Source organism: Camelus dromedarius, unplaced genomic scaffold (assembly GCF_036321535.1).
Source record: "Camelus dromedarius isolate mCamDro1 unplaced genomic scaffold, mCamDro1.pat HAP1_SCAFFOLD_117, whole genome shotgun sequence".
In the NCBI taxonomy this organism is placed as follows: domain Eukaryota; kingdom Metazoa; phylum Chordata; class Mammalia; order Artiodactyla; family Camelidae; genus Camelus; species Camelus dromedarius.
In genome coordinates this window covers 5,681,548-5,753,636 of record NW_026989731.1, presented here as the reverse complement: position 1 = coordinate 5,753,636, position 72,089 = coordinate 5,681,548, and positions in this window count along the sequence as shown.

Genomic DNA, 72,089 nt, shown 5'->3' with positions numbered 1-72,089 from the left:
TATGAAGGAAGGACCACACTTCTCTTCTGTGTCCACCATTCCAGGCAGTGCTCCTTCACCTTGGCTGCACATTAGAATAACCAGAGGAGCTTTAAAAACTTCCCTATGCCAGAATGCACCCCAGGCCACTAAGTACCATCGGAGTTTGCAGTGATGGAATCCAAGCACCAACATTTTTTAAGGTCCCCTGGTGATTCCAACATGCAGCCAAGGCGGACAACTCCAAAAGTAAACAGACTAAAGTGCATCTAATCAGCGCCTGCTTTTCCTGGGTAATCTCATCTATCTCCACGTGGGGACACCACACCTCCTATTCTGACCAGACTTGTTCTTCCTGCTCAACCCTGTCCCATTTGTACTCAAGTTCTGCCTGGCGCCGCTTCCAGAACTCCAGAATTATGGTGACTAACACAGAGAGAGAACAGCAGAATGTGGATCTTCAGTGAAGACTGATGCTTCAGAAATCTGTACTTAATATTTATTACACTTAACACTTTGGTAAATGATTAATAAAATCACATTTTATTTATAGGTGATACTAAAGAGAAACATGAGTTAATGCCTTTCTTTTAAGAAAAAGGAAAATGTAGAGAATTTATTGAACTTGTGAAAACAGAATATCTAGCTCTCTAGCTCAGGGGAAAGGTATTAATGTGATGGTCAGAGGCAGGTGACTGTGTCTGATGCTAAAGTACCTGCTACAAGCAGATTATGCCCACTAAAAACACAAATATCGGGGGGAAGGGTGGGTATAGCTCAGTGGTAGAGCACGTGCTTAGCATGTACAAGGTCCTGGGTTCAAACCGCAGTACCTCCATTACAAAAGAAAGTTAAAAAAAAGCGCAAGTAACTGTCATAATTTAAAAGCAGTGCATGGTCCACCCTCCAAGTCTTCTCCTCACATCACTCTGTCTCTTCTGTCCGAAGGACCTGAGGGTAGGGAAGGGGATGAGAATGCTTTAGTATCCCCTGCATTTCTATTCCATAACCCCAGTCACACAAAATTTAAATAATATTCTTAAATATGGAAAACTGCCATTTTCCTCAATCTTCGGTAAAGTAATTTTTAGAAATCGTCATTCTGTTTTAAGACTCAACACTTCAAATAGTAGACAAAAACAACATGAAATGTTAATTGAAAATGTGGCTTCAGGGTAGATCACCTAAGCCCTTCTTCCAACCAGACTGTTACCCCTAGGCCCCAACTACAGAGAAATTTCAGAATAACCACTGTTCCCTCCACCATTATACCTGAGTCTCTACCATGCCCTGAGAATAAAGAGAAAAGAGACACAGTCCCTGCTTCTGGGAGCTCCTAGGTGCACAGAAGTCATCATGAAATGAAGGCTGAGGAGGCGTGTTAAGAGGTCTTGGATAACAGTCAGCAGAGGGTGCTCGGGGCAGAGAGCCAGAACTGTAGCCAAGGCTTTCCCAGAGGAGGGAACCACTGTGGTGAGTTCTGAGATGCCCTAGAAGTGATCAGGTGAAGGTATAATGTTAAGGCAATTTCTCCCTGGGGAGCTGCACATGCAAAGGTGGGAGGCCAAAGAGAGCCAGGTCCCTTCCAGGAACTCCAAATAGTCTAGAAGTGAGCACAGGGTGTGGGAAGCAGGTGAGGCAACCAGGTGGAGAGATCACAGGTGCACATCACAAAGGACTCTGTGTGCCTCCAAAGTAGAGGAGACATGCAAAGTGATCAAGAAAGAGACAAGATAGAGGCAGGGAGACCTATTGGCAGGTTCATGTGAAGGCCTGCTGAGGCCCCGCCAGGAGGAGAGAGAAGAAAACATTTAAGCAGGTGGACGGATTGGCCACAGGTGTGATGGAAGGGAAGGAAGAGGTCAAAGATGCCGGGCAGCTTTCTGGCTTTGGCAGTGTCTTAAATTATAGTGCCATTCCCTGAAATAAGAAGGGCAGGAAGAGGGGCAAGCCATGAGAGGAGACAACTGATTCAGTTCTGGGTGGGTGCCTGTGGGCTCCAGGAGAGATGTCCAGTAGGCAAATCAAAGTCTAGAAATCAGGAGAAAGTCCTAGGCTGAGCCAAGTAGTTTTCCTGTTTCAAGAGGCTAATGGGTGTGAGTGGACAAGCTCAAGAGAAGAGGTGTGGAGGGGTAGCTCTCACCCTCCTGCACAGGGGAAGCATCTGGGAGCCTTTAAAAAATAGTGTGCCCCAGCCTGGAGTGGGGACTTTGTACTGTTTATTGTTTTTTAAATACGTCTTTCCTTTTTTGGGAGGTAGTTAGTTTTATTTATTTTAATGGAGGTACTGGGAATTGAACCCAGGACCTCTTGCATGCTAAGCACGGGCTCTACCACTGAGCTGTACCCTCCCCACCTTTTTTTGTTTTTAGACATTAGCTCTACTGAGCAGTCAGGGTTGAGACTCAACCTGTAGAGAGCAGAGAACCTTGGGGTAGAGATCAAGGAGAAGCTGCCCAGATCCCTGCAGACCCCACCAGGGGCAGCCAGAGACACAGGGAGCCTCAGACAGGCTGTGAGGAACATGAACTCAACACTTCCCAATGGCGAAGACGACAAACATGTTTCAAGCACCCACTTCCCAGCAGTGTTTGTTCCGACTTTACTAGATTTCCAGTAATACTGAGTGAGAATAGAAATAATCTGGACACAGGGATCAAATTCAAATGCCGGCTCTGACCATTCTTAACTGCGTGATTACTGATTAAAAAGCTACCCATCTGCCACGTGTAAAATGGGGGACCTAGAACCGTGCTTGTGGGCTGCTGTGAGAGTAATGAAATGACATCTATAAATGCCCTCCTGACTCTCAGAGGTAATTGCTACTATTGTCCCCATTTGGGACACCAAGAAACAGAGGCACAGAAAGCTTCAAACACTTGCCCAAGATGAGGGTTGGGGTCAGGAATCAAGCCAATGACTTCTTGGATCCAGAGCCCAGGATCTTCTTATGAACAACACATCACTGCCCAGGCTCCCTGCTCCAAAACCCGCCTCCCTTTGGCTCAGTTCCATGGCACCTGCGCTGCACAGATGTCATCACTGCCTGTCTGCCTGCCTGGTGTCTGATCCTGGCACTCCTCCCTCCATCCCACACAGCACTTCCTTGGGCACACCAATCCTCACAAGGCCATTGCTGTGGCTACTCGGATGTTTACATGGAAACGCAGGTGGCAGCCCAGCTTTTTGCTATAGATGCTGCTGTCAGTGGAGGCAAAGAGCTCACAGTTTGTGGGGGAGGCCAATTCTGGTCTCCTCTTTGGCTGGAGAGCTGGATGGAATCTAGTTTCCCTCTGCAACTTAGACATCCAGCATGAGAGATATGTAAGGCCATCTGGGCTCTCAACATAGAAATGATGCCCCCACAGTTGTACTTAACATTGTAATCTCCTGGCTCCACCAGAGAGCAGAGGCCATGGCCTGTTGTCCACCAAGTTTTGTTTCCTTGCATGACAGCTACAATGGGGTGAGTTAACACTGGACCAGAAAATCTACAAAGCCCTCGTGTACTATTTCTTGACACCTGCAGGTCACCCAAATATCCCAGATCCTCCAAGTAAACAACTAGTAAGAGGAACTGAGCTGGCTCATCTCTCAGACCCCTGATGGCAGGACTGATTTGGCCTATCCTGCTCTTGGGATGATCTGTTCTCCTTCTATGTGTTCTATCCCGATTGAAAGAGACTGTTCTTTGTTTATGGGCGAGGGAGTATTTGTGGCTTTCTGACCAGAACCTTCAAAAGTAGAGCTCTTAGTTTGAATGGAAGCATGGCACCCACATCTCATGAGATCAGCTACCCAACAGCCTCATCTAGCCAAGACTGTGGGCAAAACCAGGGGTCCATGCTGTTGAGTGTTGGGTCTGGAGAGCAATGCCTCCACCACTGAGAAGCTGCCCCGCCACTTGTGCCCTTGTCCCCATCCAGGGGGAGGTGACACATCCATGGGATGAAAGACTTGAGGGCACTAGGTGACTGTGGACCAAGCTGTGACTGGCTGGTCCTTCTCCCAGTGTGACCCATGTTAGCCTCACATGCAGAAAATCCCCAAAGAGACCCCTGCTTGAGTGAATGGGTCACGTATCAGCCAACTGTCCTCGGGCCACCTAAGAAGCAACACAGTATACACAGTGAGCCACCAACTCACTGAATTCCCCAAGGCTCACAGCTCCCTAATTTGACACCAGGTACCCCCAGCAAAAAGAAGACCCTTACTTTATAATTGAGTTGAGAATTCTACTGCCAATGCTGCCTTCACCTTCCACTTATGAAATTCTTTCCACTCTGTCCCCTGCTCTGCAATTATGCAATCAGTCCAGAGCTCCTTCATGAGACAGGAGGGAAGGGGGCTGGGCAGAGCCATTAAAAGAATGGCACAGCCATTAGCACCAAGATGGTGGAAAAGTCAACTCCCAGTAGATTTTGAGCTTCAACACACACTCACCGAAATACAGCAGGATGCTAAATGGCACTCCCACAGGTGCCAGGACAGGTTCAAGGCTGACCATAAGAGGTCAAAGGGTCAGTGGTGGCCCAATTTCTGGGAATCCCAACACCTTCCCCAAAACGGTTGGAATATTCCTCCCACTTATTAGCATATGAAGATACTGAGTGCATAATTACTAACCCCACACCTCGTGGCTGCTCTCTCTGCTGAGGGAGACAGCCCACACTCTGTCTGTGGAGTGTGTATCTACTTTTACTTTAAACTGGAGCACCCAACTCCCACGCCTCATGGACTTTCTCTTGCCTTCTGAAACAGCCCAGTCTGTCTATGGAGTATATATCTCTCTGAATAAATCTACTTTTACTGAACTGTGTCTCTCTCTTGAATTCATTCCTGTGCAAACCAAGGACCCACACTTGGCAAGGTGCATCCCAGGGATCCAAATAAGACCTGGGATACGGCCATCCTCTCCCCCCCCATTTTCCTGTATCATACATTCCTTCCCAAAGGATCTCACATTGTGCACTCCAAAATAGACAGCACTCATGTGTCCTGACCTGGATCTGCTTCTGCATGTATCATTCTCATGTCCACTAGAATGTCACCTTCATGAGGACAGGGATTTGGTTCTGTTCACAATGGAAGCACAAGCACATCACAGGTGCTGGAGAAGTATTAACTGATTGAATGAGCTGTGGGAAGTCCTGGGAATTCCACCTGCAACTCCTAGCCTCTTGGGTCCCAGCTGACTCCAGTTGCTCCCGGCTACTCATGGCTGACCTCTTGCCACCACTCTCAACTCTGCCACCACCTGAGCCGGGATGAGCTTAGATGAGCACACACCCCAGAGAGCATGGCGGCTGGTTCATGAGGTTGCAACACACTCACCCCTTGACTGCTAGGGGTTACTTAGGATGGACAAACTGAAGGAAGCACCATGTGCACCGCCCTACCCCACAAATCACTTGAAGCACCAGGACTGCACACAGGGGAAACGCTGGCCCTTTCCAACCTAAGGAGAGGGGCTATGGGTGAGAAGAGGGTCTCTGTCAACTAACAGTCTCTTTACAAGCCCAGTCTTAGAAAAGTTCTTTAAAGACACTTTTGGTATCTTCCTTGTGTTTCTGTAATCCCTCTAGATTTTGTCATTTTCATCTACACATCAGAAATACAGATGCTCTTGAAATCTCTATTGATTTTCAATGAAGAAAATCCTCAATTTCCTTCTCTGCTAAGAAAATTACTGCACTTTATATTAAAAAAAAAGCAGCTTCCTTTCATGAGTTTCTATCTTCAAACACCTAATTTCACAAGAATCAGTGAAGCAGGACATGAAAATCATGCTGTGCTTTACCACCTACTGTTGGGCAGGAATGAAATGAATGAGTACTGATCTCATGAGATGGGAAGGCTGGGGCTGTCTTATTCCTGCTACAGATGGAAGGGTCCATAACTGTAAGGGTGAGGAAGGACCAAGGATGAGAAACCAAAATTTTCTAACCCATTTCCCTTTTTCAGAGTCCCAGACAAAACAGGGTGATTGTATCAACAAAAACAAGAACATCTGCACCCTTCTAAAAGCATGCTACGAATTTACTACTACACACGGCACTCTGTCACTGACCTAAAGGCTGATGACAGCCAAGAAATTTGCAGGGATCTTATTCTGTGCTCATCCCTTTTTTGTCTTTGGAACCTCAGGAAATTTGCCTCCTCTCCATGAATGTCATTTTCCTCATCCTTCAAATGGGAGTGTAACAGTCATTCATTTGCTCAGTGTCTATTCGACAACAGGAGACGGCTTATGAAAACAACAAAAAAAAGCAAAACAGCTATTCTGATCTGTGCTGTCTTCCTCCTCCTCCCTGAACATGAACTTACAGGGTAAAATGGTATCTTTCACTAAATCCCGAACTTAAGGAGCACTTCTGATAAGGAAGTCACAGGACTGCCGTGTAACCGAGAAATGACCTGGTGCAAAAGAATGAGTTGCCAGCAAATCCTCAAAACCCGTAAGGGTGCAAACCCTGGGAGTTACAGGCATGGGTGGGAGTTCCTTAGTTCCCCATTTCACAAAGCTGAGAACTTTGCAGGGTCCATGAAAGACAAAGATAGCCCAGTAAAACCACACCATGTTTTGGAGTACACCAGGGCCACATCACTGCTGGCCTGCACTTCTTTGTGTCCCAGAGCAAGAGCCCTGGGCGGGGGTGACTGTGTTTGAGGATGGACAAGAAATTCCTCTTCTGTCTCTTTTGCTCTCTCTCTTCCTGCAATAAAACAACTGGTAGGACTCTGGTGGGGAGCACTGCACCCACATTCTCTGGCAAATCACACACCAGGCAGCTCTAGCTGATCTGAGAGAGGACTCTTCAATGAACATATATACACCAAAGTCAGGCAGAAGGCTGCCTGTGACCTTGGGAATCCAAACCAGCTTGCCCTGTTAATCAGGATGTTAGACATCTAAAGAAAGTGTGCACCAGATGAAGACGATGCCTTAGACAGCGTTGGTGGTTATGGCCGGCAGTATCTAAGGACAAGTCATGCTCTGGCAGATGGGAGCATTTTGGTTTCTTTAAGAGTTTGATACTGAAGGGCTGTGATATTTAATTGGGCCTTGAAACTCCAGACCTCTTTACTCACAAAGGCAGACAAGTTAGGTAAGCCAGCTCAGTCTTTATTCCAACTTCCTAACCAAAAGGCTATGAGGTTGAAAATATATTTCTCAGGCTCTTCTGCAGCAAGGGTTCCAGATGTGGCTTTAAAAATGCCCATCAGAGATTGAGATTTGAAAATATCAACTACTATATAAAAAAATAGGTAAAAAAACTAAATTTCTTCTGTATAGCACAAGGAACTATATTTAATATCTTGTAATAACTTTAATGAAAAAGAATATGAAAAGGAATTCATACATATATATGTGTATATGAATGACTGGAACATTGTGCTGTATATTAGAAATTGACACATTGTAACTGACCATACTTCAATTAAAAATATATATATATATAATGCCCATCAGCAGCATCTGAGTGTCACTAAAAGCAGAAACCCAGATGAATAGAGGCAGAGGTGGTTGGAGGAGCTACGTTATTTTGCTGGGGTGGATGCAGCCGGCATGGCAGAGATATAGAAGTAATGGTCACAACAGCCACTCACTGATCTGCAAGTGAGTTATGGTAACAGCTTCCTGAAATCCTCCCCACCCCTCCTGATGAGCCAGGTGTTTGGCGTTTCTCTGGAAGTCACTAGGCGCAGCCTGGAACTCAAAGGTAAAAATTAAAAACTGCAGTCAGGCTGCAAATGGCCTGGCAGGACACATTGGACAAAAGTAGTTCAGAAAGAACAAGGAATGGGGAGGGGATAGAACGTGTGCTGAGGACCCTGACTTCAGTGGTGGATTGTCTGTGTTGAGGAATCTGAGTCAGTATGAGTAGATGGATTGGTGTGGACTAAAATGGTGGCCATTCTTCAGATAAGTGTGTGATTTGGATGATACTTATTAGAGGAGGGTTTTTTTTCCCCCTTCAACATTGATCATTTCTAGGGAGCAGGAAAATACTCTGCCACACAACATCTAATTGCAAAAGAGATGCTATGGGATGATAGTGATATGAAAAATTTCAGTTCTGCAGTTCCAAGGTTTCTTTAATGAGGTTCACAGCAGTAGGTACTTAAAATAAAGACATCATCATATGTACAGATCCTTAAAGATACACATATGGTGCTATAAGTGGGCCTAAAATGTGTTCTGCAGTCTAAAATCCAATGAAATAAAATCAGTAGCTCAATATGCCTGTCGGCTCTATAAACATGATGTAGCTAATGATCACAGAAAGCAAGATCAGCTAGCAAATTTGAGATTTGTCTTTTCTAGGGTCAAAGATAATATTTTTTGCTTTACTTAAAAAGCATTTTTTTAATTAGGGCTCTCAGCATCCATTGGTGTACGGGGTTTAGTAGATGTGTTCAGATGTTCTAGACAGTGAATCAGAGCAAAGACTGAGGTTTAGACAGTAGTTAAATGTCTCACCCGTGTGATCAGCATCCACATATTGCTATACTGAAAATCCTTAAAAGTGAGAACTTCATTAAAGCAACGAAAAGAGACGGAAAAAAATAGCCACAGACTACTGGAAGTTTTTTGTCGTGTAAAAATGACAAAGGGCTATTCATGAGCATATTTTTAAAAACTCTACACTTTAATAAGAAAAACAATAAACTGACAACAGATTGCACACTGCTCCCTGTAGGAGAATCCATGCAGAAGGACTCTTATGTGAATGGGGCTGGAGCTGTAGAATTAGTTAGTCTTGCATGTAATTCAGTTAAAAACAAATGCACTTGGGATACACTTCTAGAATATCTGAGTAAAAATCTTGGAAAACTTACTCCTCTATGAAGCAATGACAATGGCAAAATTTGTCAAAATTAACCTCTGCAGAACTCTGGAAATTAAACAGAGGCTTCCAGCAGTCCAGGGAGTGTTTATTTGAGGGAAAAAAACCAGCTAAATCTCCATAAAGATAGTGAGTTTTGTGGCATTGTAATTTGATCTACCCCATCCCCGTATCCTCACCTAAATGGTGGCCTTTAAAAGCAACAGTCTCACAATCAAGGTAGGGGCAGAAGTGATTTGAAGTTACCCAAAAAATCCGTACCCAGAGAGCTGTCACTATTTGACCTATCTCAAACTCATGCTGTGCAAACAGCCTGTCCCCAGAGTGTGTGTGGAAAACAATCAGCAGTGAGTATTTAACATTACAACTGCCTGAGGCAGTGGTACCAGTAGAGGCTAACTAGATGCTGACTAGGAAACTTAGAAGGCAAAATTGAGTAATGAGACATTCTGGGGGTGGAGGTACTGTTAAAAATCTCCAAAAAAATTCTGAGAATTGTAGAAGGCCGTACACATGTGTGGCACATGGCAAGGAAAGATCTGAGAAAATCTTAAACCTTCAACTCTGGCTGAAATTGAGGCTCTGCATAAGCAAGAACTAAAGGCTTTGGAAGAGCTGCAGACTGCCTGCTGGTGCTGAGGGCATCCCTCAGCATGCAGCATCCCTCACACAGCCACCTGGCAACAGCTCAAACTATTGGCTCGAGGCATTGAAAGAAGTCACTGTCCAATCATTATTACAGTGATGACAACTAGGCTTTCTGCACACACACTGATCTCATGGCCATGCATGATAAAGAATACAGATTTTACAGAATTTGTTCAGAAAAGTAACTAAATAAATAGCTGCAGCAGCAATGACAATGGAAGCAACGATAAACCCTGGAGATGAGGAAAATCTGGCTTTCAGATCTGCCACATTGTAATATTTTAAATGTCCAGTTTTCAACAGAAAATTACAAGATGTACAAAGAAACAGAAAAATTTGGCCATAACACAGGGGAAAAAGTAGTCAATAGAAACTCCCTGAGGAAACCCAGACACTGGACTTACTAGACAAAGACATAAATAAGCAATTACACATATATTCAAAGAGCTAACAGAAACCATGCCTAAAGAATTAAATTATGTGAACATCTCATTGTACAGAGAATATCAATAGGTAAAATTTATATTAAAAACCAACTAGAAATTCTAGAGATACAAATATAGTGACTAAAATGAAAAATTCAATAAGAGATTTCTTTGTAGATATGAACTTGTTGAAGAAAAAGTCAGTTAACTTAAAACTACTGAGATTATCCAGTCTGTGGAGCAGAAAGAAAAAGGAATGAAAAATAAAAAAGAACACTGTGTCAGAGATAGGTGGGACACCATCAACAATACCAATAAACACATAATGGGAGCGCCAGAAGGAAGGAGAGAAAAAAAGGGTTAGAAAGATTATATAAAGTATAATGGCTGTAAACTTCCCAAATTTGATGAAAACATTAATTTGTACATCCCAGCAGCTCAACAACCTCCACGTGGTATAAACATAGAGACATCAAAAATAGGCACATCAGACTTAGTGTGTCAAAAGACAAGAACAAAGAACCTTGACAGCAGAAAGAGAAAAGTGGCTCAACATATACAAAGGCTCCTCAGTAAGACAGTTGATTTCTCATCAAAAACCATGGAGACCAGAAGGCAGTGGGATGGTATTGTCAAAGTGATAAAAGGAAAAGACTGTCACCAAGTATTTTATAGCCAGCAAGGTGATTCTTCAAAAAAATTAAAGGAGAAATTAAGACCCTCCTACAAAAACAAAATCTGAAAGAATTCATTGCTAGCAGACCTGCCCTACAAGAAATACTAAGGATAGTCCAGCAGGTGTAAATGAAAGGACACTCACCTGAAAAATAAAGAGCACTAGTAGAGGTAACTACATGAGTAAAAAAAGAAAAAAACACAGTATAAATATAGTATTACATGTAAGTGTTTTCTTCTATTTGATTTAAAAGACAACTGCATAAAACAATACTTATGAAACTGTGTAGATGGGCTTATAAATGCATAAAGGTGTAATTTGTATGACAGTGACAGCATGAGGAGGGGGAGGGAAAAGATTGATACCAAAGCCAAGTTTTTGTGTACTATTGAAATTAAGTTGGCATTCATGTGAACTAGATTGCTTTAAAACAAGATGTTAATTATAATCTCCAGGGCAATGGAGGAGAAGGAGGAGGAGTAGGAGGAGGAGAAGGAGAAGAAAAAGATAAAACAACAAATTAAAATGGCACACTGGAAAATGCCTCCTTTTACCAAAAAGTGTAGTAATAGAGGAATGGGGAATTAAAAGACATATAGAAAGCAGATAGCAGAGTTAACTTCAACCTGATAAGAAATTACATTAATGTAAATGAATTAAACATTCTAATCAAAATACTAATGGCAGAAATAAATGGAATAGAGAATTGATGAACAACAGAGAATAACCAACAAGAAGAAAAGTTGGTTCTTTGAAAAGATCAACAAAGTTGACAAAGTTTAACTACTACTGAAGAAAAAAAGAGAGAAGATTCAAATTACTAAAAAGAAATGAAAGAAGGATGTCACTACTGCCCTTACAAAAATAACAAGGAATATAAGGGAATACCATGAATAATTATACAGCCAATAAATTAGATAATCTAGATGAAATGGATAAATTCCTAGAAGGACGTAAATGACTGAAGCTAATTCAAGGAGAAATAGAAAACTCAAATAATCCTACAATAAGTAGTGACTGAAATAGTAATCCAAAACATTCCCACGAGGAAATGCTAGGCCCCTATGGCTTTGCTGGTGAATTCCATCAACTACTTAAAGAAAAAACAAACAAACAAACAAAAAAAAAGAAAAATAAACAATGCTTCACAAACTCGTCTAAAAAAAAGAGGTGGGCACACTTCCCAATTCATTCAATGAGACTAGTATGACACTGATACCAAAACCAGACAAAGGCATCACAAGAAACTAAAGACTGTCTCTTATGAATATAAAGGCAAAAATCCTCAACAGAATACAAGCAAATCCAATCCAGTAACATATAAAATAGGCCACAATTAAGTGGGATATATCCAGGTATGCAAAGGCAGTTCAACGTACAAAAGTCAATTCATGTAATATGCCATATTAATAGAATAATGGATAAAAACTAGGAATAGAAGACAACTTCCTCAAATTGACAGACAACATCTATGAAAAACCTGGAGCAAAGATCATACATAATGGTGAAAGACTGAATTATTTCCTCCCAAAATCAACATTGTACTAGAGGTTCTAGTCAAAGCAACCAGACAAAGAAAATAAAGCCTCTAGATTAGAAAGAAAGAAATAAAACTATTTCAATTCCACATGACATGATATTATATATTGAAATCCCAAGGAATCCACAAAGAAAAAGAGAGAGAGAGAAAAGAAAAAAAAACTTATTAGAATTAAAAACCCAGTCTGACCAAAATTGTAAGACACAAATCAATATATAAAAAAGTAATCATACTTCTATACAACAGCAGTGAATGATCTAAAAATAAAATGAAGGAAACATTTTCATTTACAATAGCATCCAAAAGAATAAAATACTTAGGAATATTAAGAAAAATATGTGGAATACTGAGAAAAATGTCTGAAACTTGTATATTGAAAAGTAAAGTAATACTGATAGAAGTTAAAAATGACCTAAAATAAATGGAAAGCTCTTCTGTGTTCATGGATCAGAAGCCTTATTTTTAGGATGGCAATTGTCCCCAAATGACCTATAGATTCAATGCAACTCTGGCTTTTTGGCAGAAATGAACAAGCTGATCCTAAAACTAATATGGAAATGCAAGATACCCAGAATGGTCAAAAAAATCTTGAAAAAGAACAAAGTTTTGAATTTTCCACATTCAAAACTCACTAACAAAACTGTAATCCATACAGTGTGATACTTGCATAAAGGACAGACAAATAGATTGAGAGAAAAGAACTGAGAGTCCATAAACAAATTCTTACACATAGCCAGTTAATTTTTGACAAAGGTGCCATGACAATCCAATAGGGAAAAATAATCTTTACAAAAATGATGCTGGGACACCTGAACATACACCTGGAAAGAAAGAAAACTGAACTTTTATCTTAACACCATTTATGAAAATTAACTCAAAATAAATCACAGACCTGAAATTATAAACTTTTACAAAATGAACAATGAGAAAATCTTCAGGACATTGGATTACAAATACTTCTAAGATATGACACCAAAAGCACAAACAACAAAAGAAAAAAAATCAAGTAAACTGGACTTCCGTAAAATTAAAAACTTCTGTGCTTCAAAGGACTTCATCAAGAAAGTAAGAAGACAATCCACAGAATGGGTGAAAATATTTCCAATATTTTCCCTGATAAGGGAATTTTTTCCAGAATAGACAAAGAAGACTTAAAACGTGACAATACAAAGACAAATACAATTAAAATGGGCAAAGAATTTGAATAGATGTTTCTCCAGAGAAGACATACGAATGGGAAATAAGCACATAAAAAGATGTTCAACATCAGTAGGCATTAGGGAAACAGAAATCAAAAGCACAATGTCATGCAACTTCATACCAACTAGGGTGACAAATATATATGATATATGATATATGATATATAAATATGTATGTATAAACCCGGTAGTAAAAAGTGTTGATGAGGATGTGGAGAAACTGGACTCCTCATACATTACTACTGTAAATATAAGATGGTGCAGTCACTTTAAAAACTACTTTAGCAATTCCTCAAAATGTTAAAAGTAGAATACATCCCAGCAATTCCATTTTTTGATATATCCTCAAGAGAACTGAAAATATGTGTTCACACAAAAACTTGTCCATGAGCATTTACAGCAGAATTATTCATCATCAACAGATGGATGGATAAGCAATGTGGTGTATTTATAAAAATGGCAAATTATTTGAACACAAAAAGGAATTTGGGTACTGATATATGCTACACCATGGATGAGCCTTGACAACGTCACACTAAATGAAAGAAAACAATCAAAAAAGGCAGCATACTGTATGGTTCTACTTATATGAAATGCCCAGAACAGGCAAATCCATAGAGGCAGAAAGTAGAGTGGTGGCTGCTGGGGACTAAGAGAAAGGAAGGTTAGGAAGTGACTTACTAAAGGGTACTGCTTCCTTTTGGGGGTGATGGCTACACAACCCTGAAATGTACTTAAAACCCTAATGCACACTTTCAAAGGCTGCATTTTATGGTACGTGAATTATGTCTCCATAAAGTTGTTATTCTTGAGGCTGAGCCCACCTATGGAGCAACTGGCACAGCACTGACTGTGGCATCTGGAGAGGGAGTGACCCACCCGCCCACCGCGAAGGAGAGCAGCATCTGATCCAGTGCTGGAGGGGCGCGATCTTCTTGCCGACAGACACTGTGAGCAGCACAGACGAGGGTATCAACACAGCAAGCTGAGTTCGTGAAACAGGGCAAAGACACAAAGACCTCTCAATAAAACCATTAAGAGCGCAGTCTTTAGGAGAACACATCTTTGTTCTTTAAATCTTTTTATATCTGTTTTATTTTCTATTACCTTTTTAACCTTTACTTTTTAAACATTTCTATATGTTTACAGTTCTCATTTCATTTTTAATTCTCTTGGTTTTGATCTGTTATTGATTATTCACAGGTTTTAAATATTGTGTTTTGATTTTTTCTTCTTTTTATTAACATTTTTAAAAGACATCTCAACTCGATTCCTATTCTGCTTCAACTTGCTCTTCTATTATTTATGATACACTGTTTTCAAACCTTCTTTTCCTCCATTCTTTTAAAATTCTCTCTCTCTCTCGTTTTTAAGTTTTATTCCTGCATATGCTTTAGATATATAAATAAATAAACTCCTTTAAGTACCACAATAGATAACTGATACTCCTTAAGCCACAGTGCCAGAGATATGAGCAGCATGAAGAAGCAGAGGAAGCACTCCCAATTAAAAGAGCAAGAGAAATCCCCTGAAAGAATGGTCAATAAAATAGGCATTGATTTCCTACTAGATCAAGATTTCAAAAAAGAAGTGATCAAATTACTGAAGGAACTAAAAGAGATAGTGTTTAGAGACATAAAATATGCCAAAAACAAAATAGAAGCTATAAAGAAGAGCCAAGTAGAATTGGTAAATTCGTTGGCTGAAATGAGATCTCACCTAAAGCGTATACAAAGCAGGCTAGATAATTCAGAGGAACGAATAAGTGACCTTGAAGACAGGACCACAGAAAGCTCCCAATCAGAACAGATGAGAGATAAACAAATAAAAAACAATGAAAACAATATAAGGAACCTATTGGATAATATAAAGCATGCCAATCTATGCATAATATGGGTTCCAGAAGGGGAAGAATAAACAAAGTGGATGGGAAAGGTATTTAAAGAAATCACGACTGAAAACTTCCCAAACCTAAAGAAGGAATCAGACACCCAAGTACAGGAGGCTCAGAGGTTCCCAAACAGGAAGAGTCCAAAGAGAACCACACCAAGACATATCATAATCAAGATGGCCAGACTGAAGGATAAAGAAATGATCCTAAAGGCAGCAAGAGAAAAAAAAAGAGTCAGTTACAAGAGAAGACTCTCAGCTGATTTCTCTACAGAAACACCACAGGCCAGAAGGGAGTGGCAAGATATATTCAAAGTCCAGAATGAAAAAAAAAAAAAGCAGCCAAGGATACTTTCTCCAGCAAGGCTATCCTTTAGAATAGAAAGAGAGATAAAGAATTTCACAGAGAAGCAAAAACTAAAAGACTTTAGCAACACTAAAGCCATGCTAAAAGAAATATTGAAAGGTCTACTCTAAATAGAAAAGAAGCAGGATGCTACAGAAATGAGAACTCATAAATGGAAAGGTGATAACTACCATGAATTACAAATAGAATAACCATGAAATTGTAAAAGAAGACATCTAAAGCATTGAGTGGGAGAGGGAAACAAGAAAATATAGAGTATTTTTTTCTTTCTTCTTTTTTTTTTTAAATGTTTTATTCTCGGTAGGATGGGTTTGACATTACATTACTATCTGTTTAGTACACACAGTTACAGTAATTGGTTAACAGACTTAAAAAAAGTGAAACCACAAGCCAAAAACTTACAAGTGAGTCACAAAAACTAAATACAATCCAAGATAATACAAAGGAAAATTAACATACCACAAAAGGATGAAGAAAGGAACAAAGAAGAAATACCAAATCAACTGCAAAAATAAGTTCAAAATAGCAATAAACACTCATCTATCATTAATTACTGTAAATGTTAATGGACTAAATGCTCCAGTCAAAAGACAGAGTGGCAGACTGGATAATAAAGCAGGAAACTTCAGTACACTGCATACAAGAGACACACTTTAGGAAGAAGGACACATATAAATTGAGAGTGAATGGAGGGAAAACGATATTCCATGCAAATGGAAATGCCAGAAAAGCAGGTGTAACAGTACTGATTTCAGTCAAAATAGACTTTAAAACAAGGGTCACAAAGAAAGATAAATAAAGACATTTTATAATGATTAAAGGAGCAATACAAGATGAGGATATTACAATCATTAATATATATGCACCCAACATGAGCACCTAAGTACATAAAACAACTACTAACAGAGATAAAGGGGGAAATTGATGGGAATACAATCATTGTCAGAAATTTTAACAACACATTAAGATCACTAGGTAGATCTTCCAGACAGAAAATAAATAAGGCAACAGAGAAATTAAATGATACAATAGAAAAATTAGATTTAGTAGATATTTTCAGAACATTACAACCCCCCAAAATAGGATATACATTCTTTTCAAGTGTGCATGGAACATTTTCTGGGATTGATCATGCACTTGGTCACAAAAGAAGCCTCAATAATTTTAAGAAGATAGAAATTATCTCAAGCATCTTTACTGACCATAATGCCATTGAAACTAGAAATCAACTACAGAGAAACAAAGGAGAAAAAAAGGAAAGCATAGAGATTAAACAACATGCTATTAAAAAACCAATGGGTCAATGATGAAATCAAAGTTGAAATTAAAGAATACCTTGAGACAAATGAAAATGAAAACACAAACACACAAAACTTATGGGATGCAGCAAAAGCAGTGCTAAGAGGAAAGTTTAGGGTGATACAGGCCTTCCTCAAAAAAGAAGAACAATATCAAACAAACAATCTAACCCACCAGCTAAAAGAACTAGAAACAGAAGAGCAAAAACACCCAAAAGTCAGCAGAAGGAAGGAAATAATAAAGATCAGGGAGGAAATAAATAAAATAGAGATTAAAAAAAAATAAAGAAAATAATCAGTCAAACCAAAAGCTAGTTTTTTGAAAGAGTAAATAAAATCGACAAACCTCTGGCCAAACTCACAAAGAAGAAAAAGAGAGAGCACAAATAAGCAAAATAAGAAAGGAAAATGGAGAAATTACAACAAATAACAAAGAAATACAGAATATCATATGAGAATATCATGTAAAACTACATGGAAAATAATGGATAACCTAGAGGAGATGGACAAGTTTCTGGAAACATACAGTCCACCAAGACTGAATCAAGAAGAAACTGACCACTTGAACAAACCGATCACAAGGAATGAAATCGAATTAACAATAAAAAACCTCCCTACAAATAAAAGTCCAGGACTGGACAGCTTCACCAGGGAATTCTACCACACATACAAAGAAGAACTCATACAAGTCCTTCTCAAACTCTTCCAGAAGTTTGAAAAGAAGGAATATTCCCAAACTCATTCTATGAAGCCACCATCACTCTTATAACAAAAGCAGGCAAAGACACCAACCAAAAAGAGAATTACAGACCAATATCACTGATGAACACAGATGAAAATGTCCTTACCAAAATACTAGCAAACAGACTCCAACAGCACATAAAAAAGATTATACAACATGCCCAAGAGGGGTTCATCCCAGGGACACAAGGGTGGTTCAACATATGCAAATAAATCAATGTAATACTTCACATCAACAAGAGAAAGGACAAAAACCATATGATCACCTCAATAGATGGAGAAAAGGTTTTGATAAAATTCAACACCAATTTATGATAAAAATTCTCACCAAAGTGGGTATTAATGGAAAATATTTCAACATCATAAAACTATATATGACAAACCTACAGCCAGCATAGCACTCAACAGTGAAAAACTCAAAACCTTCCCACTAAAATCTGGGACAGGACAAGGATGCCCACTAACACCACTCCAATTCAACATAGTCTTGCAAACCCTGGCCAAAGCAATCAGGCAAGAAAGAGAAGTAAAAGGGGTCTAAATTGGAAAAGAAGAGGTAAAAGTTTCACTATATGCAGATGACATGATACTATATATAGAAAACCATAAAAGTTCCACACAAAACGACTAGAGCTGATTGAAGAATTTAGCAAGGTAGCAGGTTAAAAGATTAATGTTAAAAATCACTTGCATTTCTTTACACAAATGATGAATCAAAGGAAAAAGAAAGTAAAGAAACAAACAATAAAACAAAAAAACAAACACCAAAGAGTACGATTGGCTGACATATATCCAAAGGAACCATGATAATTCAAAAGAAAATACTCAAAGTGATGTCAAGGATCATTAAGCACGCATCAACACAGTATCACTGCTTGCATGTACTCAACACACTTGTAATCAGAAAACAGATGCGTGCCTTAATATTCATAAATATTGATTCATAAGAGCACAGAGTGACTTAACCCAAATGCTTACTTTAAATAAAATGGTTTCATAGTCCGTGATATAGGCTTACGGGTCTTCCAAAAGGATGAATGAATGTCTTATTCAAACCTACGTAGAGAATACATGGCATACGCGTATAACAAAGACAAATAGCTCTAGAAAACTGTACTAAGAGCAAAAGAGACAGGAAGTAAAGTGTACACTGGGATTAGCCTCATATCTAGGAAATTCAGCCACCATGAAACAAATGGATCCATGTTCTGAGAGTGTGGGTGTTTCAGCAGAAAAGCAAAAGACGGATATGTATTCTGGGTGAATGGATATTACACAAACATAAGATTACTATAGTGGGTCTCTGTGTACTGTTAACTGTTAGAAAGATTAAAGAAGTGAGAAACCATAAAACTAACATGGACTCATAACCCTCCGTTTGTAATTTGTATAGAGATCTGTACAAAAGGAAAGAGGGAAGGAAAAAAAGGACAATCAGACACTAATGGAGAGAATCACATTAACCTTAGGAACCTCTCGACTGATGCAGCCCCTTCCCCAACACTGACAAGATGCAGCCAACATTGGGGATGGCAGTTACCGGTTGGATTCCAGGTGGAATGTTGGTGTGTTCCACGAGGCTTGTTGTGGCTGGTGGAGCCAAGGTAACTGGGCAGAGCTCTGTGGGTGGATCAGTGTCATGGAGGGGCTGCCGACCTCTGTGGAGCTTGGCTTAGGTCTCCTGTACGGGAAGCTGTGTAAGTTAGAGATACTGCTTCTGACCATGGCCTGAGTTCATGGGTCAGTTTCCATACCTGAAAGGGCAGACAGTGGGAGATCTGCCAGTCATCAGCTTACTGTTGAGGCTCTGAGGTAATTTCAGGACTGTCCCGTCCTGTAGAAGTCGACTTTATGGAAGACATGAAGAGAAGCCAGCAGAAAAGCTGGCTGCACAGACTGAGGTGAGATGCGAATACACTGATAATAGTTGTTCTGCTACAATGGAGAATACTGACATGGAGACTTCTGTAGATAATACCAGGCTTGAAAGGCTTTCATGAGACATATTGAGAGTTGCTGATACTGTAAGAAACCTGTAGAGGGTCAACATGCACTTGAGGAAGGTACTCAATTCACTGCTGCAAGAACGGGTCCAAGATTCCTGATGTATAAAACACAAGAGATGGCAGAGATGTTCAAACCACTCATGTTCTTGGAAGAAGTCGTGAGAATCCACACGTCCCAAGGGGCATTTACAAACCATTCAGACCACAATGCACCAAGCCCAGGTAAGACATTTCCCAGGTTTGGGCCTATCTATCAAGCACTTGCTCTTCCCTCCCCTCCACTCAGGCATCCATTTCAAATGATCAGCACCTGAGCTGCAATGAAGGAAGTAGGACAAGGGCAAGCCCCTACTAGAATCAGAGTTCCTCCTCCTTCACAGTCTGTGCACAACAGTGAAATCCTCTAGGGTCAAATAGTCTTGACTAAAATACATAGGAATGGAATACTTAGCTCACACAAAGAAATGATGACCTTCCCCTAGATTTAGCAAATGCTGGGGTTATGTCTTCTTTGGTGTGAAGGGAGTGTGGTAAATGAGGGGAATATTTGACTGAACTTGAATATATATTAGGCCTCAGTTTTTTAAGACATTATAGGTAACTATTGTAAGGCAGTTTGTGAAGATATCAGTATAAGTCACCATAAACATGTAAAGACACATGTTATGTGGACCAACTTTTCCCTTGATTGAAGCCCCGGGTGCAGTATATCATGGGGTGTGCAGACTTGGTTGGGTTAAGTTGCTTTACCCAACATGATTGGAAGATTAAGTGTTCTCACTGTTGATAGAAGAGCACATGATTCTCAATAGCCTAGAAAATCTTCAGCAGTTTTCTCATAGATATGTCTCTAGTTGCTTTTGGCACCAAGCCTACATTTAAATATGCTGTTTTTATTTCCTTGAGATTTCCTTGAGAGAAATGTTACCCCTTGAAATGGCAACAATTGCCTTTATGTATCACTGGGGAGAAAGGGCACCACATTCTCAAGGGAAACCCAGGGTGGGTGTTAATTCATGGTTCCAATACATATTTCATGGTTCCTGTTGGTGTTGGGGGCATCAACAGTAAAAAGTTGACCTGTCCCCTTCATCATTTTAGACTGCTATATTACATTCTATCTGTCTATTTTTCCCTTAGGACTGACAAAATGGTACCTGAATTTGACAAGTCTGGCTTGTAAGTAGATTTAGTATGTTTCAAAACCTAACTTCATTTTCATATAAATCCCAAAATATGTAAATAAATTCTATTAAGCTTTTGAAAGATTGCAACTGAGGAATCAACACAATATCAAAGCTGGTGTCTTCGGGCAATCCCTCCCAACAGGACAGTATAGAACAAAGAGATAAACAAGAATCAAATTTTTGTGAGTTATATATGGAATGTGTCAATTTATCAAAGCCCAGTTGGCAGAGTACCAGTGCAACGTATGCTCACTCGCTCCCAATGAACACAGCAATATAAGTATCCACTCACCCAGCCCGTGGTCCAGGCCAAATGCTGAAGAGTGGTCTCTAACAACCAAAGACAGAATGAGGCCTCAGAAAACCTGGAAGGAGGAGAAGGGAAAGTAGAGAAGAAAAATCAGTGCAGGACCTGAACTCATGATAGAGCAGCAAAGGTGAAACTCTGTTTTACTTGGATGCACAATCTGAAGTTGACAGCACACATGGGGTTGAAAGGGATGCGCTGAGTGTTAGTAGAGTGCACAGCACATGTTTGGCTGACAGAACTGAAAGAAACAGCACAAATTATCCCAATTGATTCTGAGACCAAATCTGAGCTGCCAAATTTGAGCTAGCAGTGGCTGTGGAAAATGAGATATTGGTCTATGGATCATGGCACACACTGAGTGTCAGTGATCTGGAGTGTGTTTTGGATGGTGGTTGGCCCTATCAAGACAGGAAACTGACCTTAGACCCCAATAAGAATGCAACCACACTGGCGGGCAAAGTTGAGTTTTTTGAAATATCCCATGGCCACATCCACTGCATCTGCAGGCCCAGGGACCAATCTGGCAATTTGCCAATAGAGCACATGTGGGAATCAATCAGAGAAATCATGCATCTTGTCTGAGATATCCAGGGGGCCTTGGGGATGAAATCAGTTTCAAAAGCCTTAGGATCAGCTACATTCATAGCCTGGTCTGGGATTAGAGTTTGGTATGAGGCAGAGGATGCGGGACAGCTCTGTGGTTCCCTTCATGGTCCAAAGCCACAAGGATGAGTGAACAAAGAATAGTGGTCTATTCCACAGTGTGAGAAGATGAAGCATTTCCTTCACCATTATCTCCCAAAAGCAGAAACCACATTTTGAATGGCATGACATTATACGGCACCGAGGAAAACTAGGTGGGGCTGTGTGATAATGGCAGAAGGCCCTGATGCATGACACCCTTAGATATGTTTCCACAGGTTTATCTGCAGAGAGAGAAGCTCTGGGAAGAATTGTTAACATTGGGACATTCCTATGGAAATAGAAAGGACAAGTGCACTGACATGATGCTGTTTTGGAAACACTCAAAAATGACATACAACAGCCTGCAGAGCTGAAAACATTTAGATGCTACGTTTCCACTAGAGCAAGGATCCTGTAGACTTTCAGAACAGTGATATAAGCATAATAAAAATGAGGTTATACTGAATGATATGGTGTGTTCATCACAACGAAGGCATCACCAGCAATTACATATATACCAGATATTACACAAGGAAAACTACATGGCATCAAAGTCTAGGAAAAATTGTCCTCACAGAAATATCATGGAATTGTGTACAACCAAGAGACTGAAATTTTCACTTAACAAAGCCCTAGAAGTCTACTTAGATACCTGAGAGTACTTGACCAGTAGAGATAAAGAAGTATAGTAAAATAAACAGGAAGTACCATTTTCAGTTAAAAAGAAATTGAAGGCCCCCAAAAAAGCTTTCAAACATCTAGACTGTGAAACACTACCAGAGCAATTATTGAAAATGGAGGTGAGGGAAATACTGAAGAACAACAGTGTCTCAGAATCACAAAAGGTAGAATACAGAAAAGGGGAGGAGAACCTCTAAAGAGGAGCCAAATAAAATCAGAAAACTCAATGGATGAGATAATAGCAGGGCTAAAGTCAGTCCTAAGCAGACTAAATAATGCAGAGGGACTCGTGAATGACTGTGAACACAGGGGAACAGAAATACATCTATCAGAAGATGACATAGAAAAGCAAGTGAAAACCAATGCAAATATTGCTGTTGAACCCTGGGGTAAGACAAAGCATGAAAGACTAGGACTCATAAGAGTCCCAGAGGGTAAAGCAAGATATATAAAAAAAAAAATTCTGGAAATTAATTTGTAGAAAAACCAGTCAGAAAATTACTAAAAGCCAAGAAACAATCATCTATAAGAAACCAGAAGCAAATAGCATCTAAATTATCTGGAATACCAATAGACATACAAGAAGCTGTTGTATCATTCAAATAATTAAAGTTCATGATCAACCCAGATATTTTAAATGAACCTAGAGGAAAGCAACTTAGTCACAACAGAATCTACAGATGGGATTCAGCTGATATTTTGACAGGACTATTGCAGGAAAGGAAAGAGTGCCAGTAAATAGTCCAAAACCTGAATGAGAAAAAGCTGCAATTTTGAGCAGCATAAGCCACAAGACCGCCATCTCTAAAAACAGCAGAACTAGGCAATTTCCCAGATCAGCAAAATGTAAAAGAATTCAGCAGTTCAAAACTAATCTTAAAGAAATATTTAGAATTCTACCCTGAATAGTAAAGTAGCAAGATGAAATAGAAATAAAAAAACCGTCATTGGAAAGGCAAGAAGAGTCATGAGTTGCAGAGAATAAACAAGAAGAAGTCAAGGAGGACATCAAAACCCTAAATATGGGAGAGGGAAGAAGGAAAACATAGGTGATTTTCAGCACTATACTAACTGAATAATCTTATATGAATCTCTGTTTAAAGAAAATGGAGAGATGCATGGACGAATGTGTTTCAAAAACAAACAAAAGCAAACAATCAAAATATCAAACAAACAAACAAACACCAAACAGTACTGTTGGATGACATATATGCAAAGGAACCATGATAATTCAAAAGAAAATACTCAAAGGGGTGTCAAGTATCATTCAGCATGCACAGTATTGCTGCTTGCAAGTAATCAACACACTTGTATTCAGAAAACAGATGCGAGCAAAAAGATTGAAAAATGTTCATTCAAAAGAGCATATCGCGACCAAACCCAAATGACTATTTTGTATAAAATAGATTCATATTCCGTTATATACTTTGACTCTATTTCCAACAGAAAGAATGAATGTGATATCCATGCCTACATAGAGAATAAATGGCATACGCGCAGAACAAAGACAAGTAGTTCTACAAAACTGTACTAAGAGCAAGAAAGACAGACAGCAATGAATACATTGGGATGGGCTTCATTTCTAGGAATTTCAGCCCCCATGATACAAATGGATCCATGTCCTGAGAGTGCGGGTGTTTCAGCAGAAAAGCAACAGACGGATAAGAATTCTGGGTGAATGGCTATTACACAAGCATAAGATTCCTATAGTGGGGTATTTGTGAACTGTTAAATGTTAGAAAGGTTAAAGATGTATGGAAAAATAAACATAACATGCACACACTTCCCTTGGTATTGTGTATAGACATCTGAACTAAAGGAAAGAGGGTCGGAAAAAAAGGACCATGGGATGCTAATGGAGAGAATCACTTTTAACTTAGGAAACTCTCATCTGATGCAGTCCCTCCCCCAAAACTGAAAAGATGCTGCAATCTTTGTGGATGGCAGTTACCGTTTGGATAACAGGTGGAATGTTGGTGTGTTCCACGAGGCTTGATGTGGCTGCTGGATACAAGGTAACTCGGCAGAGCTCTGTGGGTGGATCAGAGTCATGTAGGGGCTGACACCCTCCATGGAACTTGGCTTAGGTCTATTGTATGGGGAGCTCTTTAAGTTCGAGATAATGTTGCTGCCCAATGAGATTAGATCACGGGTCAGTTTCTAGGAACTGAAAAGTCAGACATTGGAAGATCTGCCCATCATTAGCATACTGCTGAGGCTCCGAAGAACTTTCAGACTTCCTCAGTACTGTAGAAGTCGAGTTTATGGGAGACACGAAGAGAAGCCTGCAGAAAAGCTGGCTGCACAGATTGAGGGGAGATGCGAACACACTGATGAGACTTGTTCTGCTACAATGGAGAATACTGGCATGGATATTTCTTTACATAATTCCAGGCTCAGAAGTCATTCATGAGACATGTTGAGCCTGGGTGATACTAGCAGAAACCTGTGGAGGGTCAACGTGAACTTCAAGAAGGTACTAAATTCTCTGCTCCAAGAAGTGGCCCAAAATTCCTGACGTCTAAAAGAGAAGAGATGTCAGAGTTGATAAAACTGCCCATGGTCTTGAAAGAGGTCGTGAGAATCCACACGTCCCAAGGGGCATTTAAAAATCACACAGACCACAGGGAATGAAGTCCTGGTAAGCATTTACCCAGGGTTGGGAATACCTATCAAGCACATGCCCTTCCCTCCTATCCACTCAGGCATCCATTTCAGAGGATCAGAACTTGAGCTGCAATGAAGCCAATGGGAGAAGAGCAAGCCCCTCCTAGAACCAGTTTTCCTACAACTTCAAACTCTGTGCACAACACTGAAATCCTCAATGGTCAAATACTCTCGACTATAATAGATAGAAATTAAGTAAATAGCTCACACAAAGAAATGATGACGTTCCCCTAGATTCAGCAAATTCTGGGGTTACGTCTTCTTTGGTGTGAAGGGAGTGTGGTAAGTGAGGGGATTTTTGACTGAACTTGAATATGTATTAGGCATCTGGTTTTCTAGACAGTATAGGTAACTATTATAAGTCAGTTAGTGAAGTGAACAGTAAAAGTCGCCATAGATATGTAAGGACATTTTCTTTTTTTATGTGGACCGTCTTTTCCCTTCATTCATTCCTGGGTGCAGTATGTCATGTGGGTGCACACTTGGTTGTGTTAAACTGCTTTACCCAACATGATCGGACGTTTAAGAGTTCTCATGGTTGATAGAAGAAGACCTGGTTCTCAATAGACTAGCAAAGCTGCAGCAGGTTTCTCATTGCTTTAGTGCCCCTAGTTCCTTTGTGAACCAAGCCTACATATAAATATCTTGTTTCAGATACCTTGTGTTTTCCTGGAGAGAAATGTTACTGCTTGAAATGACAACATTGGTCAGTATGTGTCATTGGGTGGAAAGGGCACCACATGCACAAGGGAAACCAAGTGTGGGGGTAATTTCATGCTTACAATAATTATTTCATGGTACCTGTTGGTGTTGGAGGCATCAAAATTAAAGAGATTACCTCTCACCTTCATCATTTTCGAGAAGTATTTTACAATTTATCTGTCTATTTTTTCCTTAGAGCTGACAAAATGGTACCTGAATTTGACAAGTGTGGATTGTAAGTAGATTTAGTATGTTTCAAAAACTAACTTCATTTTCATATAAATCCCAAAATATGTAAATCAATTGTATTACACTATTGAAAGGCTGCAACTGAGGTATCAACTCAATGACAAGAATGTATTCTTCGGACAAACACATAAAATCATGACTGTATAGAAAAAAGAGATAAACAAGAATACCCTTTTGGCGAGTTATATATGGAAAATGTTGATTTATTGATGCCCAGGTGGCAGTGTACCATTGCATCATACGCTAACTCACTCCCAATTACACAGAATTATAAAAATCCACTCACCAAGCCCTTGGATAAGGAGACTTGCCAAAGAGTGGTCGCTTAATTCCAAAGACAGTATGATGCATTAGATAACGTGGACGGAGGAGAAGCAAAGTAGAGAATGGAAATCAGTGCAGTACCTGACCTCTGGTAATGGAGCAGCAAAGGTGAAAGTCTGTTTCAATTGGACACACACTCTTAAGGGGACCGGACACATGGGATTCAAAGCGATGCACTGAGTGTTAGAAGAGTGCACAGCAGATGCTAAGTTGACAGAACTGAAATAAATCAGCACAAATTGTCCCCAAAATTGATTCTGAGGCCAAGAAACGAGCAGCCAAATTTGAGCTAGCAGTGGCTGCATAAAACGAGGTATAGGACTATGGATTATGACACATGTTTGTCTCAGAGATCTTGAGTGTACTGTGGATTGAGGTTGGCCTTAAAAAGAGAGAAAACTGACCTTGAAACCCAAAGAGAATGCACCACTCTGGTGTGCAAAGTTGACTTTGTCGAAATATCCCATGGCCTCATGCACTGCATCTGCAGGCCCAGGGACCAATTTGGCATTTTGCCAATAGAGCACGTGGGGGCTCAATCAGAGAAATCATGCATTTGGTCTGAGGAATTCAGGGGGCCTTTTGGTTGAATTCAATTTCGAATGCCTTTGGATAATCTAAAGTCCTAGCCTGGACTGTGATTAGGGTTTGGTATGAGGCAGAGATGCATGACAGCAGGGTTTCCATTCATGGTGCCAAGCCACAAGGATGAGAGAACAAACAGCATTTGTCTACATCAGCAGTGTGAGAAGATGAAGCATTACCTTCACCATTATCTCCCAAATGCAGTAGGTACATTTTGGATGGCATTGATATTGCAATAACCCGAGGACATCTAGGTGGGTTGAGCAATAATGGCAGCAGGCCCTGATGCATGACATGCATAGATATGTTTCCACAGGTTTTTCCTTGGACAGAGAAGATCTGGGAAGAACTGGTAAGATTGGAAAATTCTTATGGAAGTAGAAAGGACAAGTGCACTGTCAATGTGCTCTTTAGAAAACACTTCAAAATGACGTACAACAGCCTGCAAAGCTGAAAATATTTAGATGATACGTTTCCACAAGGGGTAGGGTCCTCTGAACTTTCAGAAAATTGACATAAGCATAATAATATTGAGATTGTTCTAAACGATGAGGGTATGTTGCGTTCATCACATCAAAGTCAACACCAGCAGTTAGAGATAAACAAGACAACACACACAGGAAAACGACATGGAATCAATGTGCAGGAAAATGTGTCCTCACAGAAATATCATGGAATTGCCTACATTTAAGAGACTAAAATTATCACTATAACAAGCCATAAAATTCTACACTAGATACCTGAGAGTACTAGAACTGTATGCATAAAGAAGTATAGTACAAGAAACAGGAAGTAAAATTTTCTGTTTCAAAGAGATTGAAGGTCCAAAAAAATGCTTTCAAACAACTAGATTATGAAACATTATCAGAGCATGTATTGAAAACCGAGGTTAGAGAAACACTGAAGTAAACTAGTGTCTCAGAATCACAAAAGGCACAATACCAAAAATGGGGAAGAGAATCATTTTGACGAGAAAAATAAAATCAGAATACTCAATGTATGAGTTAATAGCAGGGCAAAATTCAGTCCTAAGTAGACTAGATAATGCAGAGGGACTCGTGAATATCCGTAAACACAAGGGATAAGAAATCCCTGTATCAGAAGAGGGCATAGAAAAGCAAGTGTAAAGCAATGCAATTATTGCTGTTGAAACCTGGGGTAAGACAAAGCATGAAAGAATAGGATTCATAAGAGCCCCATAGGGAAAAGCTAGATATAAATATCAAACTCTGAATAGGTATTTGGAGAAAAATCAGACTGAAAATTGCTGAAAGCCAACAAACAATCTCCTATACGAAACCAGGATCAAACAGCATCCACATAATGTGGAATCCCAGTAGACATACAAGCAGCTTTCTTTTCATTCAAATCATCAATTTTCATGATCAAGTCTGTGATTTTCGATGCACGTAGAGTACAGCAACTCAGTCACAACAGAACCCCCACAGGTGTTTCAGCTTATACCTAGACAGAAATATTGCAGTACAGGAAGGAGTGCCAAGACATAGACCAAAACATGAATGAGACAAACCTGCATTATATGGTAGACTATGCCACAAGACAGCCATTACCATTAACGACAGAGCTTGGCAAATTCACAGATCGGCAAAGTGTAAAATAATTCAGCATTTAAAAACTTATTCTAAAAAAATTTTGAGAAATCTACTCTGAATAGAAAAGTAGTCACAAAAGTAACTCTGGAAGTGTTTCAGCTGATAACTCGACACGAATATTGCAGGACAGGAAGGAGTGCCAAGACATACACCAAAAGCTGAATTAGAAAAAGCTGCATTCTAGAGAAGCCTATGCCACAAGAACGCCATATCTGATAACGGCACATCTAGACAATTTCACAGACTGGCATAACTGAATAGAATTCAACAGTTCAAACTTATCTTTAAACAAAGATTGAGAATTCTACCCTGAAGAGAAAAGTAGCAATATGAAATGGAAATAAGAAAAACATTAATGGAAATGCATAAATATCCATGAGTTGTAGAGAGTAATCAAGTAGAAGGCAAGGAGGACAACAAATCCCTAAATTTGGGAGAAGGAAGCAGGAAAAAAAAGGAGATTTTCAACACTATACTAACTGAATCAACTTATATGACTCTCTGTTTAATGCAAATGGAGAGATGCATGGACTAAAGTGTTTGCAAAACAAACAACAAGCAAATAATCAAAATATCAAAAAAAAAAACCAAAGAGTACTGTTGGCTGACATATATGCAAAGGAACCATGAAAATTCAAAAGAAAATACTCAAAGGGGTGTCAAGTATCATTCAGTACGCACTGACCCAGTATTGCTCCTTGCATGTACTCAACACACATGTATTCAGAAAACAGATGCGAGCAAAAAGATTGAAAAATGTTCATTCATAAGAGCATATCGTGATCAAACCCAAATGCTTATTTTGTATGAAATCGATTCATATTCTTTATATAGATTGAGTCTATTTCCAACAGAAAGAATGAATGTGATATCCATCCCTACATGGAGAATAAATGGCATACGCCCATAACAAAGACAAGTAGTTCTACAAAACTATACTAAGAGCAAAAAAGACAGACAGTAATGCATACATTGGGACGGGCTTCATTTCTAGGAATTTCAGCCCCCATGAAACAACTGGATCCATGTCTTGAGAGTGTGGGTGTTTCAGCAGAAAAGCAACAGACGGATATGTATTCTGTGTGAATGTCTATTACACAAACATAAGATTCCTATAGTGGGGTCTTTGTGAACTGTTAACTGTTAGAAAGGTTAAAGACGTGTGGAAAAATAAACATAACATGCCCACACTTCCCTCAATATTGTGTATAGAGATCTGAAATAAAGGAAAGAGGGTCGAAAAAAAGGACCATGGGATGCTAATGGAGAGAATCATTTTTAACTTAGGAAACTCTCGTCTGATGAAGTCCCCCCAAACACTGAAAAGATGCTGCAACCTTTGTGGATGGCAGTTACCGGTTGGATTCCAGGTGGAATGCTGGTATGTTCCACGAGGCTTGTTGTGGCTGCTGGATCCAAGGTAACTCGGCAGAGCTCTGTGGGTGGATCAGAGTCAGGTAGAGGCTGACAGATTCCGTGGAGCTTGGCTTATGTCTATTGGATGGGGAGCTCTTTATGTTCGAGATACTGTTGCTGCCCAATGACCTTAAATCACGGGTCAGTTTCGAGGAAATGAAAAGTAAGACAGTGGAAGATCTGTCCGTCATCAGCATACTGGTGAGGCTCCGAGGAACTTTCAGACTTGCTCAGTAATGTAGAAGTCGACTTTATAGGAGACACGAAGGGAAGCCTGCAAAAATCTGGCTGCAGAGATTGAGGGGAGATGCGAACACATTGATGAGACTTGTTCTGCTACAATGGAGAATACTGGCATGGAGACTTCTTTACAGAATACCAGGCTCAGAAGACATTCATGAGACATGTTGAGCATGGCTGATACTAGCAGAAACCTGTGGAGGGTCAACGTGAACTTGAAGAAGGTACTCTATTCTCTGCTCCAAGAAGTGGCCCAATATTCCTGATGTCTAAAAGAGAAGAGATGTCAGAGTTGATAAAACTTCCCATGATCTTGAAAGAGTTCGTGAGAATCCACACGTCCCAAGGGGCATTTAAAAATCACACAGACCACAGGACATGAAGTCCTGGTATGCATTTACCCAGGGTTGGGAATACCTATCAAGGACTTGACCTTCCCTCCCATCCAGTCAGGCATCTATTTCAGAGAATCAGAACTTGAGCTGCAATGAAGCCAATAGGAGAATAGCAAGCCGCTCCTAGAACCAATTTTCCTACAACTTCACATTCTATGCACAACACTGAAATCCTCAATGGTCAAATACTCTCTACTGTAATAGATAGGATTTAAGTAAATAGCTCACACAAAGAAATGATGATATTCCCCTAGATTCAGCAAATTCTGGGGTTACGTCTTCTTTGGGGTGAAGGGAGGGTGGTAAGTGAGGGGATTTTTGACTGAACTTGAATATGTATTAGGCCTGTGGATTTCTAGACATTATATTTTACTATTATAAGTCAGTTAGTGAAATGAAGAGTAAATGTCGCCATAGACACGTAAGGGCATTTTTTTTTTTATGTGGACCTTCTTTTCCCTTCATTCATGCCCGGGTGTTGTATGTCATGTGGGTGCAGACTTGGTTGTGTTAAATTGCTTTACCCAACATTATCGGAAGTTTAAGAGTTATCATGGTTGATAGAAGAGAAACTGGTTCTCAATAGACTAGCAAAGCTGCAGCAGGATTCTCATTGCTCTAATGCCCCTAGTTCCATTGTGAACCAAGCCTACATATAAATATCTTGTTTCAGATTCCAAGAGTTTTCTTGGAGAGAAATGTTACTGCTTGAAATGACTGCTTTGTTCAGTACGTGTCATTGGGTGGAAAGGGCACCACATGCACAAGGGAACCCAAGTGTGGGGGTAATTTCATGCTTACAATAATTATTTCATGGTTCCTGTTGGTGTTGGAGGCATCAAAATTAAAGAGTTTACCTGTCCCCTTCATCATTTTCGAGTGGTATTTTACAATTTATCTGTCTATTTTTTCCTTAGAGCTGACAAAATGGTACCTGAATTTGACAAGTGTGGATTGTAAATAGATTTAGTATGTTTCAAAAACTAACTTCATTTTCATATAAATCCCAAAATATGTAAATCAATTGTATTACACTATAGAAAGGCTGCAACTGTGGTATCCACACAATGACAAAAATGTATTCTTCAGACAAACACATAATATCATGAATGTATAGAAAAAAGAAATAAACAAGGATCCCTTTTCGGCGAGTTATATATGGAAAGTGTTGATTTATTGATGCCCAGGTGGCAGTGTAACAGTGCATCATATGCTAACTCGCTCCCAAATACACAGAATTTTAAAAATCCACTCACCAAGCACTTGGTTAAGGAGACTTGAAAATAGTGGTCCCTTAATTCCCAAGACAGTATGATGCCTTAGATAAAGTGGACGGAGGAGAAGCAATGTAGAGAATGGAAATCAGTGCAGTACCTGACCTCTGGTAATGGAGCAGCAAAGGTGAAACTCTGTTTCAATTGGACGCACACTCTTAAGTGGACCGGACACATGGGATTCATAGCGATGCGCTGAGAGTTAGAAGTGTGCACAGCAGATTCTAAGTTGACAGAACTGATATAAATCAGCACAAATTGTCCCCACAATTGATTCTGAGGCCAAGAAAGGAGCAGCCTAATTTGAGCTAGCAGTGGCTGCGTAAAATGAGGTATAGGACTATGGATTATGACTCATGCTTTGTCTAAGCGATCTGGAGTGTGCTGTGGATTGAGGTTGGCCATAAAAAGAGAGAAAAATGAACTTGAACCCAAAAGAGAAAGCAACCACTTCAGTGTACAAAGTTGACTTTATCGAAATGTCCCATGGCCCCATGCACTGCATCTGCAGGACCAGGGACCAATTTGGCATTTTGCCAAAAGAGCACGTGGGGGCTCATTCAGATAAATCATGCATCGGGTTGAGGAATCCAGGGGGCCTTGGGATTGATATCAGTTTCCAAAGCCTTTGGATCAGTTAAAGTCATAGCCTGGACTGGGATTAGGGCTTGGTGTGAGGCAGAGGATGCGGGACAGCTGGGTTTCCTTTCGTGGTCCCAAGCCACAAGGATGAGAGAACAAAGACCATTTGTCTAGGTCCGCAGTGTGAGAAGATGAAGCATATCCTTCAGCGTTATCTCCCAAAAGCAGATGCTAAATTTTGGATGGCCTTGACATTGCAGAGCCCTGCGGACACCTAGGCAGTTTGAGCAATAATGGCAGCAGGCCCTGATGCATGGCATCCAAAGATATGTTTCCACATGTTTTTCTGTGGATAGAGAAGCTCTGGGAAGAACTGGTAAGATTGGAACTTTCTTATGGAAGTAGAAAGGACAAGGGCACTGTCAATGTGCTCTTTTGAATACACTTCAAAATGACATACAACAGCCTGCAAAGCTGAATATAATTAGATGCTCCGTTTCCACAAGGGGAAGTGTCCTCTGAACTTTCAGAAATGTGACGTAAGCGTAATAAAAATGAGATTGTTTAAACGATGATTGTATAGTGCGTTCATCACATCAAAGGCAACAACAGCATTTAGAGATATACAGGACAACACACACAGGAAAACGACATGGAATCAATGTGCAGGAAATTTTGTCCTCATATAAATATCATGGAATTGCCTACACCAAGGAGGCTAAAATTTTCACTTTACCAAGCCCTACAATTCTACATTAGATACCTGATAGTACTAGACCAGTAGAGATAAAGAAGTATAGTTCAAGAAACAGGAAGTACCATTTTCTGTTTCAAAGAGATTGAAGGTCCAAGAAAAAGCTTTCAAACAACTAGATTATGAAACTTTATCAGAGCATGTATTGAAAACCGAGGTGAGAGAAACACTGAAATAAACCAGTGTCTCAGAAACACAAAAGGCACAATACCAGAATTGGGGAAGAGAATCATTGAGACGAGAAAAATAAAATCAGAATACTCAATGTATGAGATAATAGCAGGGTAAATTCAGTCCTAAGCAGACTAGAAAATGCAGAGGGACTTGTGAATATCCGTGAACACAAGGGAAAAGAAAACCCTGTATCAGAAGATGATATAGAAAAACAAGTGTAAACCAATGCAAATATTGCTGTTGAAACCTGGGGTAAGACAAAGCATGAAAGACTAGAAATCATAAGAGCCCCATAGGGAAAACCTCGATAAAAAAATGAAACCCTGTATAGGTATTTGGAGAAAAATCAGACTGAAATTTGCTGAAAGCCAACAAACAATCTCCTATAAGAAACCAGGAGCAAACAGCATCCAAATAATGTGGAATCCCAATAGGATTACAAGCAGCTTTCTTTTCATTCAAATCATCAAAGTCCATGATCAACTCTGTAATTTTCAATGCACGAAGTGTACAGCAACTCAGTGACAACAGAACCCCCACAGGTGTTGCAGCTGATACCTAGACAGAAATATCACAGTACAGGAAGCATTTCCAAGACAAAGACCAAATCATGAATGAGAAAAAGCTGCATTATACGGTAGCCTATGCCTCAAGACAGCCATTACCATTAACGACAGAGCTTGGAAATTTCACAGATTGGCAAAGTGTAAAATAATTCAGCATTTAAAAACTTATCCTAAAAGAAAGACTGAGAATTCTACCCTGAATAGAAAAGTAGTCACAACAGAAACTCCGGAAGTATTTCAGCTGATAACTTGATATAAATATTTCAGGACAGGAAGGAGTTCCAGGACATACATCGGAACCTGAATGAGAAAAAGATTCATTCTAGACTAGCCTATGCCACAAGAACGCCATATCTGATAACGGCAGATATAGACAATTTCACAGACTGGCAAAATTGAATAAAATTGAAGAGTTCAAAACTTATCCTTAAACAAAGATTGAGAATTCTACACTGAAGAGAAAAATAGCAACATGAAATGGAAATAAGAAATACATCAATGGAAATGCATGAAGACCCATGAGTTGTAGAGAGTAAACAAGTAGAAAGCAAGGAGGACAACAAATCCCTAAAGTTGGGAGAGGGAAGCAGGAAAACATAGGTGAATTTCAGCACTATACTAACAGAATCATCTTATGTGAATCTCTGTTTAATGCAAAAGGAGAGATGCATGGACTAATGTGTTTGCAAAACAAACAACAAGCAAACAATCAAAATATCAAACAAAAACCAAAGAGTACATTTGGCTGACATATATGCAAAGGAACCATGATAATTCAAAAGAAAATACTCAAAGGGGTGTCAAGCATCATTCAGCACGCACCGACCCAGTACTGCTCCATGCATGTAATCAACACACATGTATTCAGGAAAGAGATGCGAGCAAAAAGATTGAAAAATGTTCATTCATAAAAGCATATCATGACCAAACCCAAATGCTTATTTTGTTTAAAATCGATTCATATTCCTTTATATAGATTGAGTCTACTTCCAACAGAAAGAATGAATGTGATATCAATCCCTACATGGAGAATAAATGGCATACGCCCATAACAAAGACAAGTAGTTCTACAAAACTATACTAAGAGCAAAAAAGACAGACAGTAATGTGTACTTTACTATGGGCTTCATTTCTAGGAATTTCAGCCCCCATGAAACAACTGGATCCATGTCTTGAGAGTGTGGGAGTTTCAGCAGAAAAGCAACAGACGGATATGTATTCTGTGTGAATGTCTATTACACAAACATAAGATTCCTATAGTGGGGTCTTTGTGAACTGTTAACTGTTAGAAAGGTTAAAGACGTGTGGAAAAATAAACATAACATGCCCACACTTCCCTCAATATTGTGTATAGAGATCTGAAATAAAGGAAAGAGGGTCGAAAAAAAGGACCATGGGATGCTAATGGAGAGAATCATTTTTAACTTAGGAAACTCTCGTCTGATGAAGTCCCCCCAAACACTGAAAAGATGCTGCAACCTTTGTGGATGGCAGTTACCGGTTGGATTCCAGGTGGAATGCTGGTATGTTCCACGAGGCTTGTTGTGGCTGCTGGATCCAAGGTAACTCGGCAGAGCTCTGTGGGTGGATCAGAGTCAGGTAGAGGCTGACAGATTCCGTGGAGCTTGGCTTATGTCTATTGGATGGGGAGCTCTTTAAGTTCGAGATACTGTTGCTGCCCAATGACCTTAAATCACGGGTCAGTTTCTAGGAACTGAAAAGTAAGACAGTGGAAGATCTGTCCATCATCAGCATACTGGTGAGGCTCCGAGGAACTTTCAGACTTGCTCAGTAATGTAGAATTTGACTTTATGGGAGACACGAAGGGAAGCCTGCAGAAAATCTGGCTGCAGAGATTGAGGGGAGATGCGAACACATTGATGAGACTTGTTCTGCTACAATGGAGAATACTGGCATGGAGGCTTCTTTACAGAATACCAGGCTCAGAAGACATTCATGAGAAATATTGAGCCTGGCTGATACTAGCAGAAACCTGTGGAGGGTCAACGTGAACTTGAAGAAGGTACTCTATTCTCTGTTCCAAGAAGTGGCCCAATATTTCTGACGTCTAAAAGAGAAGAGATGTCAGAGTTGATAAAACCGCCCATGGTCTTGGAAGAGGTCATGAGAATCCACACGTTCCAAGGGGTATTTAAAAATCACACAGACCACAGATCATGAAGTCCTGGTAAGCATTTACCAGGGGTGGGGAATACCTATCAAGCACTTGCCCTTCCCTCCTATCCACTCAGGCATCCATTTCAGATGATCAGAAATTGAGCTGCAATGAAGCCAATAGGAGAAGAGCAAGCCCCTCCTAGAACCAGTTTTCCTACAACTTCACACTCTGTGCACAACACTGAAATCCTCAATGGTCAAATACTCTCGACTATAATAGATAGAAATTAAATAATTAGCTCACACAAAGAAATGATGACGTTCCCCTAGATTCAGCAAATTCAGGGGTTACGTCTTCTTTGGGTTGAAGGGAGTGTGGTAAGTGAGGGGATTCTTTGCCTGAACTTGAATATGTATTAGGCCTCAGATTTTCTTGACTGTATAGGCAACTATTATAATTCAGTTAGTGAAGTGAACAGTAAATGTCGCCATAGTCACGTAAGTACATTTTTTTTTAATGTGGAATGTCTTTTCTCTTCATTCATGCCCGGGTGCAGTATGTCATGTGGGTGCAGACTTGGTTGTGTTAAACTGCTTTACCCAACATGATCGGACGTTTAAGATTTCTCATGGTTGATTGATGAGCACTTGTTTCTCAAAAGACTAGCAAAGCTGCAGCAGGTTTCTCATTGCTCTAGTGCCCCTAGTTCCTTTTTGAACCAAGCCTACATATAAATATCTTGTTTCAGATTCCTTGTGTCTTCCTGGAGAGAAATGTTACTGCTTGAAATGACAACATTGGTCAGTATGTGTCATTGGGTGGAAAGGGCACCACATGCACAAGGGAAACCAAGTATGGGGGTAATTTCATGCTTACAATAATTATTTCATGGTTCCTTTTGGTGTTGGAGGCATCAAAATTAAAGAGGTTACCTGTCCCCTTCATTATTTTCGAGTGTTATTTTACACTTTATCTCTCTAGTATTTCCTTAGAGCTGACAAAATGGTACCTGAATTTGACAAGTGTGGATTGTAAGTAGATTTAGTATGTTTCAAAAACTAACTATATTTTCATATAAATCCCAAAATATGTAAATCAATTGTATTACACTATTGAAAGGCTGCAACTGAGGTATCAACACAATGACATAAATGAAGTCTTTGGACAAACACGTAACATCATGACTGTATAGAAAAAGAGATAAACAAGAATAATATTTCGGCGAGTTATGTATGGAAAATGTTGATTAATTGATGCCCAGGTGGCAGTGTACCAGTGCATCATATGCTAACTTGCTCACAATTACACAGAATTTTAAACATCCACTCACGAAGCCATGGTTAATGAGACTTGCCAAAGAGTGTTCCCTTAATTCTAAAGGCAGTATGATGCCTTAGAATACGTGGATGGAAGAGAAGCAAAGTAGAGAATGGAAATCAGTGCAGTACCTGACCTCTGGTAATGGAGCAGCAAAGGTGAAAGTCTGTTTCAATTGGACACACACTCTTAAGTGGACCGGACACATGGGATTCATAGCGATGCGCTGAGAGTTAGAAGAGTGCACAGCAGATGCTAAGTTGACAGAACTGATATAAATCAGCACAAAGTGTCCCCAAAATTGATTTTGAGGCCAAGAAATGAGCAGCCTAATTTGAGCTAGCAGTGGCTGCGTAAAATGAGTTATTGGACTATGGATTATGACACATGCTTTGTCTAAGCGATCTGGAGTGTGCTGTGGATTGAGGTTGGCCCTATAAAGAGAGAAAAATGAACTTGAACCCCAAAGAGAAAGCAACCACTCCAGTGTACAAAGTTGACTTTATCGAAATGTCCCATGGCCCCATGCACTGCATCTGCAGGACCAGGGACCAATTTGGCATTTTGCCAAAAGAGCACGTGGGGGCTTATTCAGAGAAATCCTGCATCTGGTCTGAGTAATCCAGGGGGCCTTGGGATTGATATCAATTTCCAAAGACTTTGGATCTGCTAAAGTCATAGCCTGGACTGGGATTAGGGTTTGGTATGAGGCAGAGGATGCAGGACAGCTGGGTTTCCTTTCGTGTTCCCAAGCCACAAGTATGAGAGAAAAAAGAGCATTTGTCTAGGTCCGCAGCGTGAGAAGATGAAGCATTTCCTTCAGCGTTATCTCCCAAAAGCAGATGCTAAATTTTGGATGGCCTTGACATTGCAGAGTCCTGCAGACACCTAGGAAGTGTGAGCAATAATGGCAGCAGGCCCTGATGCATGGCATCCAAAGATATGTTTCCACAGGTTTTTCTGTGGATAGAGAAGCTGTGGGAAGTACTGGTAAGATTGGAACTTTCTTATGAAAGTAGAAAGGACAAGGGCACTGTCAATGTGCTCTTTTGAATACACTTCAAAATGACATACAACAGCCTGCAAAGCTGAATATATTTAGATGCTCCGTTTCCACAAGGGGGTGTGTCCTCTGAACTTTCAGATATGTGACGTAAGCATAATAAAAATGAGATTGTTCTAAACGATGAGTGTATGGTGCGTTAATCACATCAAAGGCAACACTAGCAGTTAGAGATATACAAGACAACACACACAGAAAAATTACATGCAATCAATGTGCAGGAAAATTTGTCCTCATATAAATATCATGGAATTGCCTACAGCAAAGAGACTAAAATTTTCACTTTATCAAGCCCTACAATTCTACATAAGATACCTGATAGTACTAGACCAGTAGAGACAAAGATGTATAGTATAAGAAACAGGAAGTACCATTTTCTGTTTCAAAGAGATTGAAGGTCCAAGAAAAAGCTTTCAAACAACTAGATTATGAAACATTATCAGAGCATGTATTGAAAACCGAGGTGAGAGAAACACTGAAATAAACCAGTGTCTCAGAAACCCAAAAGGCACATTACCAGAAATGGGGAAGAGAATCATTGAGACGAGCCAAGTAAAATCAGAATACTCAATGTATGAGGTAATAGCAGGGCAAAATTCATTTCCAAGCAGACTAGATAATGCAGAGGTACTCGTGAATGTCCGTGTACACAGGGGAAAAGAAATCCCTGTATCAGAAAGTGACATAGAAAACAAGTGTAAAGCAATGCAAATATTGCTGTTGAAACCTGGGGTAAGACAAAGCATGCAAGACTAGGATTCATAAGAGACCTATAGGGAAAAGCTAGATATAAATATCATACTCTGAAAAAGTATTTGGAGAAAAATCAGACTGAAACTTGTTGAAATCCAAGAAACAATCTCCTATACGAAACCAGGAGCAAAGAGCATCCATATAATGTGGAATCCCAATAGACATACAAGCAGCTATACTTTCATTCAAATCATCAATTTTCATGATCAAATCTGTGATTTTCGATGCACGTAGAGTACAGCAACTCAGTCACAACAGAACCCCCACAGGTGCTTCAGCTTATACCTAGACAGAAATATCACAGTACAGGAAGCATTTCCAAGACATAGACCAAATCATGAATGAGACAAAGCTGCATTATACGGTAGCCTATGCCACAAGACAGCCATTACCATTAACGACAGAGCTTGGCAATTTCACAGATCAGCAAAGTGTAAAATAATTCAGGAGTTAAAATCTTATCCACAAAATAGATTGAGAAATCTACTCTGAATAGAAAAGTAATCACAACAGTAATTCCAGAAGTGTTTCAGCTGGTAACTCGACACGAATATTGCAGGACAGGAAGGAGTGCCAAGACATACATCAAAAGCTGAAATAGAAACTGCTGCATTCTAGAGAAGCCTATGCCACAAGTATGCCATATCTTATAACGGCCCATCTAGACAATTTCACAGACTGGCAAAACTGAATAGAATTCAACAGTTCAAAACTTATCCTTAAACAAAGATTGAGAATTCTACCCTGAAGAGAAAAGTAGCAACATGAAATGGAAATAAGAAATACATCAATTGAAATTTATGAAGAGCCATGAGTTGCAGAGAATAAAAAAGTAGAAGGCAAGGAGGACAACAAATCCTTAAAGTTGGGAGAGGCAAGCAGGAAATCATAGGAGATTTTCAGCACTATACTAACTGAATCATCTTATATGACCCTCTGTTTAATGTAAATGCAGTGACGCATGGCCTAATGTGTTTGCAAACAAACAACAAGCAAATAATCAAAATATCAAACAAAAACCAAAGAGTACTGTTGGCTGACATATATGCAAAGAACCATGAAAATTCAAAAGAAAATACTCAAAGGGTGTCAAGTATCATTCAGCAAGCACCGACCCAGTATTGCTCCAAGCATGTACTCAACACACATGTATTCAGAAAACAGATGCGAGCAAAAAGATTGAAAAATGTTCATTCATAAGAGCATATCGTGTCCAAACCCAAATGCCTATTTTGTATAAAATAGATTCATATTCCTTTATATAGATTGAGTCTACTTCCAACAGAAAGAATGAATGTGATATCCATCCCTACATGGAGAATAAATGGCATACGCCCATAACAAAGACAAGTAGTTCTAAAAAACTGTACTAAGAGCAAAAAAGACAGACAGTAATGCGTACATTGGGAGGGGCTTTATTTCTGAGATTTTCAGCCCCCATTATAAAACTGGATCCTTGTCTTGAGAGTGTGGGTGTTTCATCAGAAAAGCAACAGATGGATATGTATTCTGGGTGAATGTCTATTACACAAACATTAGATTTCTATAGTGCGGTCTTTGTTAACTGTTAAATGTTAGAAAGTTTAAAGACGTGTGGAAAAATAAACATAACATGCACACACTTCCCTCTGTATTGTGTATAGAGATCTGAACTAAAGAAAAGAGGGTCAAAAAAAAGGACCATGGGATGCTAATGGAGAGAATCACTTTTAATTTAGGAAACTCTCGTCTGATGCCGTCCATCCCCCAACAATGAAAAGATGCTGCAACCTTTGTGGATGGCAGTTACCGGTTGGATTCCAGGTGGAATGCTGGTGTGTTCCACGAGGCTTGTTGTGGCTGCTGGATCCAAGGTAACTCGGCAGAGCTCTGTGGGTGGATCATAGTCATGTAGGGGCTGACAACCTCCGTGGAGCTTGGCTTAGGTCTATTGTATGGGGAGCTCTTTAAGTTTGAGATAATGTTGCTGCCCAATGAGCTTAGATCACAGGTGAATTTCTAGGAACTGAAAAGTCAGACAGTGGAAGATCTGCCAGTCATCAGCATACTGGTGAGGCTCTGAGGAATTTTCAGAATTGCTCAGTAATTTAGAAGTCGACTTTATGGGAGACACGAAGAGAAGCCTGCAGAAAAGCTGGCTGCACAGATTGAGGGGGGATGTGAACACATTGATGAGACTTGTTCTGCTACAATGGAGAATACTGGCATGGAGACTTCTTTACAGAATGCCAGGCTCAGAAGAATTTCATGAGACATGTTGAGCATGGCTGATACTAGAAGAAACCTGTGGAGGGTCAACGTGGACTTGAAGAAGGTACTCTATTCTCTGCTCCAAGAAGTGGCCCAATATTTCTGACGTCTAAAAGAGAAGAGATGTCAGAGTTGATAAAACTGCCCATGGTCTAGTAAGAGGTCATGAGAATCCACACGTCCCAAGGGGCATTTAAAAATCACACAGACCACAGGGCATGAAGTCCTGGTAAGCATTTACCCAGGGTTGGGAATACCTATCAAGCACTTGCCATTGCATCCTATCAACTCAGGCATCCATTTCAGAGGATCCGAACTTGAGCTGCAATGAAGCCAATAGGAGAATAGCAAACCCCTCCTAGAACCAGTTTTCCTACAACTTCACACTCTGTGCACAACACTGAAATCCTCAATGGTCAAATACTCTCGACTATAATAGATAGAAATTAAATAATTAGCTCACACAAAGAAATGATGACGTTCCCCTAGATTCAGCATATTCTGGGGTTACGTCTTCTTTGGGGTGAAGGGAGTGTGGTAAGTGAGGGGATTCTTTGACTTAACTTGAATTTGTATTAGTCCTCCGGTTTTCTAGACTGTATAGGTAACTATTATAAGCCAGTTAGTGAAGTGAACTGTAAAAGTCGCCACAGACATGTAAGGACATTTTTTTTTTTTATGTGGACCGTCCTTTCCCTTCATTCAAGCCCGGGTGCTGTATGTCATGTGGGTGCAGACTTGGTTGTGTTAAAATGCTTTACCCAACATGATTGGATGTTTAAGCGTTCTCATGGTTGATAGAAGAGCACCTGCTACTCAATAGACTAGCAAAGCTGCAGCAGGTTTCTCATTGCTCTAGTGCCCCTAGTTCCTTTGTGAACCAAGCCTACATATAAATATCTTGTTTCAGATTCCTTGTTTTTTCCTGGAGAGAAATGTTACTGCTTGAAATGACAACATTGGTCAGTATGTTTCATTGAGTGGAAAGGGCATCACATGCACAAGGGAAACCAAGTGTGGGGGTAATTTCATGCTTACAATAATTATTTCATGGTTCCTGTTGGTGTTGGAGGCATCAAAAGTAAAGAGTTTACCTGTCCCCTTCATCATTTTCGAGTGGCAATTTACATTTTATCTGTCTAGTTTTTCCTTAGAGATGACAAAATGGTACCTGAATTTGACAAGTGTGGATTGTAAGTAGAATTAGTATGTTTCAAAAACTAACTTCATTTTCATATAAATCCCAAAATATGTAAATCAGTTGTATTAAACTTTTGAAAGGCTGCAACTGAGGTATAAACACAATGACAAAAATGGAGTCTTCTGACAAACACTAACATCAAGACTGTATAGAAAAAAGAGATAAACGAGAATCCCATTTTGGTGAGATATATATATGGAAAGTGTTGATTTATTGATGCCCAGGTGGCAGTGTACAAGTGCATCATACGCTAACTCGCTCCCAATTACACAGAATTTTAAACATCCACTCACCAAGCCCTTGGTTCAGAAGACTTGTCGAAGAGTGCTCCCTTACTTGCAAGGACATTATGATGCCTCAGAAAACGTGGATGGAGGAGAAGCAGAGAATGGAAATCAGTGCAGTACCTGACCTGTGGTAATGGAGAAGCAAAGGTGAAACTCTGTTACAGTTGTTCGCACACTCTTAAGTGGACCGCACACATGGGATTCAAAGCGATGTGCTGAGAGTTAGAAGAGTGCACAGCAGATGGTAAGCTGACGGAACTGAAATAAATCAGCACAAATTGTCCAGACAATTGATTTTGAGGCCAAGAAACGAGCATCCGAATTTGAGCTAGCAGTGGCTGCGTAAAATGAGGTATAGGACTATGAATGATGTAACTCACTTTGTCTCAGGGATCTGGAGTGTGTTATTGATTGTGCTTGTCCCTACCAAGACAGAAAACTGACGTTGAACACCAATGAGAAAGCAACCCCTCCGGTGTGCATAGTTGACATAATCGAAATTTCTCATGGCCACATGCACTGCATCTGCAGGCCCAGGGACCAATTTGGAATTTTGCCAATAGAGAACGTGGAGGCTCAATCAGAGAAATAATGCATCTGATCTGAGGAATCCAGGGGGCCTTGGGGTTGAAATCAGTTTCCGAAGCCTTTGGATGAGCTAAACTCCTAGCCTGGAATGGGATTAGGGTTTGTTATGAGGCAGAGGATGCGGAACAGCTGGGTTTCCATTCGTGGTCCCAAGCCACAAGGATGAGAGAACAAAGAGCATTTGTCTAGGTCCGCAGCGTGAGAAGAAGAAGCATTTCCTTCACCATTAGCTCCCAAATGCAGATGCTACATTTTGGATGGCGTTGAAATTGCACAGCCCCGTGGACACCAAGGCGGGGTGAGCAATAATGGCAGCAGGCCCTGATGCATGACATGCATAGATATGTTTCCACAGGTTTTTCTGTGGACAGAGAAGCTCTAGGAAGAACTGGTATGATTTGAACATTCTTATTGAAGTAGAAAAGACAAGCACACTGTCAATGTGCTCTATTGAATACACTACAAAATGACATACAACAGCCTGAAAAGCTGAATATATTTAGATGCTCCATTTCCACAAGGGGAAGTGTCCTCTGAACTTTCAGAAAAATGACATAAGCGTAATAAAAATGAGATTGTTCTAAACGATGAGAGTATGTTGCGTTGATGACATCAAAGGCAACACCAGCAGTTCAAGATATACAAGACACACACAAAGGAAAACGACATGGAATCAATGTGCAGGAAAATTTGTCCTCACAGTAATATCATGGAATTGCCTAAAACTAAGAGACTAAAATTTTCACTCTACAAATCCCTAAAATTTTACATTAGATACCTGATAGTAATAGACCAGTTGAAATAAAGAAGTATAGTACACGAAACAGGAAGTACCATTTTCTGTTTCAAAGAGATTGAAGGTCCAAGAAAAAGCTTTCAAACAACTAGATTATGAAACATTATCAAAGCATGTATTGAAAACCGTGGTGAGAGAAAAACTGAAGTAAAACAGTGTCTCAGAATCCCAAAAGGCAGAATACCAGAAATGGGGAAGCGAAACATTTAGACGAGAGAAATAAAATCAGAACACTTAATGTATGAGATAATAGCAGGGCAAAATTCAGTCCTAAGCAGAATAGATAATGCAGAGGGACTCGTGAATGTCTGTGAACACGAGGGAAAAGAAATCCCTGTATAAGAAGATGGCAGAGAAATACAAGTGTAAACCAATGCAAATATTGCTGTTGAATCCTTGGGTAAGACAAAGCATGAAAGACTAGGATTCATAAGAGCCCCATAGGGAAAAACTAGATATAAAAATCAAACTCTGAATAGGTATTAGGAGAAAAAGCAGACTGAAAATTACTGAAAGCCAAGAAACAATCATCTATAAGAAACCAGAAGCAAACAGCATCCAAATAATGTGGAATCCCAATAGACCTACAAGCAGCTATATTTTCATTCAAATCATCAATGATCATGATAAGCTCTGTGATTTTCAATGCACCTAGAGGACAGCAACTGAATCACAACAGAACTCCCACAGGTGTTTCGCTGATTCCTAGACAGAAATATCACAGTACAGGTAGGTGTGCCAAGACATACACCAAATCATGAATGAGACAAAGCTGCATTATATGGTAGCCTATGCCAAAAGACAGCCATTACCATTAAAGACAGAACTTGGCAAATTCACCGATTGGCAAAGTGTAAAATAATTCAGCAGTTAAATAGTTATCCTAAAAGAAAGTTTGAGAATTCTACCCTGAATAGAAAAAGAGTCACAACAGAACTCCTGAAGTGTTTCAGCTGATAACTTGACACAAATATTTCAGGACAGGAAGGAGTGCCAGGACATACACTGAAACCTGAATGAGTAAAAGCTTCAATCTAGAGTAGCCTATGCCACAAGAACACCATATCTGATAACAGCAGATATAGACAATTTCACAGAGCGGCAAAACTGAATAGAATTCAGCAGTTCAAATCTAATCCTTAGACAAAGTTTGACAATACTACCCTGAAGAGAAAAGTAGCAAGATGAAATGGAAATAAGAAAACCATCATTGGAAATGCAAGAAGAGCCATGAGTTGCAGAGAATTAACAAGAAGAAGGCAAGGAGGACAACAAAAGCCTACAGATGGGAGAGGGAAGCAGGAAAACATAGGTGATATTCAGCACTATACTAACTGAATCATCCAATATGGCTCTCTGCTTAATGCAAATGGAGAGATGCATGGCCTAATGTGTTTGCAAAACAAACAACAAGCAAACAATCAAAATATCAAACAAACAAACAAACACCAAAGAGTACTGTTGGCTGACATATATGCAAAGGAACCTTGAGAATTCAAAAGAAAATACACAAAGGGCTGTCAAGTATCATTCAGCACGCACCGAACCAGTTTCGCTGCTTGCATGTACTCAAAATACTTGTATTCAGAAAACAGATGCGAGCAAAAATATTGAAATATGTTCATTCATAAGAGCATATCGTGACCTAACCAAAATGCCTTTTTTGTATAAAATGGATTCATATTCCGTTATATAGATTGACTCTTTTTCCAACAGGAAGATTGAATGTGATATTCATCCCTAGTTAGAGAATTAATGGCATACGCCTCTAACAAAGACAAGTAATTCTACAAACTGTACTAAGAGCAAAAGAGACAGAGAGTAAAGAGTACATTGGAATGGGCTTCATTTTTAGGAATTTCAGCCCCCATGAAACAAATGGATCCATGTCTTGAGACTGTGGGAGTTTCAACAGAAAAGCAACAGACGGATATGTATTCTGAGTGAATGGCTATAACAAAAAATAAGATTCCTTTGGGTGGTCTTTGAGAATTTTAACTGTTAGAAAGGTTAAAGTCGTTGGAAATATAAACTTAACATGCACACACTTCCCTCTCTTTGTAATGTGTATTGAGATATGAACTAAAGGAAAGAGGGTTGGAAAAACAGGACCATGGGATGCTAATGGAGAGAATTACTTTTAACTTAGGAATCTCTCGTCTGATGCAGTCCCTCCCCCAGCACTGAAAAGATGCTGCAACCTTTGTGGATGGCAGTTACCAGTTGGATTCCAGGTGGAACGTTGGTGTTTTCCACGAGTCTTGTTGTGGCTTCAGGATCCAAGGTAACTCGGCAGAGCTCTGTGGGTGGATCAGAGTCATGTAGGGGCTGACACCCTCTGTGGAGCTTGGCTTAGGTCTATTTTATCGGGAGCTGTTTATGTTCGTGATACTGCTGCTGCCCAATTACCTGAGATCACGGTTCAGTTTCTAGAAACTGAAAAGTCAGACATTGGAAGATATGCCCATCATCAGCATACTGGTGAGTCTCCGAGGTACTTTCAGACATGCCCAGTAATGTAGAGGTCGACTTTATGGGAGACACGAAAAGAAGCATGAAGAAAAGCTGGCTGCACAGATTGAGGAGAGATGCGAACACATTGATGAGAGTTGTTCTGCTACAATGGAGAATAATGGCATGGAGACTTCTTTCCAGAACACCACGCTCCAAAGACATTCATGAGACATGTCGAGCCTGGCTGATACTAGCAGAAACCTGTGGAGGGTCAACGTGAACTTGAAGAAGGTACTCAATGCTCTGCTCCAAGGAGTGGTCCAATATTCCTGACGTCTAAAAGAGAAGAGATGGCAGAGTTCATAAAATAGCTCATGTTTTTGAAAGAGGCCGTGAGAATCCACACTTCCCAAGGGGCATTTAAAAATCACACAGACCACAGAGCACGAAGTCCTGGTATGTTTTACCAGGGTTTGGTCATACTTATAATGCATTTGCCTTCCCTCCCATTCACTCACTCATCCATTCCAGATGATCAGCACTTGAGCTGCAATGAAGCCAATAGGATAAGAGCAAACCCCTCCTAGAAACAGTTTTCCTGCAACTTCACACTCTGCGCACAACACTGATTTCCTCAATGGTCAAATACTCTCGGCTATCATAGATATATATTAAATTCTTAGCTCACACTAAGAAATGATGATGTTCCCCTAGTTTCAGCAAATTCTGGGTTATGTCTTCTTTGGGTTGAAGGGAGTGTGTTAAGTGAGGGGATTTTTTGAATGAAGTTGAATATGTATTAAGCTTCATTTTTTCTAGAGAGCATAGGTAACTATTATAAATCAGTTAGTGAAACGAACTGTAAAATTCGCCGTAGACATGTGAGGAAATACTTTTATTTTGACAGTCTGTTTTCTTCATTCAATCCCGGGTGCAGTATATCATGTGGGTGGAGACATGGTTGTGTTAAACTGCTTTACCCAACATGTTTGGGCGTTTAAGCGTTCTCATGGTTGATAGAAGAGCACCTGGTTCTCAATAGACTAGCAAAGCTGCAGCAGGTTTCTCATTACTCTAATGCCCCTAGTTCCTTTTTGAACCCAGCCCACATATTAATAACTTGTTTAAGATTCCTTGTGTTTCCCTGGAGAGAAATGTTACTTCTTGAAATGACAACATTGGCCAGTATGTGTCATTGGGTGGAAAGGGCACCACATGCACAAGGGAAAGCATGTGTGGGGGTAATTTCATGCTTACAATAATTATTTCATGGTTCCTGTTGGTGTTGGAGGCATCAAAAGTAAAGAGTTTACCTGTCCCCTTCATCATTTTCGAGTGGCAATTTACATTTTATCTGTCTAGTTTTTCCTTAGAGATGACAAAATGGTACCTGAATTTGAGAAGTGTGGATTGTAAGTAGATTTACTATGTTTCAAAAACTAACTTCATTTTCATATAAATCCCAAAATATGTAAATAAATTGTATTAAACTTTTGAAAGTCTGCAACTGAGGTAGCAGCACAATGACAAAAATGGGGTTTTGGACAAACAGTAACATCATGAATCTATAGAAAAAGAGATAAACAAGAATCCCATTTCGGTGAGTTATATATGGAAAGTGATGACTTATTGATGCCCAGGTGGCAGTGTACCAGTGCATCATATGCTAACTTGCCCCAATTACACAGAAATTTAAACATCCACTCACCAAGACCTTGTTTCAGAGACTTGCCATAGAGTGCTCCCTTAATTGCAAGGACAGTATGATGCCTCAGAAAACGTGGATGGAGGAGAAGCAAAGTAGAGAATGGAAATCAGTGCAGTACCTTACCTCTGGTAATGGAGCAGCAAAGGTGAAACTCTGTTTCAATTGGACGCACACTCTTAAGCCGACCGGACACATGGGATTAAAAGCGATTCGCTGAGTGTTAGAAGAGTGCACAGCAGATGCTAAGCTGACAGACCTGAAATAAATCAGCACAAATTGTCCCCACAATTGATTCTGAGGCCAAGAAACGAACAGCCGAATTTGAGCTAGCAGTGGCTGCATAAAATGAGGTATAGGACTATGGATGATGTCACATGTTTTGTCTCAGGGATCTGAAGTGTGTTGTGGATTGTGGTTGGTCCTACCAAGAGAGAAACCTGACCTTGAACCCCAATGAGAAAGTAGCCACTCCGGTGTGCAAAGTTGACTTTATTGAAATGTCCCATGGCCACATGCACTGCATCTGCAGGCCCAGGTACCAATTTGGCATTTTGCCAATAAAGAACGTGGGGGCTCAATCAGAGAAATCATACATCTGGTCTGAGGAATCCAGGGGACCTTGGGGTTGAAAACAGTTTCCAAATCCTTTGGATTAGCTAAATTCCTAGACTGGACTGGGATTAGGGTTTGGTATGAGGTAGAGGATGCGGGACAGCTGGGTTTCCTTTCGTGGTCCCAAGCCACAAGAATGAGAGAACAAAGACCATTTGTCTAGGTCCGCAGCATGAGATGAAGCATTTCCTTCACCATTATCTCCCAAATGCAGATGCTACATTTTGGATGGCTTTGAAATTGCACAGCCTCGTGGACACCAAGGCGGGTTTAGCAAAAATGGCAGCATGCCCTGATGCATGACATCCATAGATGTGTTTCCACAGGTATTTCTGTGGACAGAGAAGCTCTGGGAAGAACTGGTAAGATTGGAACATTCTTATGGAAGTAGAAAGTACAAGCGCACTGTCAATGTGCTCTATTGAATACACTTCAAAATGACATACAACAGCCTGCAAAGCTGAATATATTTAGATGCTCCATTTCCACAAGGGGAAGGGTCCTCTGAAATTTCAAAAATGTGACATAAGTGTAATAAATATTAGATTGTTCTAAACGATGAGAGTATGTTGCATTGATCACATCAAAGTCAACACCAGCCGTTAGAGATATACAAGACAACACACACACAGGAAAACGACATGGAATCAATCTGCAGGAAAATTTGCCCTCACAGAAATATCATGGAATTGCCTACAAATAAGAGACTAAAATTTTCACTTTACAAATCCCTAAAATTCTACATTAGATACCTGATAGTAATAGACCAGTTGAGATAAAGAAGTATAGTACAAGAAACAGGAAGTACCATTTTCTGTTTCAAAGAGTTTGAAGGTCCAAAAAAAGCTTTCAAACATCTTGATTATGAAACATTATCAGAGCATATATTGAAAAACGAGGTGAAAGAAACACTGAAGTAAAACAGTTTCTCAGAATCACAAAAGTCACAATACCAGAAATGTGGAAGAGAATCATTGAGACGAGCCAAATAAAATCAGAATACTCAAAGTCTTAGATAATAGCAGGGCAAAATTCAGTCGTAAGCAGAAAATAATGCAGAGGGACGTGTGAATGTCCGTGAAAACAAGGGAAAAGAAATCCCTGTATCAGAAGATGGCATAGAAAAGCAAGTGTAAACCAGTGCAAATATTGCTGTTGAATCCTTGGGTAAGAAAAAGCATGAAAGACTAGGATTCATAAGAGCCCCATAGGGAAAATCTAGATATAAAAATCAAACTCTGAATAGGTATTTGGAGAAAAAGCAGACTGAAAATTACTGAAAGCCAAGAAACAATCATCTATATGAAACCAGGAGCAAACAGCATTCAAAATAATGTGGAATCCCAATAGACCTACAAGCAGCTATAATTTCATTCAAATCATCAAAGATCATGATAAGCTCTGTGATTTTCGGTGCACCTAGAGGACAGCAACTCAGTCACAACAGAACCCCCACACGTATTTCAGCTTATACTTAGACCAAAATATCACAGTACAGGAAGGAGTGCCAAGACATAGACAAAATCTTGAATGAGACAAAGCTGCATTATATGGTAGCCTATGCCACAAGACAGCCATTACCATTAATGACAGAACTTGGCAATTTCACAGATCGGCTAAGTGTAAAATAATTCAGCATTTAAATAGTTATCCTAAAAGAAAGATTGAAAATTCTACCCTGAATAGAAAAGTAGTCACAACAGAAACTCCGAAAGTGTTTCAGCTGATAACTCGACACATATATTGCAGTACAGGAAGGAGTGCCAGGCATACACCGAAACCTGAATGAGAAAAAGCTGCAATCTAGAGTAGCCTATGCCACAAGAACGCCATATCTGATAGCAGCAGATCTAGAAAATTTCACAGAGCGGCAAAACTGAATAGAATTCAGCAGTTCAATACTTATCCTTAGACAAAGATTGACAATTCTTCCCTGAAGAGAAAAGTAGTAAGATGAAATGGAAATAAGAAAACCATCATTGGAAATGCAAGAAGAGCCATGAGTTGCAGAGAATTAACAAGAATAAGGCAAGGAGGACATCAAAAGCCTACAGATGGGAGAGGGAAGCAGGAATACATAGGTGATTTTCAGCAAAATACTAATTGATTCATCCTATATGACTCTCTGTTTAATGCAAATGGAGAGATGCATGGCCTAATGTGTTTGCAAAACAAACAACAAGCAAACAATCAAAATATCAAACAAACAAACAAACACCAAAGAGTACTGTTGGCTGACATATATGCAAAGGAACCATGAGAATTCAAAGGAAAATACTCAAAGGGCTGTCAAGTATCATTCATCACGCACCGACCCAGTATCGCTGCTTGCATGTACTCAACACACTTGTATTCAGAAAACAGATGCGAGCAATAAGTTTGAAAAATGTTAATTCATAAGAACAAATCGTGACCTAACCCAAATGCCTATTTTGTATAAATTTGATTCATATTACTTTATATAGATTGACTCTTCTTCCAACAGGAAGATTGAATGTGATATTCATCCCTAGTTAGAGAATAAATGGCATACGCCCATAACAAATACAAGTAGTTCTACAAAACAGTTCTAAGAGCAAAATAGAAAGACAGTAAAGTGTATATTGGGATGGGCTTCATTTCTAGGAATTTCAGCCCCCATGAAACAAATGGATCCATGTCTTGAGACTGTGGGTGTTTCAGCAGAAAAGCAACAGATGGATATGTATTCTGAGTGAATGGCTATTACACAAACATAAGACTCCTTTGGGTGGTCTTTGTGAATATTTAACTGTTAGAAAGCTTAAAGTCGTGTGGGAATATAAACTTAATATTCACACACTTCCCTCTCTTTGTAATGTGTATTTACATCTGAACTAAAGGAAAGAGGGTCAGAAAAACAGGACCATGTGATGCTAATGGAGAGAATTACTTTTAACTTAGGAATCTCTCGTCTGATGCAGTCCCTCCCCCAACACTGAAAAAATGCTGCAACCTTTGTGGATGGCAGTTACCGGTTGGATTCCAGGTGGAACTTTGGTGTGTTTCAGGAGGCTAGTAGTGGCTGCTGGATCCACATTTCTTTTAGCTTGTGTTTAGTGTTGCTAAAGTCTTTTAGTTTTTGCTTCTCTGTGAAATTCTTTATCTCTCCTTCTATTCTAAAGGATAGCCTTGCTGGAGAAAGTGTCCTAGGCTGCTTTTTTTTTTTTTTTTTTTTTAATTCTGGACTTCGAATATAACTTCCCTCTCCATTCTGGCCTGTTGTGTTTCTGTAGAGAAATCAGCTGAGAGTCTTCTCTTGTAACTCACTCTTTTTTTTTCTCTTGCTGCCTTTAGGCTCATTTCTTTATCCTTCAGTCTACCCATCTTGATTATCATATGTCTTGGTGTGGGTCTCTTTGGGCTCTTCCTGTTTGGGAATCTCTGAGCCTCCTGTATTTGGGTGTCTGATTCCTTCTTTAGGTTTGGGAAGTTTTCAGTCATGATTTCTTTAAATACCTTTTCCATCCCCTTTGTTTTTTCTTCCCCTTACGGAATCCATATTATGCATAGATTGGCATGCTTTATATTATCCCATAGGTTCCTTATATTTTTTTCATTGTTTTTTATTTGTTTTTCTCTCATCTGTTCTGATTGGGTGCTTTCTTTTGTCCTGTCTACTAGGTCACTTATTCGTTCGTCTGCATTTTCTAGCCTGCTTTATATAAGCTTTAGGTCAGATCTCATTTCAGCCAATGAATTTACCAATTCTACTTGGCTCTTCTTTATAGCTTCTATTTTGTTTTTGGCATATTTTATGTCTCTAAACACTATCTCTTTTAGTTCCTTCAGTAATTTGATACTTCTTTTTTGAAATCTTGATCTAGTAGGCCATCAATGCCTATTTTTTTGACCATTCTTTCAGGGGATTTCTCTTGCTCTTTTAATTGGGAGTGCTTCCTCTGCTTCTTCATGCTGCTTATATCTCTCTGGCACTGTAGCTTAAGGAGTATCAGTTATCCATTGTGGTCCTTAAAGGATGTTTATTTATTTATCTATCTAAAGCCTATGCAGGAATAAAACTTAAAAACGAGAGAGAGAGAGAGAATTTTAAAAGAATGGAGGAAAAGAAGGTTTGAAAACAGTGAAAATAGAAGAGCAAGTTGAAGCAGAATAGGAATCGAGTTGAGATGTCTTTTAAAAATGTTAATAAAAAGAAGAAAAAATCAAAACACAATATTTGAAACCTGTGAATAATAATAACAGATCAAAACCAAGAGAATTAAAAATGAAATGAGAACTGTAAACATATAGAAATGTTTAAAAAGTAAAGGTTAAAAAGGTAATAGAAAATAAAACAGATATAAAAAGATTTAAAAAACAAAGATGTGTTCTCCTAAAGACTGCGCTCTTAATGGTTTTATTGAGAGGTCTTTGTGTCTTTGCCCTGTTTCACGAACTCAGCTTGCTCTGTTGATACCCTCGTCTGTGCTGCTCACAGTGTCTGTCGGCAAGAAGATCGCGCCCCTCCAGCACTGGATCAGATGCTGCTCTCCTTCGCGGTGGGCGGGTGGGTCACTCCCCTCAAGATGCCGCAGTCAGTGCTGTACCACTTGCTCTATAGGTGGGATCAGCTTCAAGAATAACAACTTTATGGAGATATAATTCACATGCCATAAAATGCAACCTTTGAAAGTGTGCATTAGGGTTTTAAGTACATTTCAGGGTTGTGTAGCCATCACCCCCAAAAGGAAGCAGTACCCTTTAGTAAGTCACTTCCTAACCTTCCTTTCTCTTAGTCCCCAGCAGCCACCACTCTACTTTCTGCCTCTATGGATTTGCCTGTTCTGGGCATTTCATATAAGTAGAACCATACAGTATGCTGCCTTTTTTGATTGTTGTCTTTCATTTAGTGTGACGTTGTCAAGGCTCATCCATGGTGTAGCATATATCAGTACCCAAATTCCTTTTTGTGTTCAAATAATTTGCCATTTTTATAAATACACCACATTGCTTATCCATCCATCTGTTGATGATGAATAATTCTGCTGTAAATGCTCATGGACAAGTTTTTGTGTGAACACATATTTTCAGTTCTCTTGAGGATATATCAAAAAATGGAATTGCTGGGATGTATTCTACTTTTAACATTTTGAGGAATTGCTAAAGTAGTTTTTAAAGTGACTGCACCATTTTATATTTCCAGTAGTAATGTATGAGGAGTCCAGTTTCTCCACATCCTCATCAACACTTTTTATTACCGGGTTTATACATACATATTTATATATCATATATCATATATCATATATATTTGTCACCCTAGTTGGTATGAAGTGGCATGACATTGTGCTTTTGATTTGTGTTTCCCTAATGCCTACTGATGTTGAACATCTTTTTATGTGCTTATTTCCCTTTCGATTGTCTTCTTTGGAGAAACATCTATTCAAATTCTTTGCCCATTTTAATTGTATTTGTCTTTGTATTGTCACGTTTTAAGTCTTCTTTGTCTATTCTGGATAAATGTCCCTTATCATATTGGAAATATTTTCACCCATTCTGTGGATTGTCTTCTTACTTTCTTGATGAAGTCCTTTGAAGCACAGAAGTTTTTAATTTTACAGAAGTCCAGTTTACTTGATTTTTTTTCTTTTGTTGTTTGTGCTTTTGGTGTCATATATTAGAAGTATTTGTAATCCAATGTCCTGAAGATTTTCTCATTGTTCATTTTGTAAAAGTTTATAGTTTCAGGTCTGTGATTTATTTTGAGTTAATTTTCATAAATAGTGTTAAGATAAAAGTTCAGTTTTCTTTCTTTCCAGGTGTATGTTCAGGTGTCCCAGCATCATTTTTGTAAAGATTATTTTTCCCCATTGGATTGTCATGGCACCTTTGTCAAAAATTAACTGGCTATGTGTAAGAGTTTGTTTATGGACTCTCAGTTCTTTTCTCTCAATCTATTTGTCTGTCCTTTATGCAAGTACCACACTGTATGGATTACAGTTTTGTTAGTGAGTTTTGAATGTGGAAAATTCAAAACTTTGTTCTTTTTCAAGATTTTTTTGACCATTCTGGGTATCTTGCATTTCCATATTAGTTTTAGGATCAGCTTGTTCATTTCTGCCAAAAACCCAGAGTTGCATTGAATCTATAGGTCATTTTGAGGACAATTGCCATCCTAACAATAAGGCTTCTGATCCATGAACACAGAAGAGCTTTCCATTTATTTTAGGTCATTTTTAACCTCTATCAGTAGTATTTTACTTTTCAATATACAAGTTTCAGACATTTTTCTCAGTATTCCACATATTTTTCTTAATATTCCTAAGTATTTTATTCTTTTGGATGCTATTGTAAATGAAAATGTTTCCTTCATTTTATTTTTAGATTATTCACTGCTGTTGTATAGAAATATGATTACTTTTTTATATATTGATTTGTGTCTTACAATTTTGGTCAGACTGGGTTATTAATTCTAATAAGTTTTTTTTTTCTTTTTTCTCTCTCTCTTTTTCTTTGTGGATTCCTTGGGATTTCAATATATAATATCATGTCATGTGGAATCGAAATAGTTTTATTTCTTTCTTTCTAATCTAGAGGCTTTATTTTCTTTGTCTGGTTGCTTTGACTAGAACCTCTAGTACAATGTTGATTTTGGGAGGAAATAATTCAGTCTTTCACCATTATGTATGATATTTGCTCCAGGTTTTTCATAGATGTTGTCTGTCAATTTGAGGAAGTTGTCTTCTATTCCTAGTTTTTATTCATTATTCTATTAATATGGCATATTACATGAATTGACTTTTATACGTTGAACTGCCTTTGCATACCTGGATACATCCCACTTAATTGTGGCCTATTTTATATGTTACTGGATTGGATTTGCTTGTATTCCGTTGAGGATTTTTGCCTTTATATTCATAAGAGACAGTCTTTAGTTTCTTGTGATGCCTTTGTCTGGTTTTGTTATCAGTGTGATACTAGTCTCATTGAATGAATTGGGAAGTGTGCCCACCTCTTTTTTTTAGACGAGTTTGTGAAGCATTTTTTATTTTTGCTTGTTTTTGTTTTGTTTTGTTTTTCTTTAAGTAGTTGATGGAATTCACCAGAAAAGCCATAGGGGCCTAGCATTTCCTTGTGGGAATATTTTGGATTACTTTTTCAGTCACTAATTATTGTAGGATTATTTGAGTTTTCTATTTCTCCTTGAATTAGCTTCAGTCATTTATGTCCTTCTTGGAATTTATCCATTTCATCTAGATTATCTAATTTATTGGCTGTGTAATTATTCATGGTATTCCCTTATATTCCTTGTTATTTTTGTAAGGGCAGTAGTGACATCCTTCCTTTCATTTCTTTTTAGTAATTTGAATCTTCCCTCTTTTTTTTCTTCAGTACTTGTTAAACTTTGTCAATTTTGTTGATCTTTTCAAAGAACCAACTTTTCTTCTTGTTGGTTATTCTCTGTTGTTAATCAATTTTCTATTCCATTTATTTCTGCCTTTAGTATTTTGATTAGAATGTTTCATTCATTTACATAAATGTAATTTCTTATCAGGTTGAAGTTAACTCTGCTATCTGCTTTCTATATATCTTTTTTTCCCCATTCCTCTATTACTACACTTTTTTTGTACAAAGTAGGCATTTTCAAGTTTGCCATTTTAATTTGTTGTTTTATCTTTTTCTTCTCCTTCTCCTCCTCCTACTCCTCCTCCTTCTCCTCCATTGCCCTGGAGATTATAATTAACATCTTGTTTTAAAGCAATCTAGTTCACATGAATGCCAACTTAATTTCAATAGTACACAAAAACTTGGCTTTGGTATCAATCTTTTCCCTCCCCCTCCTCATGCTGTCACTGTCATACAAATTACACCTTTATGCATTTATAAGCCCATCTACACAGTTTCATAAGTATTGTTTTATGCAGTTGTCTTTTAAATCAAATAGAAGAAAACACTTACATGTAATACTATATTTATACTGTGTTTTTTTCTTTTTTTACTCATGTAGTTACCTCTACTAGTGCTCTTTATTTTTCAGGTGAGTGTCCTTTCATTTACACCTGCTGGACTATCCTTAGTATTTCTTGTAGGGCAGGTCTGCTAGCAATGAATTCTTTCAGATTTTGTTTTTGTAGGAGGGTCTTAATTTCTCCTTTAATTTTTTTGAAGAATCACCTTGCTGGCTATAAAATACTTGGTGACAGTCTTTTCCTTTTATCACTTTGACAATACCATCCCACTGCCTTCTGGTCTCCATGGTTTTTGATGAGAAATCAACTGTCTTACTGAGGAGCCTTTGTATATGTTGAGCCACTTTTCTCTTTCTGCTGTCAAGGTTCTTTGTTCTTGTCTTTTGACACACTAAGTCTGATGTGCCTATTTTTGATGTCTCTATGTTTATACCACGTGGAGGTTGTTGAGCTGCTGGGATGTACAAATTAATGTTTTCATCAAATTTGGGAAGTTTACAGCCATTATACTTTATATAATCTTTCTAACCCTTTTTTTCTCTCCTTCCTTCTGGCGCTCCCATTATGTGTTTATTGGTATTGTTGATGGTGTCCCACCTATCTCTGACACAGTGTTCTTTTTTATTTTTCATTCCTTTTTCTTTCTGCTCCACAGACTGGATAATCTCAGTAGTTTTAAGTTAACTGACTTTTTCTTCAACAAGTTCATATCTACAAAGAAATCTCTTATTGAATTTTTCATTTTAGTCACTATATTTGTATCTCTAGAATTTCTAGTTGGTTTTTAATATAAATTTTACCTATTGATATTCTCTGTACAATGAGATGTTCACATAATTTAATTCTTTAGGCATGGTTTCTGTTAGCTCTTTGAATATATGTGTAATTGCTTATTTATGTCTTTGTCTAGTAAGTCCAGTGTCTGGGTTTCCTCAGGGAGTTTCTATTGACTACTTTTTCCCCTGTGTTATGGCCAAATTTTTCTGTTTCTTTGTACATCTTGTAATTTTCTGTTGAAAACTGGACATTTAAAATATTACAATGTGGCAGATCTGAAAGCCAGATTTTCCTCATCTCCAGGGTTTATCGTTGCTTCCATTGTCATTGCTGCTGCAGCTATTTATTTAGTTACTTTTCTGAACAAATTCTGTAAAATCTGTATTCTTTATCATGCATGGCCATGAGATCAGTGTGTGTGCAGAAAGCCTAGTTGTCATCACTGTAATAATGATTGGACAGTGACTTCTTTCAATGCCTCGAGCCAATAGTTTGAGCTGTTGCCAGGTGGCTGTGTGAGGGATGCTGCATGCTGAGGGATGCCCTCAGCACCAGCAGGCAGTCTGCAGCTCTTCCAAAGCCTTTAGTTCTTGCTTATGCAGAGCCTCAATTTCAGCCAGAGTTGAAGGTTTAAGATTTTCTCAGATCTTTCCTTGCCATGTGCCACACATGTGTACGGCCTTCTACAATTCTCAGAATTTTTTTGGAGATTTTTAACAGTACCTCCACCCCCAGAATGTCTCATTACTCAATTTTGCCTTCTAAGTTTCCTAGTCAGCATCTAGTTAGCCTCTACTGGTACCACTGCCTCAGGCAGTTGTAATGTTAAATACTCACTGCTGATTGTTTTCCACACACACTCTGGGGACAGGCTGTTTGCACAGCATGAGTTTGAGATAGGTCAAATAGTGACAGCTCTCTGGGTACGGATTTTTTGGGTAACTTCAAATCACTTCTGCCCCTACCTTGATTGTGAGACTGTTGCTTTTAAAGGCCACCATTTAGGTGAGGATACGGGGATGGGGTAGATCAAATTACAATGCCACAAAACTCACTATCTTTATGGAGATTTAGCTGGTTTTTTTCCCTCAAATAAACACTCCCTGGACTGCTGGAAGCCTCTGTTTAATTTCCAGAGTTCTGCAGAGGTTAATTTTGACAAATTTTGCCATTGTCATTGCTTCATAGAGGAGTAAGTTTTCCAAGATTTTTACTCAGATATTCTAGAAGTGTATCCCAAGTGCATTTGTTTTTAACTGAATTACATGCAAGACTAACTAATTCTACAGCTCCAGCCCCATTCACATAAGAGTCCTTCTGCATGGATTCTCCTACAGGGAGCAGTGTGCAATCTGTTGTCAGTTTATTGTTTTTCTTATTAAAGTGTAGAGTTTTTAAAAATATGCTCATGAATAGCCCTTTGTCATTTTTACACGACAAAAAACTTCCAGTAGTCTGTGGCTATTTTTTTCCGTCTCTTTTCGTTGCTTTAATGAAGTTCTCACTTTTAAGGATTTTCAGTATAGCAATATGTGGATGCTGATCACACGGGTGAGACATTTAACTACTGTCTAAACCTCAGTCTTTGCTCTGATTCACTGTCTAGAACATCTGAACACATCTACTAAACCCCGTACACCAATGGATGCTGAGAGCCCTAATTAAAAAAATGCTTTTTAAGTAAAGCAAAAAATATTATCTTTGACCCTAGAAAAGACAAATCTCAAATTTGCTAGCTGATCTTGCTTTCTGTGATCATTAGCTACATCATGTTTATAGAGCCGACAGGCATATTGAGCTACTGATTTTATTTCATTGGATTTTAGACTGCAGAACACATTTTAGGCCCACTTATAGCACCATATGTGTATCTTTAAGGATCTGTACATATGATGATGTCTTTATTTTAAGTACCTACTGCTGTGAACCTCATTAAAGAAACCTTGGAACTGCAGAACTGAAATTTTTCATATCACTATCATCCCATAGCATCTCTTTTGCAATTAGATGTTGTGTGGCAGAGTATTTTCCTGCTCCCTAGAAATGATCAATGTTGAAGGGGGAAAAAAAACCCTCCTCTAATAAGTATCATCCAAATCACACACTTATCTGAAGAATGGCCACCATTTTAGTCCACACCAATCCATCTACTCATACTGACTCAGATTCCTCAACACAGACAATCCACCACTGAAGTCAGGGTCCTCAGCACACGTTCTATCCCCTCCCCATTCCTTGTTCTTTCTGAACTACTTTTGTCCAATGTGTCCTGCCAGGCCATTTGCAGCCTGACTGCAGTTTTTAATTTTTACCTTTGAGTTCCAGGCTGCGCCTAGTGACTTCCAGAGAAACGCCAAACACCTGGCTCATCAGGAGGGGTGGGGAGGATTTCAGGAAGCTGTTACCATAACTCACTTGCAGATCAGTGAGTGGCTGTTGTGACCATTACTTCTATATCTCTGCCATGCCGGCTGCATCCACCCCAGCAAAATAACGTAGCTCCTCCAACCACCTCTGCCTCTATTCATCTGGGTTTCTGCTTTTAGTGACACTCAGATGCTGCTGATGGGCATTATATATATATATATTTTTAATTGAAGTATGGTCAGTTACAATGTGTCAATTTCTAATATACAGCACAATGTTCCAGTCATTCATATACACATATATATGTATGAATTCCTTTTCATATTCTTTTTCATTAAAGTTATTACAAGATATTAAATATAGTTCCTTGTGCTATACAGAAGAAATTTAGTTTTTTTACCTATTTTTTTATATAGTAGTTGATATTTTCAAATCTCAATCTCTGATGGGCATTTTTAAAGCCACATCTGGAACCCTTGCTGCAGAAGAGCCTGAGAAATATATTTTCAACCTCATAGCCTTTTGGTTAGGAAGTTGGAATAAAGACTGAGCTGGCTTACCTAACTTGTCTGCCTTTGTGAGTAAAGAGGTCTGGAGTTTCAAGGCCCAATTAAATATCACAGCCCTTCAGTATCAAACTCTTAAAGAAACCAAAATGCTCCCATCTGCCAGAGCATGACTTGTCCTTAGATACTGCCGGCCATAACCACCAACGCTGTCTAAGGCATCGTCTTCATCTGGTGCACACTTTCTTTAGATGTCTAACATCCTGATTAACAGGGCAAGCTGGTTTGGATTCCCAAGGTCACAGGCAGCCTTCTGCCTGACTTTGGTGTATATATGTTCATTGAAGAGTCCTCTCTCAGATCAGCTAGAGCTGCCTGGTGTGTGATTTGCCAGAGAATGTGGGTGCAGTGCTCCCCACCAGAGTCCTACCAGTTGTTTTATTGCAGGAAGAGAGAGAGCAAAAGAGACAGAAGAGGAATTTCTTGTCCATCCTCAAACACAGTCACCCCCGCCCAGGGCTCTTGCTCTGGGACACAAAGAAGTGCAGGCCAGCAGTGATGTGGCCCTGGTGTACTCCAAAACATGGTGTGGTTGTACTGGGCTATCTTTGTCTTTCATGGACCCTGCAAAGTTCTCAGCTTTGTGAAATGGGGAACTAAGGAACTCCCACCCATGCCTGTAACTCCCAGGGTTTGCACCCTTACGGGTTTTGAGGATTTGCTGGCAACTCATTCTTTTGCACCAGGTCATTTCTCGGTTACACGGCAGTCCTGTGACTTCCTTATCAGAAGTGCTCCTTAAGTTCGGGATTTAGTGAAAGATACCATTTTACCCTGTAAGTTCATGTTCAGGGAGGAGGAGGAAGACAGCACAGATCAGAATAGCTGTTTTGCTTTTTTTTGTTGTTTTCATAAGCCGTCTCCTGTTGTCGAATAGACACTGAGCAAATGAATGACTGTTACACTCCCATTTGAAGGATGAGGAAAATGACATTCATGGAGAGGAGGCAAATTTCCTGAGGTTCCAAAGACAAAAAAGGGATGAGCACAGAATAAGATCCCTGCAAATTTCTTGGCTGTCATCAGCCTTTAGGTCAGTGACAGAGTGCCGTGTGTAGTAGTAAATTCGTAGCATGCTTTTAGAAGGGTGCAGATGTTCTTGTTTTCGTTGATACAATCACCCTGTTTTGTCTGGGACTCTGAAAAAGGGAAATGGGTTAGAAAATTTTGGTTTCTCATCCTTGGTCCTTCCTCACCCTTACAGTTATGGACCCTTCCATCTGTAGCAGGAATAAGACAGCCCCAGCCTTCCCATCTCATGAGATCAGTACTCATTCATTTCATTCCTGCCCAACAGTAGGTGGTAAAGCACAGCATGATTTTCATGTCCTGCTTCACTGATTCTTGTGAAATTAGGTGTTTGAAGATAGAAACTCATGAAAGGAAGCTGCTTTTTTTTTTAATATAAAGTGCAGTAATTTTCTTAGCAGAGAAGGAAATTGAGGATTTTCTTCATTGAAAATCAATAGAGATTTCAAGAGCATCTGTATTTCTGATGTGTAGATGAAAATGACAAAATCTAGAGGGATTACAGAAACACAAGGAAGATACCAAAAGTGTCTTTAAAGAACTTTTCTAAGACTGGGCTTGTAAAGAGACTGTTAGTTGACAGAGACCCTCTTCTCACCCATAGCCCCTCTCCTTAGGTTGGAAAGGGCCAGCGTTTCCCCTGTGTGCAGTCCTGGTGCTTCAAGTGATTTGTGGGGTAGGGCGGTGCACATGGTGCTTCCTTCAGTTTGTCCATCCTAAGTAACCCCTAGCAGTCAAGGGGTGAGTGTGTTGCAACCTCATGAACCAGCCGCCATGCTCTCTGGGGTGTGTGCTCATCTAAGCTCATCCCGGCTCAGGTGGTGGCAGAGTTGAGAGTGGTGGCAAGAGGTCAGCCATGAGTAGCCGGGAGCAACTGGAGTCAGCTGGGACCCAAGAGGCTAGGAGTTGCAGGTGGAATTCCCAGGACTTCCCACAGCTCATTCAATCAGTTAATACTTCTCCAGCACCTGTGATGTGCTTGTGCTTCCATTGTGAACAGAACCAAATCCCTGTCCTCATGAAGGTGACATTCTAGTGGACATGAGAATGATACATGCAGAAGCAGATCCAGGTCAGGACACATGAGTGCTGTCTATTTTGGAGTGCACAATGTGAGATCCTTTGGGAAGGAATGTATGATACAGGAAAATGGGGGGGGAGAGGATGGCCGTATCCCAGGTCTTATTTGGATCCCTGGGATGCACCTTGCCAAGTGTGGGTCCTTGGTTTGCACAGGAATGAATTCAAGAGAGAGACACAGTTCAGTAAAAGTAGATTTATTCAGAGAGATATATACTCCATAGACAGACTGGGCTGTTTCAGAAGGCAAGAGAAAGTCCATGAGGCGTGGGAGTTGGGTGCTCCAGTTTAAAGTAAAAGTAGATACACACTCCACAGACAGAGTGTGGGCTGTCTCCCTCAGCAGAGAGAGCAGCCACGAGGTGTGGGGTTAGTAATTATGCACTCAGTATCTTCATATGCTAATAAGTGGGAGGAATATTCCAACCGTTTTGGGGAAGGTGTTGGGATTCCCAGAAATTGGGCCACCACTGACCCTTTGACCTCTTATGGTCAGCCTTGAACCTGTCCTGGCACCTGTGGGAGTGCCATTTAGCATCCTGCTGTATTTCGGTGAGTGTGTGTTGAAGCTCAAAATCTACTGGGAGTTGACTTTTCCACCATCTTGGTGCTAATGGCTGTGCCATTCTTTTAATGGCTCTGCCCAGCCCCCTTCCCTCCTGTCTCATGAAGGAGCTCTGGACTGATTGCATAATTGCAGAGCAGGGGACAGAGTGGAAAGAATTTCATAAGTGGAAGGTGAAGGCAGCATTGGCAGTAGAATTCTCAACTCAATTATAAAGTAAGGGTCTTCTTTTTGCTGGGGGTACCTGGTGTCAAATTAGGGAGCTGTGAGCCTTGGGGAATTCAGTGAGTTGGTGGCTCACTGTGTATACTGTGTTGCTTCTTAGGTGGCCCGAGGACAGTTGGCTGATACGTGACCCATTCACTCAAGCAGGGGTCTCTTTGGGGATTTTCTGCATGTGAGGCTAACATGGGTCACACTGGGAGAAGGACCAGCCAGTCACAGCTTGGTCCACAGTCACCTAGTGCCCTCAAGTCTTTCATCCCATGGATGTGTCACCTCCCCCTGGATGGGGACAAGGGCACAAGTGGCGGGGCAGCTTCTCAGTGGTGGAGGCATTGCTCTCCAGACCCAACACTCAACAGCATGGACCCCTGGTTTTGCCCACAGTCTTGGCTAGATGAGGCTGTTGGGTAGCTGATCTCATGAGATGTGGGTGCCATGCTTCCATTCAAACTAAGAGCTCTACTTTTGAAGGTTCTGGTCAGAAAGCCACAAATACTCCCTCGCCCATAAACAAAGAACAGTCTCTTTCAATCGGGATAGAACACATAGAAGGAGAACAGATCATCCCAAGAGCAGGATAGGCCAAATCAGTCCTGCCATCAGGGGTCTGAGAGATGAGCCAGCTCAGTTCCTCTTACTAGTTGTTTACTTGGAGGATCTGGGATATTTGGGTGACCTGCAGGTGTCAAGAAATAGTACACGAGGGCTTTGTAGATTTTCTGGTCCAGTGTTAACTCACCCCATTGTAGCTGTCATGCAAGGAAACAAAACTTGGTGGACAACAGGCCATGGCCTCTGCTCTCTGGTGGAGCCAGGAGATTACAATGTTAAGTACAACTGTGGGGGCATCATTTCTATGTTGAGAGCCCAGATGGCCTTACATATCTCTCATGCTGGATGTCTAAGTTGCAGAGGGAAACTAGATTCCATCCAGCTCTCCAGCCAAAGAGGAGACCAGAATTGGCCTCCCCCACAAACTGTGAGCTCTTTGCCTCCACTGACAGCAGCATCTATAGCAAAAAGCTGGGCTGCCACCTGCGTTTCCATGTAAACATCCGAGTAGCCACAGCAATGGCCTTGTGAGGATTGGTGTGCCCAAGGAAGTGCTGTGTGGGATGGAGGGAGGAGTGCCAGGATCAGACACCAGGCAGGCAGACAGGCAGTGATGACATCTGTGCAGCGCAGGTGCCATGGAACTGAGCCAAAGGGAGGCGGGTTTTGGAGCAGGGAGCCTGGGCAGTGATGTGTTGTTCATAAGAAGATCCTGGGCTCTGGATCCAAGAAGTCATTGGCTTGATTCCTGACCCCAACCCTCATCTTGGGCAAGTGTTTGAAGCTTTCTGTGCCTCTGTTTCTTGGTGTCCCAAATGGGGACAATAGTAGCAATTACCTCTGAGAGTCAGGAGGGCATTTATAGATGTCATTTCATTACTCTCACAGCAGCCCACAAGCACGGTTCTAGGTCCCCCATTTTACACGTGGCAGATGGGTAGCTTTTTAATCAGTAATCACGCAGTTAAGAATGGTCAGAGCCGGCATTTGAATTTGATCCCTGTGTCCAGATTATTTCTATTCTCACTCAGTATTACTGGAAATCTAGTAAAGTCGGAACAAACACTGCTGGGAAGTGGGTGCTTGAAACATGTTTGTCGTCTTCGCCATTGGGAAGTGTTGAGTTCATGTTCCTCACAGCCTGTCTGAGGCTCCCTGTGTCTCTGGCTGCCCCTGGTGGGGTCTGCAGGGATCTGGGCAGCTTCTCCTTGATCTCTACCCCAAGGTTCTCTGCTCTCTACAGGTTGAGTCTCAACCCTGACTGCTCAGTAGAGCTAATGTCTAAAAACAAAAAAAGGTGGGGAGGGTACAGCTCAGTGGTAGAGCCCGTGCTTAGCATGCAAGAGGTCCTGGGTTCAATTCCCAGTACCTCCATTAAAATAAATAAAACTAACTACCTCCCAAAAAAGGAAAGACGTATTTAAAAAACAATAAACAGTACAAAGTCCCCACTCCAGGCTGGGGCACACTATTTTTTAAAGGCTCCCAGATGCTTCCCCTGTGCAGGAGGGTGAGAGCTACCCCTCCACACCTCTTCTCTTGAGCTTGTCCACTCACACCCATTAGCCTCTTGAAACAGGAAAACTACTTGGCTCAGCCTAGGACTTTCTCCTGATTTCTAGACTTTGATTTGCCTACTGGACATCTCTCCTGGAGCCCACAGGCACCCACCCAGAACTGAATCAGTTGTCTCCTCTCATGGCTTGCCCCTCTTCCTGCCCTTCTTATTTCAGGGAATGGCACTATAATTTAAGACACTGCCAAAGCCAGAAAGCTGCCCGGCATCTTTGACCTCTTCCTTCCCTTCCATCACACCTGTGGCCAATCCGTCCACCTGCTTAAATGTTTTCTTCTCTCTCCTCCTGGCGGGGCCTCAGCAGGCCTTCACATGAACCTGCCAATAGGTCTCCCTGCCTCTATCTTGTCTCTTTCTTGATCACTTTGCATGTCTCCTCTACTTTGGAGGCACACAGAGTCCTTTGTGATGTGCACCTGTGATCTCTCCACCTGGTTGCCTCACCTGCTTCCCACACCCTGTGCTCACTTCTAGACTATTTGGAGTTCCTGGAAGGGACCTGGCTCTCTTTGGCCTCCCACCTTTGCATGTGCAGCTCCCCAGGGAGAAATTGCCTTAACATTATACCTTCACCTGATCACTTCTAGGGCATCTCAGAACTCACCACAGTGGTTCCCTCCTCTGGGAAAGCCTTGGCTACAGTTCTGGCTCTCTGCCCCGAGCACCCTCTGCTGACTGTTATCCAAGACCTCTTAACACGCCTCCTCAGCCTTCATTTCATGATGACTTCTGTGCACCTAGGAGCTCCCAGAAGCAGGGACTGTGTCTCTTTTCTCTTTATTCTCAGGGCATGGTAGAGACTCAGGTATAATGGTGGAGGGAACAGTGGTTATTCTGAAATTTCTCTGTAGTTGGGGCCTAGGGGTAACAGTCTGGTTGGAAGAAGGGCTTAGGTGATCTACCCTGAAGCCACATTTTCAATTAACATTTCATGTTGTTTTTGTCTACTATTTGAAGTGTTGAGTCTTAAAACAGAATGACGATTTCTAAAAATTACTTTACCGAAGATTGAGGAAAATGGCAGTTTTCCATATTTAAGAATATTATTTAAATTTTGTGTGACTGGGGTTATGGAATAGAAATGCAGGGGATACTAAAGCATTCTCATCCCCTTCCCTACCCTCAGGTCCTTCGGACAGAAGAGACAGAGTGATGTGAGGAGAAGACTTGGAGGGTGGACCATGCACTGCTTTTAAATTATGACAGTTACTTGCGCTTTTTTTTAACTTTCTTTTGTAATGGAGGTACTGCGGTTTGAACCCAGGACCTTGTACATGCTAAGCACGTGCTCTACCACTGAGCTATACCCACCCTTCCCCCCGATATTTGTGTTTTTAGTGGGCATAATCTGCTTGTAGCAGGTACTTTAGCATCAGACACAGTCACCTGCCTCTGACCATCACATTAATACCTTTCCCCTGAGCTAGAGAGCTAGATATTCTGTTTTCACAAGTTCAATAAATTCTCTACATTTTCCTTTTTCTTAAAAGAAAGGCATTAACTCATGTTTCTCTTTAGTATCACCTATAAATAAAATGTGATTTTATTAATCATTTACCAAAGTGTTAAGTGTAATAAATATTAAGTACAGATTTCTGAAGCATCAGTCTTCACTGAAGATCCACATTCTGCTGTTCTCTCTCTGTGTTAGTCACCATAATTCTGGAGTTCTGGAAGCGGCGCCAGGCAGAACTTGAGTACAAATGGGACAGGGTTGAGCAGGAAGAACAAGTCTGGTCAGAATAGGAGGTGTGGTGTCCCCACGTGGAGATAGATGAGATTACCCAGGAAAAGCAGGCGCTGATTAGATGCACTTTAGTCTGTTTACTTTTGGAGTTGTCCGCCTTGGCTGCATGTTGGAATCACCAGGGGACCTTAAAAAATGTTGGTGCTTGGATTCCATCACTGCAAACTCCGATGGTACTTAGTGGCCTGGGGTGCATTCTGGCATAGGGAAGTTTTTAAAGCTCCTCTGGTTATTCTAATGTGCAGCCAAGGTGAAGGAGCACTGCCTGGAATGGTGGACACAGAAGAGAAGTGTGGTCCTTCCTTCATAATAACAGTAAAAAGGGGGAAAAGGAAAAGGATGGTAATTGTATAAGAAAAGAGGCATTGAATTGTATCCTTTCATAACACCAATAAAAAAAAATGCAAAATATAAATTAGCCGCTATGACATAGATGTAGAAAGAAAGACACACTGGTTTTTATAGTTGACTCCCATTTTTTCACATGTGCCTTCATTATTGCGGCCTCCTTTTCATCATAGACTAGGTGCCCTTTTGCTTGAACTAAGTCCTGGTCACTGCTCCCCCTTCTTTTTGGGATGTGCACAAAGCAGCGTGGCTCTCATCCTAAAGTCAGAGAAAGGGTAGAAGAAGCAGGGAAACCTTTGTTGAGGTGCCATCAGTGTTTGTGCACTGAGCTAGGCATTTTATATAATTGGAAATGTAAATTTATTGCTGCCACTCCTGCTGCAAAATTAAAAAAATAAAACTATATATCTTTGTATCAACCTTCCAGAGCTATGAAATGATGATTTTTTGAGTCATCTGTATTATTGCTTCTTTCCATCAGCTGAGATAATTTAGAGCTGATGGTACTTGCAGTCAGCAGCAGCAGGACAGCAGGTTGTGAGCATGAATAACTCTTGGAAATAAAATGCTTTTACTAGGAGCATCTGAAAATGTCTCCAACTATAGATTTTATAAATTGAATCACAGATCTACAGAATGTTGGCACTGAAAAGGTCTGGAGGGAGCAGGTCAAACTCCTCTTTTTATAAATGGAAAAAAATGAGGTTCAGCTACCAATAGAAAGTGACATTTGCCTTTTAAAATGTAATAAGCTTCTAATAATCCCCATTATGAATAGTTCCCATTGTTTACAACTGAAGATGGCGGTCAAAGCATATGTTGGTGAAAGACTGTACATTCAGAGATGAAAGCTGAAACTTAGACAAAATTAGATGTTCATAATGTTTTTGAGTCCTGAAAAACAAAAACGTATCATATTGGCAGAATACAAAAAATACTGAAGAAAAGTTTTTTGGTCATTTAAACTGCCAATTTTAAATTTAAAATTGCCAACTAATAAGTTTAAATTTTCATTGGAACATGCTTGTTGAAAAATTGAAGATGAAGATTCATTTCACTTTATCATTCTTCCTTATTTAAAAAATTTTTTAATTTTTTTTTTAGTTTTTTAATTGAAGTGTTTTATTTTAATTGCAAATGCATGCTCCATTTTTTAGAGAGGCCAGCATTGTGGTAGTGAGACCTTGGGAATGAAGTTGCCTAAATTCATATTTGAGCACAGCAGCTTGCTTCCTGAGTGATCTTGGACAACTTAACTTCTCTGTGCCATAGTTTCCTATAAAATAAGAATAGGAGAGTTCCTCATGACTGTGGTAAGGACGGGTCGAATTAATGTACAGAATCTACTTGGAAGACTTCCTGGCACAGAGGAGGGGCCATGTTCTTAGTTACAGGTATTATTATACTCCTGCTGCTTTTATAATCCAGGTAAACCTTGAGTCTTACTAATATCATCTCTAAAAAACATCTAAATATAAACTCTAAAATGGAAACTCTCAAACTTCATAGTTGTAGCTAATTAACACACAAAGCCCAACCAAGAAACACACAGTGGAGACCAGTTAGCTGCAGATACCTGTGAAACTTTCTGTCCTGCATGGACTCTAAGCTGTCACTTCAGTCACTTCTGAAATCTAAGGCAAGCTCAGGAATAGAGCTTTACAGCTTGGCCTCGTCAGGTACCCAGACCCCTAAGCTCAGACCATGGCAGGGAAACTGTTTGCTGTTCACATGTGCATTTTCAAAAAATAATATTAAAATGAACAGTGTATGTATTTTGTTGTGTGTTTGACATCATTAACAGAAAAGAAAAGAAAAGAAAAAAAAAAAAGGAAAAAACCCCATGCAGTTAAAAAATAAGGAGGCTATGTCTGAAAATTATTTTTTTTTAAATTATGCTTAGGATTTAGTGACCAGTTAGGAGAAAATCATTTCATTGGTGTAATCCCTTGATTGACTAAACATTTTTTTTAATTAGGAAGAAGAGCGTGTTCCTTTTACCACCTGGGGAAAGTGTATACATATAACCCTTTGTGCAAGTGCTCTTTTTCTGGGTAAGAATCTGCCACAGACTTCTTAAAATCTAATGTGAAATGCTGAGGAAACTGAAAGTCAAGATGGGGAATATGTAGTCTCATAGAGAAAACTGTTTCCAGAGAACACCTCAGCCAATGCAGGGCTCCAATCTGGAGGTTCCAGAGTCTCTTCTGCTCACAGTGCTTCCCCCAGTTCTTTTCAACTCATTTGTTCAAATCAGATCAGTGCTTTAGGATTCTCCAGGTTCTGATTAAGAGACCAGATGGAGGCATTAAGAATTCTAAAACTTTCCAAGAGTAACAACCAAGGTAAAATGTCTAAGAATAGCCTAACAAAAGGATAGTAGGAACTGTCAAAAAAAATTAAATAAATAAAAACTACTGAAAGACATAAAAGAAGCTTTAATCACATGATTCTAGATTAAAAGATCATATCTCCAAAATATCAGAAGTTATAAAATTGATTTGTGGTTTATTGTGAATAAAATCATATTACTAATATAATAATTAATAAGACAATGAGAGTTTTACTAGCTCAAGAATAGCCAGATTAGAAAATAGGACAGGAAGTCCAGATATGGTTTCTGATATCAATAATAATTTAATATATGAGATGGAAGGCATTACAAATCAGGGAGGTAAATAAAGGTTATTCAATAAATGGAACATATGATAGCTACTTGAGGGGAAAAGAAAAGATTGAAATAAAACAGTGAACCATATATTGTGAGAAATTCCAGAAATATTTAAAAAAGTAACACAATTAGAAAAAAACTAGAAATAAATATGGATGAATATACAACCTCTAGATGAGCAGTAAGTTTCAGAGGAAAATATATAAAGATTTCCATGCATCAGAAGCATCCTAATTTTAAACAAAACACCAGAGGATGTTATTTGTTTACAAATCCGACAAGGGGCTAATTCCTTCAATACACAGAGAGTTCAGATCACTTCAAACGTAACACCAAAAAATCTCAGGAGCGTAGAAGGCAGAGAACATGAACACATATTCACAAAGGAAAAAATAGATGTCACACTCCAATAGTAATTCAGTCAGTGCACATCAGAATGAAATAGTTTTCCACCTCTCAAGTGACACAGCTCTGTTTATGAGGATGAAGAGCCAGTGATCACCAATCCCATGCCTAGGCTACTGGATAGTTTTTGTGAAGTATGGTTGATTTACAATGCTGTGTTAGTTTCCGGTGTACTCCTCCAGCCTTCTTAGAGAGCAGTCTGGCAGTTCATATCAAGAGTCAAAAATATTCATATGCTTTAATCCACTAATTCAGCTTTGAAAAACTTTTAATAAGGAAGTATTTCAAAATGGCAGGGAAAAGTCAGTATGGATGAAAGTCACAGACATACTTTTATATGTATATATATATATATAAAATCTCAGCCAAAATATTCTTCCAACACTTCACATAGTAGAATATTTTGCAGTCATGAAAAAGTGTGTCCATGAATATATTTTATGACATGTCAAAGTGTTATGCTTATGATAGGCTTGAGAATAAAATTAATATATAAAATGATTTTAATATACAAACAATGCACAGTTCTGAAGGAATTATGTCTATAGGTAGAAGCATTTTTCTTATTTTATTTTTTATTCATTTTCAGAGTTGGAGTCTTTTGATTGTAGGTGACAAAATCAATCTCCAATGTGTTTAAACAACAACCAAAAAATGGGGATGCATGGGATTTATTGGTTCCTGTAAATGAAAACCTCAGGTCTGAGGTCTGGCTTCAGTCAAGGAGAGATACTGTAGCCCAGATGATGTCAAGGGCTGCTTTTGTCCTGTCTTCATCCTGTGTCCAAGGATGTCTCAGCATGCTGCTTCTAGGCACTCAGCATCACAGATCACACATCCATCCAAGCCAAGAGAGGTCTCTTTTGGCAGCTTCCTCTCTTGATAGAGGAAGCTCATCATTCACATGGGCACCAGCACGTATCTCCTCACATAACAGTGACTTTTACTGTGTTATTTGCCAATTCTCAAATCATGTGTGAGACCAATAGAATGAGGGGTATTATTTGTCTTAAACCAACTGAGATCTACCTCTGGTGCTTCAGAAAGAGTGTGTCAATCAAGCTTAAATCACAGGACTAAA